The sequence below is a fragment of the Bidens hawaiensis genome, unplaced genomic scaffold (assembly GCF_021521415.1).
Source record: "Bidens hawaiensis isolate Kalapana, Puna unplaced genomic scaffold, B.hawaiensis_p1.1 tig00002735_1, whole genome shotgun sequence".
In the NCBI taxonomy this organism is placed as follows: domain Eukaryota; kingdom Viridiplantae; phylum Streptophyta; class Magnoliopsida; order Asterales; family Asteraceae; genus Bidens; species Bidens hawaiensis.
Window position 1 is genome coordinate 821721 of NW_027491147.1, and position 72089 is coordinate 893809.

General features: G+C 38.0%; 3 protein-coding genes across 3 annotated transcripts; 1 reads left to right on the top strand and 2 right to left on the bottom strand.

Moving 5' to 3' along the window:
- Nucleotides 1-15905: 15905 nt before the first annotated feature.
- Nucleotides 15906-19509, bottom strand: LOC143620941 (UBP1-associated protein 2C-like). Its single transcript, XM_077092506.1, has 3 exons — nt 18557-19509; nt 18035-18430; nt 15906-16769 (listed from the first exon to the last, which is right to left on the bottom strand). The coding sequence occupies exons 1-2, from the start codon at nt 19407-19409 to the stop codon at nt 18036-18038; spliced, it is 1248 nt and encodes a 415-aa protein (XP_076948621.1). The 5' UTR covers nt 19410-19509; the 3' UTR covers nt 15906-16769; nt 18035.
- A 1782-nt stretch (nt 19510-21291) lies between these two features.
- On the top strand, nt 21292-24066 carry LOC143620877 (F-box/FBD/LRR-repeat protein At5g44980-like). Its single transcript, XM_077092462.1, has 5 exons — nt 21292-21390; nt 21464-21511; nt 22320-23518; nt 23614-23820; nt 23938-24066. Exons 2-5 carry the CDS (start codon nt 21484-21486, stop codon nt 24064-24066), a joined length of 1563 nt encoding a protein of 520 aa, XP_076948577.1. The 5' UTR covers nt 21292-21390; nt 21464-21483.
- Nucleotides 24067-26242: 2176 nt separating this feature from the next.
- Nucleotides 26243-29377, bottom strand: LOC143620880 (U-box domain-containing protein 45-like). Its single transcript, XM_077092465.1, has 2 exons — nt 28861-29377; nt 26243-27178 (listed from the first exon to the last, which is right to left on the bottom strand). Exons 1-2 carry the CDS (start codon nt 29292-29294, stop codon nt 26332-26334), a joined length of 1281 nt encoding a protein of 426 aa, XP_076948580.1. The 5' UTR covers nt 29295-29377; the 3' UTR covers nt 26243-26331.
- Nucleotides 29378-72089: the final 42712 nt, after the last annotated feature.

The window sequence follows — 72089 nt, forward strand, 5'->3', positions numbered from 1 at the left end:
GTAATGATGTGACCATAATATGTTTAAATGCATGTAAGCAACTTTAGAAACCGTATAACCTGTTCAGTTGTTCTTATACAAATACCAAATAAAGATCTAACGTACGATATGATTTTATTGATAAAAATGTTCATAAAGACTTAGGTAGATCGAATAATAACTACCGGGTTTTTTTTCCTCTCTAACTAAAGGAATGATCTATAATTGAAACAGTATTGTTTCATGGTTTATTTTGGAAAAACTACGATCACCTAAAGTAACCTTAAGTAACGTAAGTTGTATTAAAAACATTCCATATAGTAATGACTATCAAATGTTAAACTTACATGATCTTTCCTTAAAATGACTAGAATGATTACGAAGGGAAAATCATTTGTACTAGTATACAAAGATTAAATTTTTACACATATTAATGAACACCTCTCAAATATAACAAAACATTAGTCACAACAACAATATTCCACGGGTTTGTCCGTACCAATTCCACGGACGAAAACTGCAAATCTCTCTATAAATAAAGCCAAAATAAATATAGCTCGGCCAGCTCTTAACTTAGCGCCACAACATCAGCCATCTCATTCAAGTGGTGTTAAACCGAAGATGATATTAGTAAGAAAGAACTATATATGCTAGCATATAAAGTATAAATCACACAGTTAGCAAGATTCAATATAATATATATATATATATATATATATATATAAATGAAATGGCACTAGAAACTTCTTTCTTTCTATAATTGTCACCGTTGACTACTAAACTTCCCCCTCCGCCATGCTTTGTTGACTTTTTTAGACCAATTAATTATGTGCATAAATTTCTTATGTATATTGGCACTTCCTTTACATCACTCACAGATCTGCATCATGTTACACAAAAAGTGGTATTACTTTGGTTAAATCAAAATAGAATGAATAATTATCCTTAAATCCATGCTATGATTACTACTTACAATATTATCCTCAAATCCAATGTTTTTTTCTTGTAGAGCTCAGCATCATTGCTGCTCCACTAAACAAAGCCATATTCCACACCATGAACTACAGTCAATCACAAGAAACAATCAGGAACAAAGAATAATCTTATTGTTTGTTAGCTCTACACTATTATACTAAACTGAACATTAGCCAAGACAAATCGCTCCTATACATAAACTAGAAACTATTTTGACTATAAGTCAACACTTTCAAACAGCTTTATTCTAACAGTACCACTTATTCCCAAAATATTGAATTATGACTTCAACATAGATACTATTTGTCTATTTCAATCTCACTTTTACCTTCTTATACGTGAAATAATTCGGTGAAAGAAATATTTATATAACTTAAGCAAATGCGTAGGGTTTTCCGTAATGTCTACAGTCTACGTTACCGACACTCGTGATATAATTACTATCTCTCTCTTGAACGAGTTCCACATAGCCAGCTATATCTACAAATGATTACGTTTCATTGGTCCCGGTAGTAATGATGTGATCATAAATTCATAATGTGTGTAATATAAGCAACTTTAGAAACCATATAACTTGTTCTTATATAAATCTGCCAAATATAGATCCTACACGATATGATTTTATTGATAAAAATGTTTATAAAGACGTAGGATATCCATGCCGAATTTATTATTCATTGACAAGGCATAAAATCAGATCAATAACTGCAGGCTTTTCTTTTGCTCTAACTAAAGGAATGACCTATAATTGGAATAATATTGTACGTTTCATGGTTTATTTGTGGAAATATACCATCACCTTAGGTAACCTATAAGTAACGTAAGTTATGTTAAAAACATTCCATACGATAATGACTATCAAATGTTAACAATGATTCCGAAAATATAAACGTACATGATCTTTCCTTAAAATAACTAGAATGATTACCAAGAAAAACTCATTTGTACTAGTATATAAAGAGTAGATTACAAAGATTAATGTACACCTCTCAATTATAACAAATAACAAAACATTAGTCACAACAACAGTAATCCATGGGTTTGTCCGTACCAATCCCTTATGTCCTTCTAATCGTTGGGTTGTTTGTGTGTCAAGTAACATCACGAACTCTAAACGATGCAGTCATATCAGAGAAGCATGATCTCTGGATGGCTGAACATGGTCGTGTATACGATACAAATGCAGAGAAGGAAATGCGCCTAGAAATATTCAGGAAAAATGTCGAATTCATAGAGTCATTCAACTCGATTGGAGATCGTTCATTCAAGCTGGCTATCAACCAATTTGCAGACCTGACGAAGGACGAAGTCAAGGCCTATCATGGGCACAAAGATCCCCATGATTTGAAGTTTCCTCTATCAACATCTTTTAAATATGAAAGTGTGAGTGAAGTGCCAGATAGTTTGGACTGGATGGAGAAAGGTGCGGTTACAGAAGCCAAGCAACAATTTGGATGTTGTAAGTCTGAGTCAACAACATAATTTTCACAAAACATTTAGAAAAAATCTTGTTTTTTATTTAATTCGTGTAATGTGTTTTAACAGGAAGTTGTTGGGCGTTTTCGACAATCTCTGCTGTCGAGGGAATTACTTACCTTACGACAGGCAAACTGTTGTCACTATCCGAGCAGCAGCTTGTGGATTGTAACCGGAATGGAAGTGGAGGATGTCTAGGAGGATTTAAGGAAAATGCCTTTGATTATATTGCTAAAACTGGGATAAATAGCGAATCTGGCTACCCCTACAATGCAACTAATGAATCGTGCAACACGGTTAACGAGGCAGTTCGGGCAGCCACCATCACTGGTTATGAAATGGTACCAACCAACAATGAAACAGCACTGCTGATGGCTGTCTCCAAACAACCGGTATCTGTATCAATAGATGCAGATTGTGAGGAATTCGGGTACTACTCAAGCGGTGTTTTAACAAAACATTGTGGAACAAATTTAACACATGATGTTACCATAATCGGGTATGGGACACATGAGGGCATAAAGTATTGGTTAGTGAAGAACTCATGGGGCCCTGGTTGGGGTCATTATGGATTTGGAATGATTCAGCGAGATGTGGATTTCCCGGAAGGAATGTGTGGAATTGCCATGCGAGCATCTTACCCGACAGCTTAATCGTCTACACTCAAGTGTCACCAACGGCCCTAACAACTTTGTAGTGAACTGATATGATCATTTGAGTTCCTAGTTAATTAGATCAAAATGGCAATGTAGTTTAGCAACTGATTATTCCAAGAAATCTTGAATTATATTAGTAGTTGTCTTATTATGTTTTGCTTTTGAGTATGTAATAAAAGTTACATTACTTGAAATCAGATCATTACTGGCTATTGTCTTGCAATACTATATGCAAATATATTCATTACGTACTAATTATCACAATGATGTTGAACCTATAATCTCATTGTCAATAAAACTAATACATTTCTATAACTTATTTGTTAGAATATATTTAAAACCGTCCAGATCTTTGTTCAAAAGACCAAATAACCAGACCTAGCAAGCTAGCTAATGTATTACAGTATTAAGGAAAAGACATAAATTATGGATTCTAGTCAAAACATTTTGATTTATTCTTTCCCTCCCAATCATAATTAAAGTAGATATTATGTATTTATTGTGATTAGTAATTTGTATCCTAGGGATGGCAATGAAACCCGAACCCGATGGGAAAACCCGAAACCCGACTTAAATGGAACGGGTAATACCCGAACCATTAGGGTTTGGGACGGGTTTGGGATTTCTAATATACCCGATTATCCGATAACATAAACCCATTTACCCGATTATATACCCGATATAGCTTATTATATTATATATATATACTATATTCCAAATATATTATTTGTTAAAATTTGTTTATGTCAATTATTTGTGACATTTTATCTTTATGGTAACCATATTTGTAATCGATTACTTATATTTTGTCAAAACCCGATACAATGTATCCCTTAGATTATTCCTCCTTTTTGTACTTATATGTGGTTTTGTTAACAGAAGAAATTGTCTTTCAAAGAATCAATTCTTCACATGGTATCTTGAGCCATCGTTCTTTCTATTTTAATTAAAAAACATATTATCACTTATATACCCGCAAAACACCCACTATTATAAGCACACAAAAATCTTTTATTACATGGGCCCATCGTACCCGCATGTGCCCTTACAGACGTGCCCAACACAAGACATTTGTGTTTTGTCTTACAAATGGGGCGTCACCTAGGAACTTGCAAGCCGTGTTGCAGGCGGTCTTAGGATCAGGGGTTGTTCAATTATTTTGGTAACCCAAAGTAGATACAGGCCCTATTACAAAAATCATTGTTATAAACACTCTTCCTTTACCTAAACTTGGATTGATGAACTAATTATAAGTCAAATCAACTAACGAACTAATAAGCTTCCAAAAAGAATAAGCAGTATTTAGCAATTTAGCATAACCTTTTAATAATTTAGTAGATATATTACTAATAAACACTCAATAAGTCGTCGGTGCTAAAATTAATGCAACATGATTTTAGTAACAAAAATCCTAAACGAAACATGCTTTTGGTACTAATGCAATAAATTGAAGCATCAAAATGTTTTGCCATTTCTACTTCCTTTTGGTGCAACGAATGATTTGTTTCTTCGAAAGTTTCAAAGGTTAATTGCCAACCCAAAAAATTGTTTATTGTTACCTTGATTTAGTATTAACCAGTTTAGTATAAATCAAGTTCTTATTTCCTTTTGACTTCTTTTAGTGCCTAATTTCTTCTTTCATGTTTCACAGTTTTGTTTTCAACCGTGTATGTTTATGAACAATGCATAGACTATATGATACTAAGAAAACAAAGTAAACTGCCAAAACTAGTTATATCGTCTTGTTTATTTTGTCTGTTCGTCACTTGACAATTTCATACTCGCCAATCACCATTGTAGTTCTCCCCTCTATTGTAGTTATCCTCCTGAAGGATATAAGTGTTTTAAGTTGCATGTCAAAGCATAATAATGAATACAAAACGTGTATTAAAATTATGATCATTTTGCAGTAGTTACATATATTCGAGGAGAAAGCAAACTTGATCGGTAAATAATAACTATTTAACAATAAATACGTATATTCATTTGTGTCCAAAACTAGAGAAAACCATATCTTAGAGTTATTCGCAACTCTCAAATTTCTCACTTTCACTATTTTTGGAAACTGCGAGGCTATCATGTTGGAAATCTTGTATAAAAGAATCCAAAAATAAGAAAAGAAATAATCAAGAAACGGTGAACCGGGCTTGTGTTTGACACAATTCCCTTAAACAGATTCGCGGTTTGCTCCCCGGGTACTCTGGTTCGAAGCAGAAGCGTAGTACTGCCGGACTTGATCACTTGCCCGAAACGAAAACCGTAACAATGTTGTTGTAACAAAGAGGAAGAAGAAGAAGTGTGTATGTTGGTGTGTATTCGGTTGTGTGTCAACTCAAGAGATGGTCCGTTTATATAACCATAGAATCATAATCAATCATGATAATGACCATTAAATCTCAAATAATGGCCATTAGTGCAATACAAAACCGAAATTAATAACCATTATCATAATGATTATTATTATAATAATGGTCATTAGTGTAGAGTTAAAACCGAAAATAATCATTATCATCATAATGATTATTAATAAAATTGACAACAATTTCAGTTTATGAAATGAATCTCAAACGAATTTGAATCTCAAACAAATTCAAAATTTTCCTCACGCGGGCCCGGGTTTTAATTGAGACTTCATTCACACACTTTACTTAAAACTTCCAACAATTCCTCACATGAATGGAGGTCGAAACAACATTATTTCGATTAGGTTTCAGCAGCTGAATCTTGCATACAATAGGTAGGTGTTATACTTTGAACCTTTGCTTATGAAGCATGCTTAGCCCACTGGCTCTGAGTAGACAGTGATGTCTTTGAACTCGTCTGCCGTTTGTGTAGACGACAAAACACTTCACACAAGACTCTCCCTGACAAAGTCAAGTCCTCGTAGTTATGTTCGTTATGGTTATAAACATGCGCCTGGTTCTGTAAGAGCTATTAAGTGTTGTGCCCAACAACACCCTTCGAAGCGACCCCACTTCTCTCTCACATAGGTGATTCACTATGTACGACTACCTTGGTCGAATCATTAAAAGCCATATGCTTAGCCTCACACTTGTCACTTTTCGGAATGGACTAGGAAGGTTACCTTGCTACGTGGTAAACTCCCTCTTAAAATTGTAGGGTTATCCCCCCCCCCCACAGTGACCACACTAATTCATACAATTAGGTTTTCCTATTGAACTCAACTCTTGGGATCTCCAGTCTGCTGAGTTAGGTTTCCTTCGCATGAACTTTAATTTTTCAAGGGCTTCAGTCTCACTCCCATGGACGACTTCTGAACTAACTCTCTACTTAGGCCTTTTGTTAGCGGATCCGCAATATTATCCTTTGACTTCACGTAGTCAACAGTGATAATTCCAGTAGATATTAGTTGTCGTACCGTATTATGTCTACGTCTAATATGTCTATTCTTACCATTATACATTGTGCTATGAGATCTGCCAATTGCCGATTGGCTATCACAATGTATACAGATGGCCGATGCCGGCTTAGGCCATCTTGGTATATCCTCAACAAATTGATGTAACCATTCTGCCTCTTCGCCCGCTTTATCTAGGGCGATGAATTCTGATTCCATCGTGGATCTAGCTATAACCGTTTGTTTAGACGATTTCCATGATATAGCAACACCTCCAAGTGTGAATACATACCCACTTGTTGCTCTGGAATCATTCGTGTCAGATATCCAATTTGCATCACAATGTCCTTCGACAACTGCAGGATATCTGTTATAATGTAACCCGAATTCTCTAGTGTATCTTAGGTACCGAAGCAACCGAATCACACATTTCCAATGACTTGAACTTGGGTTGCTTGTGTATCCACTTAGCTTGCTCACAGCATATGCTAAGTCGGGTCTAGTGCAACTCATAAGATACATCATGCTTCCAATAATTCTTGAGTATTCCAACTGGTTAACGGGTTCACCTCTATTCTTAGCTAGATGTTGACTCGTGTCAATGGGAGTTCTAGCTACATTAGAGTCATTCGCATTAAATTTCTCAAGAATTTTGCTCACGTACTGGGATTGACTTAAAACAAGTCAATTTTGGGTTCGTGTGATTTTGACTCCCAAAATCACATCCGCAGAACCCATGTCCTTCATGTCAAATCTTGCTGTTAACATGTTCTTAGTGGACGTTATGATTTTGTCATCACTTCCAGCAATGAGCATATCATCTACGTATATACACAAAATGACATATCCATCGGATGTGTCCTTCACGTATACACATTTTTCACATTCATTGATTTTGAACCCAGCGTCAAGCATGACATGATCAAACTTTTGGTGCCATTGTTTAGGAGCTTGTTTCAATCCATACAAGGATTTCACAAGTTTACATACTTTCTTTTCTTGCCCAACGGCTATGAAGCCTTCAGGTTGTTCCATGTAAATCTCTTCCTCTATATTTCCATTCAAGAAAGCCATTTTTACATCCATTTGGTGAACTTCCAAGTTTCTAATGGCGGCAATGGCAAGCACCAACCTTATAGATGTTAATCGCGGAACCGGCGAATACGTATCAAAGTAATCTAAACCTTCTCGTTGTTTATATCATTTGATCACCAACCTTGCTTTATACTTATCGATGGTGCCATCAGGTTTCATCTTCTTCTTGAAGATCCATCGATATCCTCGTGGTTTGCATCCTTGAGGAAGATCCACTAGTTCCCACGTATGATTTTTAAGATAGAATCTATCTCACATTTGATGGTAGAAACATCTATGTACCCATCACTATTGTAAGCATATTATGGTGAGTTTTCAATGATGAAAATCCAAGGATTAAATATCTCATTACCATATATTAATTCATTAATTCATATGTTACAATTCGTCATTAACATATAATAATTCATATGTTACAATTCACACTTAGTGAATTTCCAAGAAGTTAATACGTCATAAACATATATTAATTCATATGTTACAATTCACACTTAGTGAATTTCCATGGAGTTAATACGTAATTAACATATATTAATTCATATGTTACAATTCACACTTAGTGAATTTCCATGGAGTTAATACGTAATTAACATATATTATTCAAAACTCCATATGGATAATCATACGACATTTACACATCAAATCCATATGGATAATCATCTCAGTGATATCATTTTATATTATGTATACAAGTACTCCCTCAAATAGAAATCCATGCACACATATCCTCATATATTCGTTTCACTTTTGAAACCATACTCTTGAACAAATATGTTCAAATAACATCAACTTGTTACAATTACTACACTTAAGTAGCAAAGCTTGAATTTTCTAACACATCCATTAGAAAATTAACGTTTACACAAAACGTTATAAATAAATCGTATCTTACACGCATGTTAGATATTCAACGTTTACAAGAAACGAATGGTTTACTCAATACCATTTCTAACACAATTGTTAGACACAAACGATTGCAAAAATCGTTAACCAAAACTAATAAAATCCCAATGGTTTTCCAAGATCAGTTCTAACACTATAGTTAGAATACAAACGATTACACAAATCATTTTACCAACTATTGATCAAATTTTACATTTTGTAACACGGTATAGGATTTAAGATTGCATCATGATCTCTAAAATCCAAACACACCAAGTTGTACTACGCACATAATTTCCCAAAAGAAAATATTTATAAGATTATAATATCTAAATATTTTTATTTCAAAACATTTCGTGAAACCAAAATCCTTATAAATAAGGTTTTAAGATTGTAGCAACAATCTCATGGAATCTGTTTAAGTTTGTTGGAAATCTTATACAAAAGAATCCAAAAATAAGAAAAGAAATAATCAAGAACGGTGAACCGGGCTTGTGTTTGACACAATTCCCTTAAACAGATTCGCGGTCTGTTCCCCGGGTACTCCGGTTCGAAGCAGAAGCGTAGTACTGCCGGACTTGATCACTTGCCCGAAACGAAAACCGTAACAATGTTGTTGTAACAAAGAGGAAGAAGAAGAAGTGTGTATGTTGGTGTGTATTCGGTTGTGTGTCAACTCAAGAGATGGTCCGTTTATATAACCATAGAATCATAATCAATCATGATAATGACCATTAAATCTCAAATAATGGCCATTAGTGCATTACAAAACCGAAATTAATAACCATTATCATAATGATTATTATTATTATAATAATGGTCATTAGTGTAGAGTTAAAACCGAAAATAATCATTATCATCATAATGATTATTAATAAAATTGACCAACAATTTCAGTTTATGAAATGAATCTCAAACGAATTCAAAATTTTCCTCACGCGGGCTCGGGTTTTAATTGAGACTTCATTCACATACTTTACTTAAAACTTCCAACATATCATTAGTTTCATTTGCAAAACAATATAAAGAAACCGCTCGTCATGATACTAGCTCATCATTGTTAAAATCTGTCTTTGAACCCACTTGGATATTATTTGTAACAACATTGACGTCACCCTCGAGATCACCAGGTACTAGATCTTGCTTGTATACTTTCTCCTTGGTTAAATTTATGACAATAAATGAAAACAACAATCTAAAGTAATCCATGGAATTGTATCATAATATAAACCCATCCCTCTTACCAAGGTTTTCTAGGTAAAAACAACCACACTCGGAAGGAAAAGCATAGTTGGACCTCAACCCAGAATTCTAGAAGAACAAATAGAGGCTTAGAGCCCCAGATGGAACAGTGGCACGGTGAAGATCGAATGAAGCATATCCAAACTCGCATATCCCCCCCCCCCCAAATCTCCCATGACATGAGGTTGGATGTTATAGTTAAGACATTGCCCGACTATGAGAATCCCGGACGTGTTACGAGTTGAAGGGCTATAGTGGGAAGTCGTGGTCAAAAAAGACTATTTTTGTATGAACATGTGAATTTCTTGTACCCACTCTAAGATTTGCTTGGCAATCTTAAATTATAGGAATACCACTTTTTAGGACCCCGCACGTTTTGACGAGACCATTATACCAAAAGAAAAAATTACATGAAAAACGTTTAACCAGTGCACGCATTAAGGCATGTAACTTTCAAAATCTATGCCAAAGCATGAAATATTATGTTAGAAAAAATAACTAGGTCGAAACGGGAAAACAATAGAGAAGAAGAAAAACATTATTCAAGGGAAGTAACCTTAAGTACATAAGCCCACAATGAAGGCTTGAACATATGATTTAAATACTTGTACGTAGAGATTATAAATAAATAAATAATGTTATAACTTATAAAGTATAAGTTTATTAAAAAACCATAAGGTTTATTTTGTACATAGATTGAAAAAAAGAAAGTGGATGGCACATGTTATTGACTCATTTGATAATTTGGATGGAGTGGCCAATCAGGACAACTAAAATTGAACAGAGTGGATGTGTATGGTGACCCAAATCTTCTAATTAATATAGGGATAATTTACAACTAACGCCATGGGTGATGGGGGTTGAAGTTAGGGGCGCGGTTCAGGTGTTGGTTTAGGTGGCTCGCGAACACCACTACAACCATCAAGTGTTTATGGGCGCGGACGAGTCCCGTGGCCGGGACTGCGGGGCAATAACTAGTCGTTGGCTAGTTGGAGGTTAAAAAAATAGTTGTTGGCTATTTAAATGCTTTTTTTTAAACCCACTATAAATAACTACCCCATTTTATAACAATAACACATCATTCTCACTACATTTCTCTCTAGGTAGCTCAAATAAAAACCATGTCGGGGGGTTACAATATCAACATCAACGACATCCAATTTCCCGAGGGATTGAACTACATAGACGACGAATCGTTTCAAGCGTTCATGGATATATCACAATCCGATCTTTCGGTCCCGAAAACACAACTGAAGCCGGCACCGGAAAAGCCGGCAAAACGATCCCAAAAAAGAAGAGGGAAAAACCGGAGAGGCGGATGGTCCTTCGACACTGGAGAAGCGGAAGTCTACTCCGTGGTCTAAAGAAAAGTAACTTGCATTGGCGAAAGCTTTGATTGAAATATCCCAAGATCGTAACGCGGGTAAATTATTTCGTGGATTTTATTGTTTAATATATCTTTTAAGTTTTATGTGTACTTATTACATTTTTTGTTATTTATTTTGTAGCCGACTTTCAAAGAGCTTGAGTTTTTTGGCCTAAGGTTCGGGAATGTTTTTATGATCAAGTGGGGAGTAGGGCTCGTACCGATAATATGATATCGGGTCGGTGGACTGATACTCATAAATATGTAGGATTGTTTACCAACATATATAACCGCAATGCTAACCGAATGCGGCCGAGTGGGTCCGATGATCTGCGGTTTACCAATTCACTTGTGATGAATGGAAACAAGAGGTGTTGAGGAGGTATGGGGTGGTGAAGACGTTTGACGAGGGCTACTTGTGGGAGGTGTTAAGAAAGTGCTCGAAATGGATTGAACTATGTGCGGAGGACGTGGCTGATGGGGCAAAACGTACAAAAAATAGTGCGTCCGGCACATGCGTCTCTTCGAGCGGGTCGGAGAATCAAATTAACTTCGACCTAAACTTGTTCGAAGGTCATTTGAAAGACCAAGGTTGTAGCCGCCCTCCGGGTAGGGATCGTGGGAAAAAAACGGTTGTTAATGACGACTATAAAAAAGAAATTAAGGAATTGTCAAGTAGCCTCTTCTTGATTGGTGAAGCTCGACAGAAAAGAAACCCTTTCAAGGGTTCGGCTTTTCTAGCCAAAGACTTTAGCCACCTACCGCCATACGACCAAGCGCTAATGGAGGAAGAAAAAGATCATATTCGGAAGGAATTGGCGACATAAAAATAAAAACGCTATTTATATGTATTTTTTATTTTCCTTTTTATTTTTCGTTTTATTTTCCTTTTTATTTATGTTTTAATTTAGTATTTTAATTTATAATTGTGTGCATAACAAAAAATAAAAAACTGGATCAAGCTCCTGATCACCTGGACCACTACACCCTCTTAGGCTTGGTTGAGGGGCTTGATCCAGGGCCATGTCATCGCCTACGTGTCGGATTTTGATTGGATCACTTAGGGCTCAACCAAGCCCAATTACCCTTAGCCTAATCAACTACAACTTATTGTAAGGTCAAGATATTAAATGAACGCAATGTAAACTATAAATGACATAACTACTCTAATATGCTCTCCCAAACGAAACATTTACAGCAACATGAAAATTTATATGATGTACGAAAACGAATGGATTATAACCACTAGGTGAAATTGTCTTCGGTAGCCAAATAGCAAACTCTTGGGACCTTGTGCTAGCACCATATCTGATACGAAATTTGGGTTAGTGTCAGTATTCTGTGCGCTTATGAAACATGGGACAACTGTGATATTAGTGCTTATACGTCACATCATAGTCGGTGGACCAAGAGAAGACAATTGCGATGTTCTGAACCAAGAGAAGACAATTGTGATCAAACATCGTTGATAGAATCCAACAAGTCTTGGTAGCAATGCGAGCCGAAAAGTATGTTGCCTCTTGTAGCATTACCTAGAGATGTTCAACGAAACCGGTTCCTGGAACCGAACCGGTGGAACCGAACCGGTTCCTACCCGTTTTTTGTAGGAACCGGACCCTATCTGATTCAACCGGATGATCCGTGACCGGTTCTTGCATTTCTGAGTGGAGGCGGGTAGGAACCGGAACCGGTTCTGGAACCGAACCATCCGGAACCGGTTCCTAACCGGTTCTAGCCGTTGGATCGAATATAGCCGTTGGAAATCGTTTTTTTGGCCGTTTTTTGACCGTTGGGGTCAAAAAAAGCCGTTTTTTGGCTCCCCCCAAGCACCCCACTACTAGTATAAAAAGGTATTTGGTGTCATGGGTTCATCACAACACTCAAAACGCAAACCCGAACGCAAAAAAATACAAAAAAACGCTATTACAACGTTTTGAGTTCTCTAATCTCTTGTTTTCTCTTCTTCTATATTCATATTTGTTGTTATGGCTGCCTCACAATCATCGGTTGGTCAAGGTTCCAACGCCGAACCAAGTTTCGTTCGTATTGTACCTCATAATCGTAATCAAGAGATTTGGTGCAATTGGGATTTGGTTGAATTGAGTGACCATTCATTGAAGGCTCGGTGCAAGTTTTGTGGGATTTATTTAAACCCACTTTCGAATTCAAATTTGAAGAAACACATCGAAAAACCGTATTGCAAGGCGTTGAAAAAGAACGTCGATTCGCAACAAACGCAAATGGATAGTGAAGGCGGCATATTTACATACCAAATTGATCGAGTTCAAGATCGTATGGCGAAGTTTGTGATTCAAGAAGCTTTGCCGTTTAGCCACTTCGACAACCCTCGCTTAACCGCCATGATTCGAGATACGCTTCAACCACAATACACTCACGTAAGTCGTCATACTCTTAAACGTTATTGTTTAAAATTGTGGAAGAATGCCAAAGAGGTACTAATTGCATATTTTGAAAATATAAATACGGAAATAAACTTAACTAGTGATGTTTGGTCGGCTCCACATGGTCTACCCGAATCTTATCTTTGTGTCACCGCTCATTGGGTAGACCCGTCATCGTGGGAAATGATGAAACGCACCATTGCTTTCGAACTCTTTGAGTATCCACATACGGGAGATAATTTGTTTGAAATTTTAGATTATGTTATAAAAACTTATAAACTAGAAAATAAAGTATTTTCAATGGCATTTGATAACGCGTCGAATAATATATCGGCGGTTGATAAATTAAAATTAAAATATACGCCGATTTGCAATGGTGTATTTTTTCACTCAAGGTGTGTTGCACATATCATTAATTTAATCGTGCAAGACGAACTTGCTTCGGATGAGGTTACATCGGTTATAAACGATTTTAGACTAATGATACATGAAGTTTTTAAGAAAAGTAAAAAAAGACAAATGGAATATAAAAAATTTTGTAAAGATACGGGAAGAAAAGCTTTGGGAGCTAATTGGGATGTACCTCATCGATAGAATTCCACTTGCATAATGTTTCAAAGTGCTTTGAAACAAAGAGAAACTTTACAAATGTTTCATTCTAGTCTTGCCGAGAATGATTTGGCAATCCCCTTTTCAAATGAGAAATGGGAAATTATCAATGACTTATCGACTTTTCTTGAAGTTTTTAAAACATCAACTACGAAACTATCGGGAACGTATTATCCGACAAGTCCCTTGGTTCTTTCGGAGTTATTTTTAATCTTTAAAAATCTTAAAGAATTTGAAAATAAAAGTCCAATGTTTTCAAACATCATATTAACAATGAAGTTTAGATTAAAAAAATACTTTCCACCGGTTTTTACTTGCGCCGCCGCTTTAAACCCAATGTTAAATGTTACGGGGGTTGAATGTGTGATAGACGAAATTTTTTCAGCCTTAGATATGCATGAAGTTAACCCAAACTTTTCAACAGAGGCAAAAAATGATTTTAACTTGAATTTTAAATTTATGTATGACTTTTATTTAAATAAATATGGGTCAAACATACACATGCCTACGCCGGGGGGGGGGGGGGGTCTTCATCAAGTTCAAGTGCTACTAGAGTACGAGATCCCATGATTAGCCTTATGAACACCGTTCGCAACGTAACGGCTAAAAAACAAAGGAGTAACACCCCTTCAAGCGAACTAGGAAAGTATAGTGTAAATGATTACTCTACCGGTTTATCCGAAGAGGAATATGGCACTTTTGATGTTTAGGCTTGGTGGAAGGTAAAGGAAACCGAGTTTCCGATTCTTGCCACCATGGCCCGTGATTTACTAACCGTCCAAGCTTCTACGGTAGCTTCGGAATCCGCTTTTTCTCTTAGTGGCAGGGTAATATCGGTGAGAAGAACAACACTAAATTCGGAGTCGGTGGAGATGTGCATTTGCTTAAAGGATCACTTGGACTCAATCGATCGTATTCAACACGTAACCGCTCTCGAAGATGAAACACCACTTGATGTTCGAGTGCACGACGAACAAGAAGGCATTTCTACAAGTAATTCCGAGGAAGAAGTCGCAACTTTCAGTGGCAACCTTCAGTAGTTGTCTTTTCTTCATCAGTTAATTGTTTATTTTTATGTTAATTGTTTTTTTTTATTTTTCATGTTATACAAATACGAATCGTAGTTTAGAATCCAAATCGCAAACGAAAAACGAAAAAAAAAAAATTTACACTGTAACCGGTTGGAACCGGTTACGGTACAGGAACCGGGTTAGGAACCGGTAAGAACCGGTTAGATAGGTTAGGGGTCCGAGGGTGGGAGAACCGGTTTGGTTCCCTAACCGGTTCGAGCCTAGAACCGGTTTAAAAGGGGGTTTTGAATATAGGAACCGGTTAGGAACCGGTTCCGGTTCCTAGTCTCAAACCGTTTTGAACATGCCTAAAGGGACCACAGCCCCAAAAGGAAATAGTTCAGGGTTAAATGCATTAGGTACATTGTTTAGATGTAATCTTAAATAACTGGCAAAACAAACACACTCGGATTAAACGACTTTCCCATAATCATAACCAGATACATCAACTATGTTGACTAACTCTTCTTGCCTCAACATAATGCGTGATCCACCAACTTGTTCAACCAAAATAGTAGCAATCGCAATTAAAGATGGTGGGCGGGAAAAGGGGAAGGAGAGGGGGGAGGGGTACAAGAATGTTATTTAAGCCGCACGCAAACTCATTTACTCTATTGTTTTCATTGATGTTAAATCTCGTTTGAAGCTGACGAGTCAAGAGTGAAAATTCAACACTTGTTGAATCCATTCATTCCATTTATTGAAACAAACGTTAAAATTAACAAAATTCAATAGTTCCATTCATTCTATTCTCCAACAAAATCTGTTACACTGACCGATGCTCCAAAATAAATTTATCACCACTAGTAAACACTAAACACTAGTAAGGTATTCACGTTAGATAACAAGTGAAGGTTATCATAGAGCTACCAAAATGGTTGAAAACAAAATAGTCATTGTCAACAAATATCTGGTGAAATCATTACCTTCCAACTTTAATTTACAACAGAACCGCAATTAGCGCTTACTAATAATCTCACGTAACATGGCCAAGCAGATCTTGAACCGCATTTACAGATTCAAAAGAATATAAAACATACAACTAACCCAAGACTTTGAGCAACCAATCCTTGTCTTGAACCACATTTAGGATGCAAAAGACAGATTAATTTATAGAAACTCACAAATAACTCGAAAAAACAAACCAATCCTGGAACCCCTCAATTTGTATCATCATTACAAGTGGTTTTGCGTTACACCAAGTTCGCATTTGGCTTTTGATATATTATTTAACAAATATTTACAAATACAAGGACACATTTATACAAACAAGGTCATAACATAATTCAGATTTCATATCTTAATAAACAAACAGCACCTTATCCCAGATGAAAGAAAAATTACACAAGCAAAAATACACACTTATCAAGTTAACCACTTTATGAAAGCATATAAAAGCAGCAAATCTGAATATCAAAGGTTAACATCTGGTAAAAAAAATTCACATAATCTGCAGCAGCTAAAAAATAAGAAGCACATACTAACAAGTCTTATACACCTTTCATAGAGAAAAGGTATAATAACATCTAAAGCATAATACTAGCAAAAAGAAAGAAAAACAACTCAAGACAGATAGCAGCAACAGTCGAAATATCGACCAATCAGCAATCACCATAACCATTTAAACCACTCGAAGCAGTCCAACAAGATCTCATACACCTGGATACCACATTTAACTCAATCCATCATTCAACAATCTACCAACATAACAAACATTATCACCAATATATGCATCCAAACAAAGGAATGTGCAATTACTGACCAGTCCTTGCAGCTTTTAAAAAAAATTATGACCGATGAAAAGTGAAAACAGCTTTTAGATAAATTATAATATAGCTTACTCAAAAATACATTGAAATCAAACACACAAAAAAACAACTATAAAATCTCGAAATAAAAATTTGTATAATTTTGGTGTATTTGGTTGAGAATTTTTAGAACAAATAACTTTCATTTAAAAATTCAATAAATAAAAACAGATGCACAACACTGTGCGATCAGTTTTTGGGTATCATTCAAGTAAAAAGTGAATTGCCTAAAGTTCTGAAACAACCAAACATTATTCAGTTTCAAAAACACCATTCAGGTAAAATAAGCATGTTGACAAGCCTGAAAAAGAAAGCAAAAACAGTTTTTGTGTGATCACACACCAACTAAAATCACATAAAATAATAAGTATCCAAAAAAGCTCAGAAAGAAAAAAAAAACAGATGAGAAAAGCATTTAGCCCCTAATACAAAGGGGCAACAAATATCACATAAAACAATTACTGCTGCATTATTGCAAACAAATAGACTCAAAAAGGATACAAGCCAACTGCACTAGCAAAATCACAATGTATTAGCTCACCATACCAACCATGACACAAGCCTACCTTTCACGGGAACACAAAAATCATGAAAAAATACTAGCAAGAAAAGAACAAAGTGGTCATATTGATCCAGAATTAAAACTAGTTTCATTCTATATACCAGTAATGCAAATATGCAATAGTATACTGTATTAGCACATCCTCAGCCACGCTTAAGTTCTTACCCAAACAAGAAATTTAACAAAAGTGACTCGTTAACAATGTATGATCGTAGCATATAGCATACAATTTCCAAAAACAATATAGAGAACGACGTTCAACAAATTATTATTCTTTTACCAATAAAAAGAACAACTTTCCTAAAGAGATAAAGATGACGTTAGGTGACACCTATTACCATATTGAACATTGTAAAACTCAGCAATTTGTAAACTTGTCTTATGATAAAAAATACAGGTGTAATTGTTTAGAAACTAAGTAAGTTCACCTACTAAAAATTAGCATAGTATAAAGCATCAGCCAAGGATGACCACTAATGCAAGTAACAAGCAATTAATAGACTTACCTAAAATGTGCAAAAATAAAAAATAAATAATATTGATACTGAAATTACCTCAATAGTAAGGGGGTCCACCATGATACATCGGGCCGGGAGGACCTCTCGGTCCAGGTGGCGGCGGCTGGTGCATTTGTGTCGGATAAGCTGAAGACAAACCATAACCACCACCATCAGGGTACCCTCCACCTGAACTCGGTGGCATTCTATTCATAGAAGTCCCGTAACTGTTTACCCCAGGATAATCCCCACCTCCGTAGTGTGATCCACTGCCGTATCCGCCACTGTTATAACCGCCACTACCATAACCGCCGCCACTACCGACACCAAAAGAAGGTGGCCCTTGATTCCCATAGCCACCACCACCAACTGGAGGTACTGATGAATTCATTGGTGGATTCTGATGTGGCAGAGGCCGCCCGCTTGAATAACTGCCATACGTTGTTAAACTTCCTGTAATCCACCATTAGCATAAAACTATCACTTCAAAGTTATTTCAAATAACGAGTTACAAACTCAAACATTAAACGATATATCTAAGGGCTTAGACATTAAAACATAACAATTGAGCAATCATACCATAACCCGTATTCATAGACCCCGGCATCGGAGGCGGAGCACCATCACCATGTCCCGTCGGCACCTGCGCCCCAACCCCACCCGGTTTCCCCTTCTTCCCATCCGTCGCCATCTTACACATCACCTGACTCCCATCAATATTCTTAATCGGATCCACCAACGAGTTCCTCGCACCCTCCTCACTCTTATAAACAAAAAACGCAAACCCTTTCGTCTTCCCCGACTGCTTATCGAACCCCAACGGGCCTTCCTCAATCTCCCCGTAACTCGAAAAATGACTCAACAACCTCTCACTCGATATCTCAAACGGCACATTCCCCACGTAAATCTTCCGCATCGACACGTCAACGTTCCCCGACTCCCGGGCAGCGGCCAATTGCGCTACGGTAATCCTCCCGTCAATTTTCTTGCTGGGGTCTTTTAACGCGAGTATCGCACCGTCTATATGCTTAAAAGTAACAAACCCGTATCCTTTCGATTTACCCGAGTTCTTATCGGTGATCACAATCGCCTCATCGAGTTCTCCGTACACCGAAAAGACAGACCTTAGCTTCTCCGAGGTTGTCTCCCAGCCGATACCTCGTACGAAGAGTTTACGTTGTACTGGGTCGGAATCGGCGATTGAACGGACGGCGTCTAACACGGCCACGTCACGGACCATGAAGGTTTGAAGGACGTCTAGAAGCTGGTCTTTGGTGAAGGGTTCGAGGATTTTGCGGGCGTCTTGTGGGGTGAGAGTGGGTGACGGCTGTACGGCGGCGGCGGCGGCGGTGGTGGTGGTGGTGGTGGTGTCGGTGGTGGTGTATGGAACGATGCCGTTGTCTTCGGTTTTGCGTTTCTTTGAGAGTTCCATGGTTGGTGGTGTTTTGGGTGGAGAAGTGTAAACCCTAGAAACCCTAATGTGATAGGGGAAGATGGTATATGTTTGTTTTTGCTCTGGGTGAACGCTATATGTTGTTGTCTGTTTATCAAGGGGTAGTTAACATAAGTATTTTTGTTTATTTTTGTAAAATATTGTTATTGTATTTATCTTGAATTATTATATGTTATAAATGTTATCAATATTCCGGTGTATCTGGAAGGCTCGAAATAAAAAAAAAACGTTCAACGGATCCTCTATTGAACAATAAAAAAAAAACTTTCAACGGATCCTCTATTGAACAATTCAAAGTTGTTGCAGAGATAAAATGACCACCGATGAACTATAATTTTGTTTCAGTATGATCAATTTTATTATTCAAAATAGGGTGGTAATGCAGCTTGTTGTCCACTTGTTGTAATTTGATCATTTTGTTCAGTATTAAAAAGTTGCCTGCTTAACGTGAAGAAAAATGATTGCTTCTATAATGGTAGCTTTGGTGTAATGGCGTGTTCTACTTCCATAATGCCCAATTTGTGTTTCTCTGGTCTTTACTTATGACTTCGTCCTAAAATCTTGCTAGATTTTAAGCATAGTTTTGATCGTTGTACACAAAAATTGTAATAGGTGTAATCCAGGCTTAAGTTATTTGGATGGAAAAAAAATTTGAATCTGGCGGGTATACTCGAAAACATTTGAGACAAGTTTTCTGATATTTGATTGGCCATTTAATAATTTTACACTTTTATGGGTATGAGGCGAACATGATATTGAATGATACGTTCTCTGATTACCTGAAGCCTATACCCGTTTCCCAAACCATATACCACTAAGATTTTCACTTTTATTCTTGTGTTTTGTAATCGTTATTAGTAATGTTTTATTCCATTAGTTTTATTATATATGAAACACACCTTTTATATGGATATATATGTATTTGATCATATAATGTATATTTTATATTTGTATGCTATGAATATAATATTATTGTTTGGAATTAATTATCTTGAAATTTACATATTTTAACTCAAAAACATATTCACGAAGTTGCAATAAAAAAAATCATAATGGTTTAAATAAGTATTATTTTCAAAAAAAAATATTACGATGAATCGACTTGTTAGGGTTGTTCAAAAACTCGTGACTCGTAGCTCGTACGATAAAAAGCTCAAATAAATATAGGAAAAAACCTTGTTTTCAAACAACCTTAGTTGGCTGGTTTTTGTAACCAAGCCAAAGCTCGGCTCGGCTTGTTGACTTGATCTTATGCTTTTTTAACTCCAAGCTCAAACTCATGTCAGCTCGAATCTTTTACAATCAGTTTTACGACCTGTTACAAAATTTCGCTGCATGATAATTAGTTGGTCAACAATTAACAATTGTTATTTTTTGGGTTAAGAGAATTTGTTTATCCACTTTATAATAAAAATAATTAAAAATGCTTTAATATTAGTTGTTATTTTATTTATATACTTTTAATAAAAATTTTATGGCTTTAAATTTTATATTATTTATATAATAATATCCAGAAAAATAATTATATTTTTAGAATGTTTAACATTTTTAAAATATCAAACTGAGAAGCGGTCTAGCGGTACCGGATGACATTCTCTCACCAATTCATGTTTCGTTCGTGATAAAATATCGTGTGCGAGTCAAGGACTTTACATAACGAACCTTCGAACTGTGAGTTTCCTCTGTAGCTAATGACAGGCCAGGTCACCAGTTCTATCTATCTGTAATCGTGAACGTTTTATTTGTGTCTATGGTTGTACTTGTACCTGTGTGACTGACTGGGCTTTCTTAGATATTCCAAAAAAAAAAATATTATAAATAAATAAACTCTCGTTCATGTGTCCGAGGCCTTTGTCTGTTGTGTACTTGAGTTCGTTCATAGTCTGCAAACTGTAAAACATGAAGTGAAAGAGGGGTTTGGAATCTAGAGATATATTTCATCTCCTCGAAAGCGAAAAAGGTAAATTTGACATCAATACTGTTTCATGGTTTTCATATTTATTTCAATTTTAATTTCCATTTCCATTTTGTAGTTGGAAACCCTTGTGAAATTATGAGTCATCTTCTGCCAAGCGTAAATGGTGAGTACTATAATGAGTATAGGAGTGTGCACGGAACCGAAAAAACCAGCCCGGAACAGAAAAACTAAACCGAGTTAGAAGCCGACGGTTCGGTTTCGTGTTTTGTGAATAATCGAAAAAACAAACCTATTATTTTTAAGCACTTGTAATTTTATACTATGGCTTTAGTTGTTGTGCATGTAGAATTTAACAAACCACGTCTATTGGTAAATGTTTTGTTAACTTGGATATTGATTTTATTTTTAACGTTAATCGGTTATGTTTTGTTAATTTGGATGGGATTAAATGGTTTTAAATGTTTGTACTGATTTTATAACTTTTAATCTGTCATTTTGAATGTTGAGCACCTTTTGTTAGCCCTAAATATTTCATGGGTGTTTGGGATTGCTTATTTTAGCCTACTTATAACTTATTAGCTTATTGAAAACTAATAAGGTGGGTGTTTTGGTTTAATTTTGGTGTGAGAGTGATAAGTTAATAAGTTACACTTTTGTAACTTACTAACTTATTGAAAAGTTAATATTTGTTAAAAAGTATACGGCTCAGATTCAATATATTGAGTCTAGTATTTTGCCCTGTTTTTAGTCCGGTTAGCAAAACTGAAAAAACTTATTCAAAACCGAATCGAACCCGAAAACCGAAACCAAACAGTTTTGAAAAATAAAAAAACCGAATATTCGGCTTTTGGTTTGGTTTTCGATCAAAACACCGAAGCGAACTGCACACACCTGAATATAATCTCCACAAAATGTAAATATGATATTTGTTTTGGATGACATGAATCTTGATATTGATTTCCATTTTGTAGTTGGAAACCCTAGTGAAACTGGAGTGGTGGATCGCATTTCAGAGCTTCCTGAATCTATCATTCATCGCATACTCACTCATTGTAACACTTTTGATGGTCCTCGTGCACATATAGTTCGAATGAGTGTGTTATCTAAGAAGTTGTTTGATCTGACTGCTTCCTTCCCGGTTTTAGATTTCATTATGGTTAAATTTACCAACGTACATGTTTCTCGAGAAAGTTTTTTTAAGCATGTTGACTATACTGTGTCTAGATTTTGCCTTCAAAATGTCCCCGCATTTAGGCTCATTGTCACTACAAATATCCAGGAGCATGCAGAGTTAGATACTGTTAAAAGATGCGTTGAATTAGTTCTTGAGAAAGGCGTGAAGGACTTGGATATTGATATTACTAGCTTGGCAGATGTCCCAAAGTATCGTTTTCCTAACATACTCTTGTCCGTTTCTGTGTTAATGGAGTTGCGCATTCAAGGCTGTGAGTTGCCTTCTTCCTTGATGGTTGATGACATCAAGTTCAAGTCGTTGATTCATTTGACACTCACAAACGTCCGAATAGATGATGATGCGATCACGTATCTCATCGCCAGTTGCTCTCTCCTACAATTTTTCTATATTAGATGGTGTTATGGTTTTAAAAGACTTTGTGTCCAAAGGCATCAAAATTTTCGAGTGGTTTGGATACAATATAACACTCTAGTTGACAGAATAGATATTGAAGCTCCAAATTTATCTACTCTTACCATAGAAGGTAATTATGGAAGAGTGGTACCACAAATGAATCTGGCTGCATGCAAAAAGGTGACATCAATCTATTACTATAGTTGTCCCTCGAATGATCTTAGCGACTTCTTATCCAACTTCCCTATAATCGAAAATTTGTATTTGTGTGCTAATTATAAGTTCAAGAACCTCAAGTTGTCAAGCCCTTCCTTGAGGAAACTTATGTTATATTGTCTCTTTCATTTAATTGATTTCGAAGAAATTGAGTTGAGTACTCCCAATTTGGTTGTATTTCGTTACCCTTGTAGTCCTTCTTCAATCAACACTGTGCTAAGCAATTCAACCCAATTGAAAGCATGTATGCAGTGTTATTTCAACAATTTCATGGACGTTCGGTTGTTCCTGAATTTAAGGCAGTTTTTCCACAAGAAAAATGGATTTAAAGTTTTGAACTTGTGTATTTACATCAAATATAGCGAGGTTCGATTCTTTGATCAATAATTTATGAATTAATTTGCTGTGAACATTTATATAAAAGAATCTCAACACAAAGTTTATATTCATTCCATTTGCAGAAATACATACAGATATTGAAGCCAAAGGCATATGAATTGCCACCTTATGAACTCGAGCATGTTAAGATACAACTTTACGCTCACGAAGAATCACCAGCTCATGTCGCTTTTGTGGATGCTGTACTTTGGTGTTGTCGTCCGCGATCTCTAACTTTAGGAGCATCCTTTCCTTTAATTGATTTTGGAGAACAAACTGATGTTGTCAAGGTAATATTTGATGAAATCTTCATTATCCTTTTATTGGATCGGATTTATTCTAAAATAAATGCAATGCAATTAAGTAGAGATATTATCCTTCATCAATTTCTTCTTTTTTTCCTGCAGTTTACATACGAGAAGCTTCTTCAGCAAGAAGATCAAGCCCATACCAGTATTCAGATGGGATTACCTCATGAAGGAAAAGAAATTATGTTCAAAAAGAAACAAGGTACCCATATTTTATCAGCTAACTAGCCCTCCAAGAAGAAGTAGGATGATGGAACAATCAAAGGTATGGAGATTTTCTGATGCGTTGGATTTAGGATCATGACAGATTTTAGTAACTATTAGAGTTTAACAAACTGCAACATATATTCTGCTTTTTTATACCGACCTATGTAGGGATGGTTTTGAATCTTGGCAATGGCGTCTCGACTATATATATTTTTCGGTCTTATTTGAATCTTGTCAAAGGTAACCTTTGCTTTGGTACTCGTTTAAATTATACATTTTTGGGTCTTATTTGATGGTTTTTGCTAAGCCTAGCAAAAATGGGTGGGTCAGATCAGGTCATAACATGATTTTCTTTATTGTTAAATAGAGAGCGAAGTCTTAGCAGACCAACTTTAGTTTATTTATCCCGAACGAACCATCTTGCGACTCTAGTTTATATCATTTTCCTTTGTTTATATCCCTATATTTTGTGTGGTCTTGTGAGTCACTGTCACTATGCCTAGCAAAAGCAGGCGGTCCAAGTAATTTGTTAGCATGGGTTCGGGTCAAAGTTTTTACAAAAATCGGTTCGGGTTGAATTGAACGATTTTAAAGATTGGCAATTTCTGTTTCATCATTTCAAAAAGTTGCATAAACGCCTAAGTGGATTCCCACAGTTTATCCATCTTTGTTTGCATGATCTCTAGTAGGTCTTAAAAAAATAATATAAACAGTTTAATACATACATGTATGACTGTGGAGTCATTTGCTGCAAATTATGTTTTTGATGTTGGGATGAAAAACTTCTGTTTCTATCTTTCGCGGTTTAAATAAACAGCTTTACATGCATTTTCTATTCTAAACGTCCAATGGTGATTGCGAGCGTATTTTTTTACCTCGTTGCCAACCCGGCCAACTGACTCGAGAAGATGATGAATAGTATTTTAGCAATTGCCTTTGGTATCAAAATTGAAGATGAATATCTAATTTGATGTCTTTGGTCAATAAATTTTGCTCAACGCTTTCTTGTGATAACAATATTGAAATAGATTAAACCTTAGTTATGAGTTTAATTTTGTGAAGATGGATACAAGAATTTCTGATTTGTAAGAAGAACAAGAGAATCTGGGTGTTTTGTCATAGCCTAGAGGTAGGCGAACTGGGTGGTTGTTTCAGGAACTGGTTTCGGGTTTGGTTAACAAAGTCAAGAACCGGGTCAGATAAGAACCGGTTCCGGGTATGTTAGGTTTTTGACCGGTTTTGCCGGGTTTTTATCAGGTTTTGACTGGGTCGGATCCGGGAGAGTTGAACATCTTCCTGTGGGTTCGGTTATGGGTTTGGGTACAATTTCTCTAAGAAACTAAAACCTTGTTCATACCCACGGGTCAGGTATAGCGGGTTTGGTTTTGAATTATATACACCTGGGTTGGGTCAGGAAGCGGGTTTAATGCCCTCATCTATCACAACTTTTTCAATTTCAATAACAATTTAGGATCACATGGGCCGACCGGATCTTGTGGTGGGCCTAATAATAAGTTTGGTGGCATCTATCAATGCTATGATTTTGATTTAAAAAATTTGCGCAATGAACAAGATATCTTTCTTCTCAAGAGTCTTACGAAATAATTTACTTTCTATTGCAAAGCTTGGGTCTCAGTAATCGTGTTTCCTCTGTTTTAAAGCGTCATGCCTTGTGGTTCCCCAAATACAAGCGGTGAAATGACATCACGTCTATTACATGTTGCCTAAGTCATATGTTATAGTCGTTTCATTTCTTTGCGTTCTTCCAATTCTTCTTGACAAACTCTCCAGGCTATAGTTATCTTTATATCAATTGCTAGTTTGGTACACTTTAATCTAAACACGAGTTTAATTACCAAAGATTCAAACACTATATAATGAAATGTGAAGAATATATTAACTAACAATCACACAAACAAGATTAAAGTTTAACTCTCAAGTACTCTCTCTTGTCGTATTCGTGTTTGCACCCCCAAAAAACCCCTTAAAACCATAAGATTTGGGAATTAAGGCGAACAATCAGTGATCTATAGATGTGACATTAGTTACAAAATCAATAACTAAACCTAAAACTAACTACATATAAAAATGCCAATTTAGATATAGGACCAGGAAGGTAATCGAATGTAGTTAAAACAATGGCCAAAAAATATATTTTGATCATTAGTACGCCAAAGTAACATATATTTCTCCCTTAATGTACAAAGAAATTAGAAGATGCACAAATAGCGCACTCCTGTTGATGTAAAATCGTTTTTTTTTCCTTTTTTTTTTCTTTGTATGTAGTTAATATGGCAAACTCTTTGAACTTGAACTAATGACCAATAGTTTCAACTTAGAATTTAAATCCGAGTTGCCATTTGCATGACGCGTAATGTTTTCCATATTCTTGTATAAACTTTGACGGACCATATTTTTCATCAACTTTTTTCCTTCATCCGCATCGTCATGCTTTGCTGGTGAATTGAATGATAACCTTCTTGATTGTGGCCCCGAGTGAGGGCCCATCTTCATTTGTCTCTCGTCTTTGAACCATTGCAATAACTTTAAAGCTCTTTTCTGAGCTAATGGGCTCCCTAACAACGCAAGTTGAAGAAGAATGGGCACGATTCCTCCCTCTGCCATTTTTGTTCTTTGTAATGAACTTTGATGAGCTAAAATCATCAAAATATACGCGGACAACTCTTGGGATTTTGATTTATCGTCCCATGTCAAAATCTCTATCAAACATTCGGGCACCATAGGGCTACTCTCCAAGGCCTTTTTCCCCATTAAAGTTACCACAAGATTCCCTAATATCGCAAGGGCTTTCTCGGATGCTTCTTTCATGGATGACAACTTCAAAAGAGTGTGTACAACTTCATCCTTTGCTAGAGATCCAACATTTTCTATTACAGTCGATAAATTATACAATGTGCCCAAACATAACATTTGGGTGTCAACACTTGAATTTGACTCAAGCATATGCAACACTAGTGGAAGAATCTTTGATGAATCGATAGGGAATTGAGCGTTCACTAGGGATGATAATGACATGACGAGTTGTGCGAATTCATGTTTAGCTAACTCATCAACATTAATGTTTTTAGATAACTTCGATAAGATTCCTGCCTCCACCATGAGAGCCTTGTTCCTAGCAAATCAAACATAACAATAGAATATTAAGATTGTTTAAGCAAAGAATAGACTTTGTCACACCCTTTAATCTTTTATATTCAGAAATAAATATAAATAATATTGTGTATTTATGAATGTACGTATGATCATGGCCTATGAATTCCAACCCACAAGAAGTCAAGTAACATTATGACACCAATAAGTCAACAATTATATAAAACTATATAGGTTCGAGTGTTATAATGTCAACAAATGCAGTTTTCAGTACAGCTTTTTGTCTCATTTAAGAATCTTTAAAAAATATTTAGTATATCTCAATTATATAATTTTTATTTTGTTTATATGATTATGTTTTATGTATATATTATGTATTTATGTTATGTTTTTTATATGGTATTTTGTTTTCTAAACGATAAGAATTCATTACAGGTAAATATGAAATTCTGTTAATACACCGCTAACCAATGACATCGAATAAATAATCGTTTGGCAACGATTATTATCGAATAATTTAATATGCAAATTCTTGCTTAATAAATGATCGGGTTGAGAATTCAAACACTTAAAAACCATATATAATATTTTAAGACAACATGATCTCATAAATTATATTTATCAGAAATGGTCTGCCTAACAACTGCTATTATTCCACTTCCAACTCATTCCTACCATCGTGGATTATAGTGGAGAGTCAATGCAACTTGTGGACGCTAATTAAAAAACCAAACTAAATAATTATAAGGTTATAAATATAAGTTCTTTAACTATTAAGATTGTATTTCTATGTTTCTCTATAAAATCTTAAAAAGGGAAGATGTCCAAATCAAAATTTTAACAAAAAAATGGTTACTGTTTTATATTTTTATAAAATTTTCTTTTACATATGTTTGAATATTCGTATTAAAAGGTCAAATTAAGTTGGCCACTAGCTCCCATATGTGGAGTTGGTTCTAGTCCCATTAATGTAATACCACTTTTAGCCAAAACTCCACACAACACATGAACGATTGGACTTAATCTTCCATTCAACTGATTAATTATATATTAACAAATATATACACCTCCTATTTTTCAAATAAATAAATATTACTACAAATTAGTTGTATGAAATAATTAGCATATAATTTTCCAACACAATAATTTATCTAAAACTTAAATTAGTTTAGTTTTAAAATTTTTTATTGAGCAATACTATATGTTATATTTTATACAACCAATTAAGTGGCATTATGTGGAAATGAAGTAAAAAATTAGAAATGCCACTTACTTACTTTAGTTGTTCTATAAAATTAAATCATTTAAAATCGTTCCTTTAACTTTTCCTCGATTTATTTTACCTAAGTTAATCTAGATCATTAAAAAACTCTTTTAACAACCTTCACTTACTAATATTTTTAAGAAGTTAAATAAATAATAAAAAAAATTCCTTTTCAAACTTAAGACACAAAAAGACTTTTGATGCACCTAACTCGAATTAACTTAACCACTAAAGTAATTTAACCTCTTTAACCCTATTAGAATATTTATACTTCACTACAAATTCATATTATGTAATTATATTATACCTAACTAACTGTTCTTGTATAACTTAAAACTAACATGCATATAATAATCATAACAAATCAAAATTATAAAATACGTAAAAACGAAGTAAAGCTTTATGTATTTAACGTAAAATATAAAAATAATATAACTTACGTGCAAGTGCCATTAGCAAGTTCAACTAAAGCTTGCACAGCCACCCTCCTATGTGATATTGAGTATTCCAACCCAACCATGGCCACCAACGGTGGAATAACACCAAGCTCCGCCATCAACTTCCGGCGACTCAAGTCATCTCCAGCCAGCCTCTTAATCTCTCGGGCCGCAGCCGTCTTTTCTTCCTTGCTACCAAAATGAAGCCTCTTTACTGACCTTTGCAAGATCGAACTCTCATCATCATTAATAATACTGTTACTAATATTATTTATATTATCATCATGATCAACACTTTCTAAGTGATCCACTACCGGTGTATGTTCGTTGTCACGTCGCTTGCTACCGGAGGTTTTGTGGACGAACCGCTTGATTTTGGAAAAGAATTTGAGTTTCACAAGGACTTGAGACCAAGATGATGATGAAGACTCAACCATTTTGTGTTGGTTTCTTGTAAAGATTGCATACAAATTGAAATAGAGAGGTTTAATTTGATTTGAACTTTTAGTGGATTTCCTACAAGTTTATCTTTATATTTTAGATATAAAGATATGAATTTTTAGAGAGAGAGAGAGAGAGGTGTGTGGGAGAAAGGGGCACATGCAGAGGGTATTCTTTGTGTATAACATACTGTTAACATCCTTGTATATATATCTTATGATAATGCATGGTGATGCTCGATCCATGGAAAATGTTTATTACTAAAATGCCCTTGTGACAAGGGTTTTATTACCAAGATATATATATATAGACAGGACTTTTTAAGCATAGATATAAGTTTTAGACTTTTAGATGCATGGTAAGATTATGATTTTATTTGAAAATACAGTAGTTTAATTAGGACCGTTTTCAAGAATAATTAAAAACTAGTAAAAGATTAAAAAAAGAGCAAATTCTCAAAATAGCCCTTTTCAGGGGAGAGAAACACCAAAATAGCTCGTGAGATTTAGAATTTCCAAAATAGCCCATTAAATCTCACGTATACGTTAGTTTATGAGATTCCTAGTTAATTTTCGTGGTCAAATCAGATTCTGACAAGTGTCCACCCATCCCACCTACCACGATTTTTTTCAACCCGTATCTGTCGGAAACGTGTTATTTGAAATCAAATATAACCTGAAAAAAACCAACTGTGACGTGATGTTTCAAGCTGTTTTTATCGGCAACATGAGTTTTCAAATAAGATGGATTTAAAAGGTTTTTTGAAATTCATCTCCTTAGATGAATTTCAACCTCGAAGACGATTTTCAACTAAACTTCATTATCTTCTTCTATTGTAAACCTCTTTCAAATTTTTTGTATGTTTTTCGTCTCCTCACAACCTCATCCGTCCTAGTGACCTTCCTAAGCAATATCACAGACTGTTTTTGTTCGTACACATCAACGTGGGCACGCACCAGTTACGAATGGTGGTTTAGAGAGCTAAGTTAGGTATGATGGTTGAGAAATCCGGTTTGGATCCGTCGGGTAAAACCGGGATGAAATTGAGGTGTTGGCAGGCTTCTACGGATCTTCGTTCAAAGGTTTGACCGGAGGAAACGAAGACCGGGTCGAACATTAGTGAACCGGAAACCGGACAGATAAATTCGTTTAGTGGCTTTGGTTTCTCCGGTGCCAGTGAAGATGATGATGTTGAGGTTGAGGATGATGATTTGTGTAAGGAAAATTTCCACTTCTTTAGCTTACCATTACCCACCATATCTTCTGTGTGTTTACCAATTCAACAAGTACATGATAAATAATTGTGAGTAGTTGTTGAGTTTAGGGGTTTGAAGATTTGGGATTGATTGAAGAGGATCCAGATGATATCACAACCCCAGGGACAATTATTTTTCTTATTCACAGAGTTAGAAAATAATAATAATAATAATAATAATAATAATAATAATAATAATAATGAAAGACACAAACACATTGCACATCGTGCGTGCCTTCTCTTGATAATAATAGAGAAAATTCCCAAAGCTGTTGGGGAGTGGGAGAAGAACGTTCGGGAGTGGGAGAAGAACATGGTTGTGAGAATATGAAAAACATACAAAAGGTTTGAAAGAGGTTTACAATAGAAAAAGATAATGAAGTTTAGTTGAAAATCGTCTCCTAAGTTAAAATTCATTTGAAATTCTTCTAAGGAGATGAATTTCAAAATACCTTTAAAATCCATAAATTTGAAAACTCACGTTGCCGATAAAAACAGCTTGAAACCGTTACAGTTGGTTTTTTCAGGTTATATTTGATGTCAAAAGTTACGTTTCCGACATATTTGGGATGAAAAATAGCGTGGTAGGTGGGAATGGAAGACACTTGACAGAATTTGATTCGTCCACGAAAAATCACGGGGAATTTCACAAACTAACGTGGACGTGAGATTTGAAAGGCTATTTTGGGAATTTTAAATCTCACGGACTATTTTTAGTTTTCTTTCTCATTAAAATGGCTATTTGGGGAATTTTCTCTTAAAAAATTTGGCCTTTTAAGCAATTTAATTTTTGAATAGGCTTAATGAGTTATGGGTTAAGTTACGCAAAATTTTGATTATAAAAATAAGCTTAAATGAATTGTTTAATTGGATTTAAACATTAAAAATACATATTTAATAGAAAAAAGAATTCAGGTCTACCTAAATGATCGGGTCGGAGACCGTCGCCCTATGAAGAGGTAGGTCCCAGCAGAGCCCAGTTGGACCCGCAAGACTCACCTTGAAGAGGGACGTCTGCGAGAAGACCAACTGGTTCCGCAGGACCCACCAGGCTCAGAGAGATGAAGACCTTACGCGCAGTACGTCAGCTGTTCCCGCAGGAAAAGCCTCCCAATGGTGAAGTACCCCGCCTGTTCCCGCAGCTGCGGATACAAGCCATCAGGGAAGGCTACCCGCACTAATAGCAAGGCTACACGCACAAGACACTCAATAATTCAGCAGTCACCTGAAGAAGGAATGAGCAAGGCGGGAATACTCCCGCCCAAATGAGCCAGTCCGTACGCTTCTGGAAGATCTTTTGTACTATACCTGCCAAGGTATGGACAAAATAGACAAGATCTGACCAAAGCAGCCCATGAACCAATCACAGGGTGACAGCTCACCGACAACAGTACGAGGAGGAGCACGCTCTAGTACAAAATGTCACTATCAGCCGCTGCCTACTCACCAACCCTTGTTGTGGCACGTACATAGCCTGCAGTTGGTGGAAAAGGAATAGTACACTGCCGGCCATGTCACTATTAGCCGCTGCCTACCCACCAGCCAGCATGGCACGTACGTAGCCCATAGTTGGTGGAAAAGGAATATTATACAGCTGGCTGTACCTGCTTGGAAACCTACCTTCGGCTATAAATACTCCAACACCTTGGAACGGTATGGATATCACATCTTATCACATATCATCTGATACTCACATATATGCTCTAGCTATTTCTCTTAATATACACTTATATTCAGAGCAATCTAGTCTGATTCTCACGCCGGAGGGTGGTCACAAGGAGGAACCCCCCCCCCTTCTCAGTGACGAGCTCACGGTGTCTGTTTTGCAGGTCATCAGAAGAACAACCATCTTTGCCAGACCTAACCCTCGTGGGAAACATCTACTTAACCCCCAGATTATCCGTAATCTGCCTGGGTCACTTAGTGTTTCTTCATTAGCGCCATCCGTGCATAGAAGCTAGAACTAATTCTTCTTCACTTTTTTTTTTCAAAACCTCTGGAAAGATGGTTAAGGTTACTCCGGTGCCAAGGCCAACGAGAGACCAAGAAACTCCGGTAACCACAGCCCCAGCTACTGGGGGGAACACCGGCGAATACACAATTTTTACGAACACTACCCCGGTTACCCAAGCCGGGGCAAGTGCAGTAAACAATCCTTCACTGGGATTCACCGATACCCAGTTGGAGAGACAACAGACGAGGCTCCCCCGCCAAACACTTGATAAAGTTAAAGCGTGGGCGGAAGCACGTCAGAAGGAATTCCAAGCTGAGTTGGATGAATGCTTACGTTCACTCCAACAGGCTGACGAATTCGGAAGCACTCAACAACAGCTCAACATGAGCAATGAGTGCGAATACTTGGACGATGAGTGGGAGGAGTCCGACAGTGACGCAAACCCTCGTCATAGGGCGAAAGGGAAGCGTAAGAAAACGGACTTCCAACCAAGAAGGAATTTTGGAGAAACCTTCAAACCAAGGAACGCGGGGGGAAACCCACGTGACTTCTCCAAAACCTTTAGACCAACTGTTGCAAATGCGGGAACGCCCAAGTTTGCAAGGGACATTGCGGAAGCAATCGCCCCGAAGAGTGCCAAACAGATGTCCAACATCGGCACTTATGATGGTATATCCGACCCAGACGATCACTTGAACAGATTCATAGCGGGGGCAACCGTCAGCAACTGGACGGAACCCACGTGGTGTTATATGTTCCAGATGACGCTGGTTGGAGCGGCCAGGGCGTGGTTTGATCGTTTACCGGTCCACCACATCTATGATTGGGCGGATTTTCAACACAAGTTCAGCCAACACTTCAGTCAACAGAGGAAATATACTGAAGAGCAGTGGACGATCCTCAACTGCGTTAGAGAGGAGGATGAATCTTTACTAGACTTCATCGCTCGCTTCAACTCGAAGAAGCTGAGTCTGGGCACCATAAGCGAAGATCTCGTTCGCGCCGCTTTCATCCAGGGCACCGAATACCCAGAGCTTATCCGCACATTGACGGGTAAAGACGGCATGCCATCCACATGGGATGCCATCATGACAGCAGCTAAACGTTTCGCGGAAACGGAAAAGCAACTGGGTAGAGATCTTCCCCAGAGCACAAACCTCTACACGCAGAGGACTAGAGAAAACAATGTCCGGACCGCCCGGCACAACAAAAAGAGGAAGCTAGGTATTTGGCAGTCAAGGGTAAACTTTGACACCTCATCCAGCTCTCGCCCTCTAGTAGGCGGAAGGGATAACACGCACCCATCAAGCCGAAAACCCCGGTGGACGCCACTCACCAATAGCGTCACGGAGATATTTGCCACCGAAAAACTCCCATGGCCAAAAGCTTCAATGATCCGGCAGCGACATAACGCGGATCAGAGCAAATCCTGTGACTTCCACGGGACAAAGGGTCACACCACTGAGGAGTGTACATCCTTGAAGGATATTGTTGAAACATTCGTCAAGGATGGAAGACTTACACACCTTGTGGCATCAATCAAGAATGGAGGGAGGAATGATAACCGATACAAAGGCAACGGATGAAAGCCCGTTGACATCAGCATCCACATGGTTCATAGTAACGTCCGAGGAAGAAAAAGACGAACGACAGAACCATGCGCGTGGAAGGAAGCTGAGGTGCGCTTCCCGCGAGTGCCAGGAGGACCCAGCAAAGAAGGCCCTATCGTCATCAAAAGCCAGCTGGGGCACTACATCACTTCCCGCACTCTTGCTGACAACGGCGCCTCGTCAACGGTTATGTACAGGCAGTTCTTCGACAAGCTAGACGACGAAGACAAGGAACACCTGGAAACGGTCTACGCCTCGATGGAAGGGTTCGACGGTAGCACAAACACCCCCTGGGTATCCTATCTTTTCCCGTCATTCTCACAGACGGGAAACACTCCCGCACAGAAGACGTGGACTTTGTCGTAATGAGGAAGCCACACCACACGTACGACATTCTCTTCGGGAGAGACAGGATGGCAAGATTCAATGCCGTGGTATCTTCAGTCCATGGCATGATGGGATGGCCAACAGCTGAGGGTGTAGCGATGATCACCGGTATTCCCCAGGTATGCATCGCATCTGTCTCATCTGAACCCAAACCAAGCTAAACCAACCATCACCGAACCAGAAGAATGGGCCTTCAATGGCAAATACCTGACCAGGCTGTTACCATTGTCCCAACAATCACTGATCCTACGCGCACCTTACTCAAACGCTTACTACAGAAAAACGCTGACATCTTCGCGTGGACACCAGCTGACATGACTGGTGTACCTCGAAGTAAGGCAGAGCATAAGCTCAAGTGTGACCCGGCTTTTACGCCAGTCGTACAAAAGCGCAGAGTAATGGGGGCGGAACAAGCTAACGCGTGTAGAACCCAAGTCAAGGAACTCCTTGACGCGGGCATCGTACGCGTTAGCAGATATCAAACATGGGTTGCAAATCCCGTCATGGTACCGAAATCTAACAAACAATGGCGCATGTGCATAGATTTCAAAGACTTAAACAAAGCATGCCCCAAAGATTGTTATCCGTTACCCGAAATTGACCTTAAGGTAGATTCGTTAGCACCGTTTCACCTTAAATGCTTCCTTGATGCATATAAGGGGTACAATCAAATCCACATGGCCGTTGACGATCAGGACAAAACCGCATTTCGGACGCCCGATGGCATATTTTGTTATCAAATGATGCCATTCGGACTTAAGAATGCCGGGTCCACATACCAACGCCTGATGGACAAAGAGTTTCATGCCCAAATTGGGAGGAACTTGGAAGTCTACATGGATGACTTGGTCATCAAAAGCCCTGAGCCAGAAGCGATGTTGAAAGACATCGAAGAAACTTTCAACACGCTCAGAAAGATAAACATGAAGCTAAATCCGAGCAAGTGTTCCTTTGGGATGGAAGAAGGGAAGTTCTTAGGAGTCATTGTTACTAAAGATGGCTTCAGAGCGAACCCTGAAAAGGTCGAAGCCATTATCAAAATGAAATCACCTACTACCATCAAGCAAGCTCAGACACTGAATAGACGACTAGTCGCACTTAACCGCTTTTTGGCAAACCATGCGGATAGGTCGTTCCCATTCGTGTCAACATTGAGAAACTGTTTAAAGAAAACGCACTTCCGCTGGACACCAGAAGCGGAAGCAGCTTTTCAGGAAATTCGGTCACGCTTGATCGAACTCCCAACGCTCACAGCACCAGAAGCGGGGGAGGAATTAATCCTATACCTTTCCGCCACAGATAGAGCAACCGGGGCAGTCCTGCTAGTAGAGCGGAAAGACATCCAGATGCCAATCTACTATGTTAGCCGTGTCCTAACAGACGTGGAAACCCGGTACTCTACCTTGGAAAAATTAGTCTTAGCACTTGTACAGGCTTCACGCAGGCTAAGACGATATTTCCAAGGTCACCCAATCACCATTCTCACCAACTTCAAACTTGCAAACGTTCTAGGCAAACCCGAGTTGTCGGGACGCCTAGACAAATGGGCAATTGAGTTGGGGGAATACGCGATAAAATACAAGCCAAGACCAGCCATAAAAGGCCAGGTCTTGGCCAACTTTATTGCAGAAGTCCCCGCTTCGCGGGAGAAAGAGTGCCAGGAGGAGGCTCAACCCTCTCCAGCACAAGACATCGATGATGTCTGGCGACTCTACACTGATGGAGCAACCAACAACGAGGGTTCAGGCGCAGGGTTGAAACTAACCAACCCAGCAGGCCAAGAATACACTTACGCTATTCGACTGGATTTTCCAAGTACGAATAACGAAGCGGAGTACGAAGCATTCTCGGCCGGGCTGAGAATTGCGCGTTAGATGGGAGTGAAAAACTTGGAAGCCCACGTAGATTCCATGTTAATAGCCAACCAAATAAACGGGACGTACACGGCCGTGAACGACACAATGGCCTTATACCTCGCACAAGCAAAAACCCTTATGCGTGATTTTAACGATTGTAAAGTCATACACGTCAAGCGTAGCGAAAACAAATCTACGGATGCGTTAAGCAAGCTTGCATCATTAGCCTTCACCCACTTGGGAAAGGACATCCGCATTGAACTCCTTGGAGCACCATCAGTCCCGTACAAGGAAATCTGTGTCATCCAAACCGGCACAGAAACGTGGATGACACCAATAATAAATTACCATGCGGCGGGTATACTGCCAGAGTCAAAAACACAGGCAAGAAAAATACGCTGTAAAGCACTGAACTATCAACTCATCGATGACATCCTTTACAGACGTAACTTTCTTGGCCCACTCCTAAGATGCGTGGACAACCAAGATGCCGGCTACCTCCTAAGGGAAGTGCACGAGGGCATCTGTGGAGTACACGCAGGTCCACGCGCTGTTGTAGCTAAGCTAAACAACGCGGGATACTTTTGGCCGGGGATGCATCAGGATGCGCTGGCATACATCAGAAAGTGTAGGTCTTGCCAACTCTACGCACCCAACACGCATCGCCCGAAGAATGAACTTGATCCAGTCACCTCTTCATAGCCATTTCAGAAGTGGGCCATCGATGTGACAGGTCCATTTCCCACAGCAGCAGGGAACGTCCAGTTTCTAGTGGTAGCCATCGACTACTTCACCAAGTGGATAGAAGCAAAACCCTTAGCCCAAACAACCGCAAAACATATCAAAAAATTTATTTGGGAATTTATTATTTGTCGTTTTGGACTTCCACAGAATTTGGTGAGCGATAACGGCACCAACTTTGCTGACAAGAAGCTACAAAAGTGGCTGGAAGAACTTCAAATCACCCACACCTTTACCTCAGTGGCGCACCCGCAGGGTAATGGTGAGGTGGAAAGAGCAAATAAGAGCATCATCGACGGCATAAAGAAAAGACTCTTGGAACACAGATCCGGCTGGGTTGACGAAGTTCCACACGTCCTTTGGGCAAACAAAACGCTGAAAAAGGCCAGTACGGGAGAAACCCCGTTCAGCCTCACTTATGGCACTGAAGCCATGGTCCCGGTCGAAATTGGTTTACCCTCACCAAGGGTCTTGATTCAGCCAGAAGACAATGATGCGGAAAGACGGTTAGACCTTATGCTAACCGAAGAACGCAGAGACTTAGCCGCAGCGCGTGAAGAGAACTACAAGCGACAAATGCAAAAGTACTACAACACGCGGGTAAAACTCTGCAACTTCAATGTCGGAGACTACATACTGCGTAACAACGAGGCTTCGAACCAAGAACGCCCAGGAAAGCTCGCCCCGGTCTGGGAAGGGCCATACATTATCAAAGAAGTTTTGGGAAAGGGCGCATACCGGCTCGAAAGGCTCGATGGCACGCCCATCCCAAGAACATGGAATGGAGCTCAATTACGCAAATGTTACATGTAGATCAATTCCAAACTTGTAAAGAAAAGGCCTAGAGCCACTTCTAATGGAAATGATTCTCCTTTCGCATTGTGTTGATAGCCTTACCTTTATACTTATGAACTTTCCACACTGATATGCCGGTATTCACCGCATAAATAAGTGTGAAAAGAAGTAAGTCGTTGCATGTGGAAGGCGGCAAAACCCGCATAAACACAAAAAACGGCAAAAATTTCTGAGAAAAAGATGAGGAAAACCTTCATGCAGGTCAGATATAGGTAAAATTTAGCCACCCTACTAAGTGAAAGTGACGGTCTTACCCGCACAATCACGAAAGAGGAAGCAAAACTTTAACCTATTATCTGCCACGTTGAGAAGTTAACTTATCCAAAGTAATCAAGAAATTGCTAAGTTAAACCAAAATATGCGTGAAACAAAACATATAAGGTTTACAAGGCAAGGCATTAACAAATAATATATATTCCATCAAAATTCAAATATTACAAGAATTGCTGGGCACATACCCGCATGCTAAAATATAAATCTATTCTAACAGTGGGAAGGGATCTAAAGGTTCAAACTTCAGGACCACTCCCTCCAAACCCACTTGAACACGCACCATCAGTTGGCTTTGGCGGTTCAAGGAAAGTCTTGAGAATAGTTAGCCCATCATCAGCAGCAGCAATTTCGTTCACCTTCTCCATCACCGGATGCGGGAAGGCAGCATACTGGTTCACTGCTTGGTCGTAAGCAGCTTCAGTGTCCACGTCATAAAGAGGGAAGTTGGAAGGCGGGATGCCCTTCTCAACAAACCCCAGACCAAGCAGGAAATGTCACACCCTCAAAATCCACTAACGGAGTTTTACCGTCAGAGGGTGTGAACTGGCAGGATCGGAATCATCAGTTATAATCAAACCATAAAATAAAGTTTCAAAACCATGAAAACGTTTACGAGTAATTAAAATGCGGAAGCGTAAAAACCTTTAATCAAAAGTTGCGTCACGCAGGACGACTTAAAACCAAAGATAATCGTTAAAAATAAGTTTGCAGGACAAAAGCGTTTTCAATCAATGCATGTTCCTAAACCGCGCGCCCGCCTCGGCTACCTGAGAATAACATACTAAAAATGTCAACACAAGGTTGGTGAGTTCACAAGTTATATAAAATAAATCGTTTAGCGTTTGCGTTCAGCGTTTTACGTTAAGCGTTTTTTGTAACCACGTTACGGCGTTTTGCGTTAAGCGTTTTGCGTAACCACGTTACGGCGTTTTGCGTTAAGCGTTTTGCGTTACCAGATAGTGTTATGTCAAATTATATATCGATAGGTAGCTAGTCTATACAACAAGTATTACTAAGTGTTCGACACCGAAGCTGACTCGTTAAATAAGTGCCTTGTCACCAGGTCCTCCAGACCATGGTACGTGTTAGCCAAAATTACACCCGCTCGACCTCCAGTCGAGTTTTGCGTTGGGTGGGGTTTGTCAAACCCAGTAGTACTACTCAACAGTGACTCGCTATTCTAAATATTAACCGGTTCGATGTGTAGGACTTCAAATATTTCGTTTGCCACTTAGCCTTTACAAGTGATATATAATTTACTAACAAAATCTTAAATGCGTTTATCGGAGTATGTTATCTCCCCCAAGTGAAAAGCGTTTAAAACAGTTTAAAGGGGTAAGTGAAACTCACTGTTTGCGAAGAATTTCCCAAAATAAATCACCAAGATGCGCGTCACCGAAAAACTCTCTCTAACGTTCTAAAACAACAAAGAGATTTTTCTAAGTGTCGGAATATTATCGAGTCTCTAGACCCGGCACATAATACCTATGCACATAACATGTTTCGTGTTTCGTTTGTGAATCGTGTGTGACTTTAACAAGTGTTTTTGTGACACATCACATGTGTAAGCAATCATATACGTGTCATGTATTCATAACGTACATTACTAGCAATTTTTCCCCGTAAGGGCATTTTGGTCAACAAATAACAATTAACTAGCCATTATTCCCCATAAGGGCATTTTGGTCAAATTATGACAATCAATTAGCAGTTATTCCCCGCAAGGGCATTTTAGTCAAAACACGACAATTATCTTGCAATCATTCCCCTCAAGGGCAATTTGGTCATAACACGATAATAAATTAGCAAGTATCATATTTCATGCATTTTCACAAAACTCAGCAACTAGTTTCACCGAGACAGAAATCCTACTAGAAAGATTGTACTATTTCACCGATCATAGCATCTCAATTAATTTACCAAAAATCATCACAGAAGCACATATGTCTTAGGTTTCCAGAACATATTTTATTACATTTTTATTCCTCATAGTTTTCTCACAATCATCAAATCATTACAGCAAACTCATAACAGTCAGATTCATGCACAACAGAATGTTATTTGCAATTCCCGTTAAACGAAAAATCCAATAAATGCAAGACCACTTGGGTTAGGTTCCTAACTCAATGAGTCAACTTCCAGAAGTGGAACCAACCCAATTGGTCTCGTAGTTCATGAGATATAACATTTACAACATAACCTAACAGCAGGTCTAACAGCTCAGCTTTGCACAACGTTTTTGTAAAATCATAAAAGTTAACTTCTACTTGTCCAAAAATTACAAATTTATACTTTATGGAAACTAGACTCAACCTAGTTTACTGCAGTACCAATAATCTCAACCAATCTTCGCGTTTACACTTCGTTAAAGTCACTTAAACATCATATACACATTCTGTCCAGAAACTGTTTGCATCCAAACTCAATATATTAACAACCTATGAACTATCATGCATTCATATGACCCTCTAGACTCCATAAACACCATCCATGCACATCAATTACATATTACATACTTGATTAGGGTTTGTGTTTGAACTCAAATCAAAGACACAACAATTTACATGCAACAAGATTCAATCTAGTTATCAAATCATCATCAATCAACAACAATCATGTTAACTTCATACATACATGAAATCGGCTCATCTAGGGTTTTCAATTAACCCATTAAACATCAAAATCAAGCAACAAGAATGTAAAGGATGATCAATTATACCTTCCTAGCACCTAGTTCTTCAATCAAACACTTGATTTGATGTTGTATGTGTATGTAGAGTGGACGGCAGCCAAGGAGAGGGGTAGGGAGGGTTTGCGATTGGAACTTTGTGGGAAAGAAGAATAATAGTTAGGGTTAAGGTTAAGGATCTATTTATAAACACACAAGTTACACTCAAGTCCCTCCACTTCTAAGTATTACTTTTCTAGCCTAACTAACTTGTTTTCATCTTGAGTTAACGTTTATAACCATGTTATCACATAACACATAAGTCTAACACATAATTATCACATAATTACTGTTTTGATGTTTTTCGTTTATTTATCAATCGTTTGCGTCAACTCGTTTGCGTTTCGGTGCAAATCCCGAAAGACTACACATGTAGTAAGTGTTAAGCGTCATTTAAACCCTAGTTTAAATGTAATGAAGTGTGCGTTATAGATTTAGTGATCTTAAGTTTGAATTGACGGAGTTGAGTTAACGGAGTTAACCTGAAATTGACGATTGTCACAGGAAACCAGCCTTTTCCCCATCATCATGGGAAGCGTTGAGAGCTGCGCTCATGGCATCGTCATAGGATGTGTTTGTGAAGACCCGATGCACAACCTACAAAAAATATGTATGTATCAAAAACTTTTCTTCTAAGTATAAAGAAAAGCGTAAAGATATTATGAAGCTGCGCATACCTGCGACAACGCTTCTCGTAGAAGCCATTCCTTGGTGATCAGAGCTTCCTGGAGGGCAGCTTGAGCTTGGTCACGGGCGCGTTCGGCTTCATTTTGGTTAAGGTTGGCAAGCAACACTTCTTTAGCTACAGCCTCTTCAACGCCCTTCAGCTTACGCTCAGTGTGGTCAAGCATACCCCTCTGGTCCAAGATCTCTTGGAGCTTCTTGGCGTCTTCCATGGCCAAGGCATCATGAGCCTGCTGGAGCCTCTCTAGTTTGGCTTTAAGCTCCTCATTCTCGGCGCGCAGAGGCTCAGCAATGGCTTCAGCTTTGGTGGCCCTCTCGGTCGCGTTCCGCGCAGTTTCCTTAGCCAACCTAAGCTGTTCATTAACAGCTTGGGTAGCCTTGGAACGGGCCTCGAGCCGAGCCTGAACTTCAACCTCGAGGGCCTTGAAGGCCTTTTCCTTATCCGCAGCAATGGCGGCAAGTCTCCTGTTCTCCTCCCGGATAGCCCGCGCCTGAGCCACTTCCTGGCTACGCGCCGTCTTTAACTTGTCGTTTTCACGACAAAGCAACTCGACGCGCGGCTGCATCCGGGCAAGGAGAATCCGAAGCTCGTTCGTCAGCCTACCCTCCTGGTAGCTAGACATAGCTTCCCCCAACGCACCACTTGGGGCTGCGTGACGCGCCCACTCGACGCAGTCCACAGCCGTCCGAAGGGTTGTTCCCCGGCGAATGTTCCACCGCGGAACATACACCTCATTGGAATCCGAAACTGCAAAAACAAAAAGCAGTTAGGAAAAGATGATAAAAAAAAAATAATAATAAAAAGGCCAAAATAACCCTACGCACCTGTAGGGTCGACAACAGGCCGATAGCCGCCAAACCCATCACCCGAACCTAAGGGATATCCATCCAAGAGGTCAGGCAGATGGGAAGGAGGCAGAGATTGGCTAGAAGACCCAACCCTGAACGCACCTGAGGGACCGGCCGTGGTCGCCGGCGCTGGAGGAGGCATTGTAGAGGCCCCTGCGGTAGAAACCAACGGAGGTGAACTCACAACCGTGGCCGTAGCTGCGGAAGAACCCGCAGGAAAAACCACCGCCGGCTCAGTGAAGGATTCCGTGAAGATGGCACTGACAGCCGGCGGGGATGATGTTACAGTTGGAACAGTTGCCTCAATGGGATGAGCAACTGAATCAATGCTGCAAACAGGCGCAGCCGCCGGGTCATCGCCTCGGGTAGGTTGACCAAACCTACCGTCATGGGTCCAGAGACGCTCCTTCCCGCTCCACTCGGGAATGCGGTTGTATCCACGCCTGCACGAAGACGATATATAAGTATGATGGCGGAAAGAAATGTAGTTAAGCTGAATATAATTTATACTTACGAGTTTTCTTGAGCTTGAAGGTTCTGACAGGCGGGGACGAACCCGATGGAGCCGGCCTCTTCATGCCGGTCATCGTCGTCGTACTGGGCTGCTCGGAGGTGACAGCTGTCTCAACCCCCGGAACAGTGGTCTCACCACCCCCAGGGTTCCCCACCGCCTCCTCGCTTTCAGTCTCTGAGTCAGACTGATTTCCTAGGTCGACGGCGGAGGTAACCTTCGCCTTGCCCTTCGCGCCAGTAGCCTTCTTCTTCCTCACGAAGAAAGGACCATCTGCGGATTCCTCATCAGAAGATGACAAAATTAGAGGAATTCTAGCAGAGGTTTGAGCATTGAGAGGGCGAGGGTTAAAGAGTCCCTTACCTGGCCGCGTAGCGCTCAGAATCTCGTGGCCCGGCGGGTAGACCTCCACAAACCGATCCGCCGTTTACTCCAGGATGGGCAACTCGTTCTCGTCAAGATCACGAGTACCCAACCGAGCGGGACCACCGCTCCCCCGCGGCTGCAGAAGAGACTGCAAGTTGTTTCCCTCTAAAAATAAAAAGAAAGAAATGGTTAGAACAAAAACCCTAAATTAGCAAATAATATGAAGCATACCGTAAGGGATAGAGTTCAAACCGTATTCGAGGACGATGGGAATCTGTGGCGCCTCTGCCCCAGCATCTTTCCACACCCGGCTCATACCGAGCATCACCATCCCAGACTCCGCAAAGCGGTAAACCGGAGTCTGGATCTGGGAGATCTTGGTGAACCATTCCGCCTCTTGGTAATTGGAGGCGTGAAGGCTAGGGAGCGCCCTCCCGTTCTTGAACGTCATCGCAATGGGGACGACGCGAGCGGAGATGTAGAAAAATTCCCGCTTCCAAGACCGAAGACTGTGCTCGGTAGCGCAGATCTTCAAACCCTTGATCCGAGTGACCAAGGTATACCAGCCCTGGATGCACCTCCAGGAGTAGAAGGTCATCAGGCGGTCGACGCGGGGCTCAACGCCCAGAATATGGCACACCCATTCAAAGTGGCGAACCTTAGCGACGCCATCGGGTGCACCTCCGTCAAATGTACACCGTGTCTCTCCAGAACACGGTATACGAACTTCGTTAATGGGAATCTGAGATTCCCATATATGAAGAATGAGGCATAAACCCCTATCTTGCCCTTGGGGGCATCGTACATCGTCTGGTGAGGCTCAGGAAACTCAGGCTCGAAAGGCTCGAGCATGAACTTCTTGATGATGTACTAGTACAGGTCGACGGTAAGAGAACACTGGCACTCGCCAGCAGTACTCTTATCGTCCTTATCAGACGCGGACATTGGGTTCTCGGTGTACACCTCAGACTCCTCGGCAGTAGCCTCAGGATCATGAATGGAAAACATGTTTTGGATGTAAAGAAGAACGATTTCAGGAGAATGCTCGACGGAAAAGTTAGAGTATTCGCCGGAAATCGTTTAGAAGAAAAAGAGTGAAGTGAAGGTGTGGATTAAGATGCACCCTCTCCCCCTTTATATACTCATCGCAATGAATGCGATGAATTTAATGCGGAGGAGAGAGAAAGCGCAGGTGCAATGAAACTATGACACGTGGAAAGAGCAAGCTGGCAACAGCTGTTGAAAGGACGCGTGCCGTAAAATTCGCGCCCACGCGCCCGAAAACTCGCGCCCACGCGCCTGAAAAAGCGTCTGGAATGACCATATACCGTCACGTCACCATAACTTCCTGCACGTCCTGAAACTGTCAGAAGAAACCGTCGGACGACGCTAACGTCCCTTCAACAGTTTGGACTGTTCTTATCCTTTCACCAACTCTTCGAATTTCAAAAAGATTCAAAAAGATTCAAAGATTCAAAAATAAGAGGGAATATACCCCCTTACCTTGGTAACCAAGAAACCGTAAGACAAGTGCGGGTACAGTGTCAAGGCGAAACCCTTCACATACTTAGCACCTGCAGGGAATTGAAGCCAAGAATACCTTGGTAACCAAGAAACCGTAAGACAAGTGCGGGTACAGTGTCAAGGCAAAACCCTTCACATACTTAGCACCTGCAGGGAATTGAAGCCAAGAATACCTTGGGAGTCAAGTAACTATAAGACGAGTGCGGGTACAGTGTCAAGGCGAAACCCTTCACATACTTAGCACTCGCAGGGAATTAAAACCAAGAAGGATCTTCTGGGCCATGCTTGTGGAAAGGGAAATAACATCCCCGCATAGCGGGAACGTTGAGAACTAGATTGTTTGAAAGCTCCAAGATGGAATTGGTTGTTTAACATAATTGATCACTATGTCTAAAACTACCAAAACCTCGTGGAGAATCTACACAAGTGAAACTCAACGCTCCTGACTTGCGAGGAGGTTACACACCTACCCGCATCATACCCAAAGATCAAGCAGGAAAGTCGGGAATTTCTGCACGTGACATTAGGGAAACCGCGGGAAGAATCCCCACGGGCAACCTTAAAACTAAAAACCCTTTTCAAAACCTCCTGCTTAAGTCCAAAAGTTCACCTCACTTATTAACAATTCATGAGAAGAACATTGGACTGGGGGGACTTGAAGAGGTAGGTCCCAGCAGAGCCCAGTTGGACCCGCAAGACTCACCTTGAAGAGGGACGTCTGCGCGAAGACCAACTGGTTCCGCAGGATCCACCAGGCTCAGAGAGATGAAGACCTTATGCGCAGTACGCCAGCTGTTCCCGCAGGAAAAGCCTCCCAATGGTGAAGTACCCCGCCTGTTCCCGCAGCTGCGGATACAAGCCATCAGGGAAGGCTACCCGCACTAATAGCAAGGCTACACGCACAAGGCACTCAATAATTCAGCAGTCACCTGAAGAAGGAATGAGCAAGGCGGGAATACTCCCGCCCAAATGAGCCAGTCCGTACGCTTCTGGAAGATCTTTTGTACTATACCTGCCAAGGTATGGACAAAATAGACAAGATCTGACCAAAGCAGCCCATGAACCAATCACAGGGTGACAGCTCACCGACAACAGTACGAGGAGGAGCACGCTCTAGTACAAAATGTCACTATCAGCCGCTGCCTACTCACCAACCCTTGTTGTGGCACGTACATAGCCTGCAGTTGGTGGAAAAGGAATAGTACACAGCAGGCCATGTCACTATCAGCCGCTGCCTACCCACCAGCCAGCATGGCACGTACGAAGCCCACAGTTGGTGGAAAAGGAATATTATACAGCTGGCTGTACCTGCTTGGAAACCTACCTTCGGCTATAAATACTCCAACACCTTGGAACGGTATGGATATCACATCTTATCACATATCATCTGATACTCACATATCTGCTCTAGCTATTTCTCTTAATATACACTTATATTCAGAGCAATCTAGTCTGATTCTCACGCCGGAGGGTGGTCACAAGGAGGAACCCCCCCTTCTCAGTGACGAGCTCACGGTGTCTGTTTTGCAGGTCATCAGAAGAACAACCATCTTTGCCAGACCTAACCCTCGTGGGAAACATCTACTTAACCCCCAGATTATCCGTAATCTGCCGGGGTCACTTAGTGTTTCTTCACCCTACTTAACCCCTTCAAAAACACCCCTAAGTTAGTAACAGGCTTAAACCTTTAAAAATAAAATTAGGTAAGTACTATATATATTATGATAATCACTTATTAATATATGTTAAATTTTATCCCGTAACACATTATACATACTACAATTAGCAACGTCGACACATCCTTTATGACATAGGTTGCCCTCCACTTTATGTTTAGTTGCATAACTTAAATGGTTAGGCGCTTCCCCATGTGTTCCCAGTTAACATAAGAAAAAGTTGGTTGTGTTTTTAAGTTTTTTTATTTTTAAATAAACAGAAGAAAAGAAAAAAAATAGTTGTGTTTTCAAGTTTAATTGAGGAAGGAAATTAAGAAGAGAAAGGAAAGGAAAACAAGAGGAAATGAAAGATAAACGCACGTCATTCTTCCAAATTGAAAAGATAGGAAAGAAAAGAAAGAGAAGTAAAGAGAATAGAGGAGAAAGGAAATGGTTTCTTTTCTTTTATTTCGATCCTTAAGTTAACTCGGAAACACATGTGTCATGTGGTGGGAGTGGTCGTCCCACTTCAATCTATACATTTCACCTCTTTTATGTGGGAGTGGTCATCTCACCCCATTCTATCTTTCACACATTATCTCACACATATCAGCGTGACGTTAGATTTTCACATTATCATCACAATCCATCTTTCTAGCGCGGAAATTGTCATCTTTCATCCCAATCCATGTTTAACGCATTATATATATATATATATATATATATTACTAAATTGTTTTTAAACTGAAATAATATAATATAAAATCAAAATAACATTCTACTTATTTTGAAAAAAATATATGCAATACCTGAAAAAACACAGAGATAAAATTAAAAAGAAAAACAGAGATAAAAATCATAAAAATACTCCAGCCCATAACGTGTATCGGTTTCTTGTTTTTGAGTTGAAACTGTTTTTAAAGAGTGCCTAGGTTAAGAACTTAAGCCATCATGCAATTAACAAATGAAATCTGAATCCGATTTCCTTTGTTGGGCTAATAATACATATATCTTGGTTCGTTTAGACGATTAGGCTACCATAAAGTCGGCTCTCTTTTCCTGAACGAGACTGCACTTCATATGGGTCCTAACAAGTAACAATCAAAAAGTGACGTTGTGAGGTATTTCACGCCTTGACCACTTTGTCGACTCGCAAACCTTTTGTTAAAGATACCATTGCATTTGCTTACATTTTGTCGTAAATCTTTCCATTTTGGTACAATTTGATGGTCGATGCATTCGGTTGAACCATGTTAAGCGGCGAAGTGGTCAAGGATTGCTTTCCAAAACCAATCATATTTTTCTTTGATTTCCATCATCCGAGTCCTTTGATATCGCGACCCAAGCCTTAGCTAATACAACTTCTTCAAAATCGGTCCTTGGTTTCTGATGGCCAACTATAAATCATCTATCTATTTGTATTATTTAATTAGTTTTTAGTGTGAACTATGATACTTTATACATGCTTATGTGTTTTGGTTATTGATCGTTAAATATGCTAATTTGGGACTTTGTACGGGCATGGAATAACACGAAAAGATGCTAAGGTGCGATTTGGAGTTGAAATACAAAAATGAAATAAATTGATGAACATATCGTTTGCTCACGACACGCAAGCCAGGTGGAAGACTTCCCTCGCGACACACAAGGGATCCAGAAACGATGTCAGACTCTTTTGTCCTTCACGACACACAAAGGATTTGGAAGAAGTCTCTTGCGACACGCATGGAACATGTTTTACGAAAACAATTAAGTTTCACCTATATGTTCTATTTTTTAACCCAAATCAACTATCAAGACTTCCAACTTTGGGAGACCATATGCGATTTCCATAGCTTCCAACCATATAAGGATCATCCGTCATGGCTTTCTACTAAGCAATTTAACATTTCACGGAGACAATGAGCGGCTAATCTCCTTCGAGTCATTCTCGGGTGTAGAGTATTATATGATTTCAGTTTCTTTCATGTTATGTACTAATTTTGATTGATTGCTAATTAATAGTATATGCTTCTTGATGTTTAGTATTTTTGAATAAACACTCGTTTAGTTTGACAACTGCAGTAATACTTATTTGCATAGGGTTTTCTTGATTGTTCTTAGTTTAATGAAGCATACAATTGTTCTTAATATAGTCATGCTGTGAAGGAACCTTTGGTTACCAATTAAGTATATGTTATGATTGTTGATGCCTATGACTAGGAAATCATATAAACTATATTTTTTAATTGATTATTTAACTACATGAAAAAGCTTAATGATTGCATGCCTAAACCCTAGGTATGACTTACCTTTATAAATTAATCAACTTCATAATTGTTAAAATTGGTTACACGAGACACTAACCACTGAATCTTCGTGGTTCGACACTGTATTTGCCATAACTAGTTTTAGGTGATTAGTAACAAAATTTTAATAATATTTTTGATTGACCCTTCGACGCCGATCAGTTTCGCCTTCTTTTTTCATTTAGTTTTTTTCTACTTTCGTGAGTGTGGATCCGGTGATTCGTCGGATACTTCGATTACTATATTATCCGTCTCTTCGTTGTTGTCGCATTTATTCGACTCTTGGGGTTGCCAGTAGTTAAGAGTAGTTTTTGGTGTTGGTATTGTTTCGGGTGTTGGTATAGTGCCTGGTATTTGTTGCGGGCGAGTGGTTTTATGGGTAAAACATTGAGCTCGACAAATCTTGGAGATTAGTTCGAGATTAGCGAAGGTAGAGATGTTATTGGTTGCGTGAAGTTTTGGTATTGTGACTATATTTATTGTGCATATGACCAAAACCTAAATAGGGATGGCATTTGAGATGGCACTTGTTGATTTGATTTAGGTTTATGAGAACTACCGCTCTCTGTTTCCTCGCATCTCTAACCTTTTGAGAATCATCCATGTTTTTATATGGGGAAAGTGAATACGGTGTTGTTAGCCGTATAATCTTACGTGAAACTTATCAAAACTACGTAGTTTTGATTAAAAACCTAATTTTGTTCCTTTATAAAATAAAAAAAAAATCAGCTGCAAAATATATGTTTGATAATTATAAATAAATGGGAAAAGGAGATCCACACAGGTAATCACTTAAATCGAATTGGAGAAAAGATACGGAGTCATGACTCCTGATTGCGACTAGGGAGGGTTGTGGCAGAACATAAAGAAATATAGTATATATGTGAGGGTAGATACAATGAAAAATGGAACTGATTCACCTTATCAACATTGTGAGGAGGAAGAAGGTATTGCACAGGGGATGAACGAACAAACTTCGAGCAGGGAAGTGGTCTTTTTAATTTTCAGTTTTGATTTCTAAACAAAAATAAACTGATGTGTTTACTTGTTTTTAATCAAACTACGTAGTTTTGAATAGTTTCACGTGTAAGAGAAATTACTATTATGTGAAATCAATGTTAATTGTTGATTAGTATGAAAGATGACTTTTACATACTATTGAATGTATAGTAAGTATAAATAGTAAAAATAATGATTTATAGATTGAATTTTAAATAATTTTTTAAAAAGAACATTTCACCGTCCATGTGTAAATATGCACAATACATAATACTATAGCATTCATCATTTTTTCCTCATTGTTTTTAATATTGCGCTATAAACTTTTTTAGTTTATAATATACAAGTTTGTCGTTGTATGGCACTATGAAAGTATTTTAGTTTTTTTATGCGTCTTTTTACTTTTATATAAATAAATGATCGAACTCAAATCTCTAGTCAGGTATGAGTTTGGAAATCTAACCTACATATGCAACTACATGTTAATTTATCTTACCGACTGTCGTGTCTTTAGTCGAGTGGTCACGTGCGTTGGCTTTTGGTGAGAGTTTTTCGATATGATGAATCTAGCCAGTAGTCTATTTTAAATGATTCGTTTGCCGACAAAAAGAAATCCAATAACTTTTGTATTCCAAAGAGGTCACAGAGACTTAAGTTTCCAATCATACTAGTCAACTAGTAATTTACCCGCACATTGCGCGGCTTCTAGGCGTTGAGGCGGTAACTCAACAACACGACGGGAATTCAGTCAGTTTCATTACATTACCAATATAGAAGTAAAAAATATATAAAAATTGAGGTGAACCAATGGGATGATGTCAGTCGGTATAACTCGAGCTTTGGTAAACCTATACTTTGTCGGTCCCGTGCGTTGAGGAGACGAGTCAATGTAAATTTTGACGGTTTCCGTCATGTTCATTACGCTTTTGGTTACACTCGTTACGGTGTCGGAACAAAAGCAAACACAAAAACACCAACAATATAAATATTGGGGCGGGCCAATAAGGCGGTGTCAGTCGGTATCGGGTGTCCCGAGCAACATCGGTCCCGGGCGTTGAGGCGAGTGAGTCAACGTGAGTTTGGTCAATTTCCATGATGTTCGTTACGGTAACAGAACTAAAAGAAAGAAATTTGTTCGCTTACGGTCGTCACAGTATAAAAAATAAAACACAAAAAATAAAACATATGTAAGTTGAGGTAAATCAATGGGGTGGCGTCGGTCGGTAAAACCCAAACGTTTGTCAAACTTGAGCCTTAAAGCGGTGAGTCTACGCAAATTCGGTCGGTTTCGTCATATTAGTTACGATACCGAAACTAAAACAAAATAATAAAATTGTCGTTCGGTTGGTCGGAAACATGTTTTAAAATTGCTTGATACTTATACAAACTAAAAAAAAACCATGTTTTAAAAATGTTTGATAATGACACAAAGAAAACTGACAAAAGTTAAAAAAAGAAAAAAACTAAAAAAAAACAATTTGCCTGCTTTTGAAGAGATTCTAACCTGAGTCAAAGAAAAGGAACAACAATTTACAAAAGTAACCAAAGCCAACGGACCATAACTGCTTATTGAATGATTTCATAAAACTCTAATATATATACATAACTTCTAGAAACCATCTAAAAACAATAAAAAACCTAGTCTTGTTGTGGCGCCGACGTTGTGTTTTACTTCTATTAGATAATTGTCCCTTTCCGTGTAGCATCACAATAAACGACTCGGTCAAACAAAGGTCAATCAATAGTAAGTTTGTTGTTAAAGAAAAAAAAACAAGAAAAGAAAAAGAAAAGGATAAAAAAGTTTAATTTTACGTTGAGAACAAATCATGTTACTATTATAAGACTTATGCTAACATAAGTCACCACAAATTAAGTGACTAGTCAAAAACAAAAACTATTATTAACGTCTTGTTCTTGAGTTTTTTAATCAAGGAAACAAAAGGAAATGAGAGGGAAGGATAAGAAAGGAAAGGGAATGGAATTTTTTTTAATTAGGTGTGTTATTGAGTTGGAAGGAAATTAGAGGAAAAGAAAGGTAACTATGTTATCCTTAGTAATCATCCCATTTTTGGTAGGATAATTTATTGGGAAAAAACATAAATTTAATCCCTCCTAACTCCTCTACTCCTTTTCTTTCCATCCTAAAAAAGAACACCTATTTTTTTAACTATTCTTAGTTTTCCTTTCCTTTCTCTCCTTAAAAAAAACTCAAGAACATGACGTAAATGGGTTAGCACCATTCATTTTGTTTTGGCTATGATGTATGCTCCATCATCAAATTGTATTGACTAATTGTGATACAAAGAACACTTTGTTTGAAGCTGATCATGTTACAGATGGACATTATTTGACTCGATACCATGCTTGTTGTCCCAGACACCAACACCGTCAACATCATTCTAGTTGATGTCGTCACCGTCATCGTTAACTCTGCCGTCATTGCTGTACCTCCACCACCAGGTCCACCACCAAAGCCACTGTGCTGACCATTACCACCGTCTCCAACACCACCTCTGAAACCTGTTGTCGCCACTGCCATTGTTATTTTCGTCTATGCCAACATGGTTGCTACTTCCACAACTGCCTTGACGGCTGTCGTCGCTGCTTCCTACACCGTCGTTACTAGCCACTATAAAATACACGGGGTGAATATGTTTTGTTACGTTTATATAAAACAGTGCATTTTAACTTGATTCCGTTTTGACCCGAACCAAATGGATTGTTTTTTTTAAAACGATTTGTTTTAACCTAAAACCATTTTGCTCTTAACCCGAATCTATACGATTTGTTTTAACCTAAAACCATTTTGCTCTTAACCCGAATCGTTTTTTTTTAAAACGATTTGTTTTAACTTGATTCCGCCTTGACCCGAATCTATACGACCCACCCAGTTTACAATATCATTTATCAATAATTGGATATTATAAGATAGTTATCAAAAGTGGCAGGCCCAAAACCTTTTTCTACCGGGTCAGATTTTTTAATGCTCGTGTGTTTCTTGACTAGACGTCCTAATATTCGATTTGAGTCGGCTCAGGTCATATAAATACTGATAACTTTTTATTGTAACCGATAAAACTAAAAGCGGCAATTAGATTTTGAGGTAATTAATCATAACCAAGAAAAAATAACACATCATTTGTTTATCATTTAGATAATATAAATTGTAGAATAATTGAGTTCAAACCTAGCTCTCTTTCTTTTCTTTCACTTTATTTCTTAAATACATTTATTAATTGATTTTTTTTCTAAGCAAGTTTAAAAGACTCGCATCCGCGTTAAAAATATTCTAGAACTGATCAAAAAGTTGTAATATACGTTTTAGAAAAAAAATACGAGGTTGGTTAAGCCCAGACTCTATAAAACCGAGACCCTATATTACGGATCCATCATAATTATGACTGATAATAAAACTTGTCTTTGAGTTAGACTCTAGAATGAATTCCATGTTAGTTAAAGAGGAGAAAGTACAATTATGCAATTATATCATTATGATGTTTGCCTTTCCCATCTCATTAGGAGACGCTAATGCACTTTCTATCAACACGCTCTCGTGGGACTCAGAAAACCGATATTACACAAATCTATATTATACACAATTCATTAATTATTTTAACCAATTACTTATAGCAAAATCATGGATCCCGTACTATAAATCCCTTATTTTATTAATCAAACCTCTATTGCCACCACCTTGTTACTTCGGATGTGCCTAACTTTATGGGCTTCCCACAAATACCAATATAAAAATAAAATAATTAATTAGTGTGGCTCTATTGGTTATTGAAACCACATTTATGGTAAGGTTGGATTTGTGATGTCACATAGTAAAAGTATAATATATTTTTGATCTTACACGTGCTACGCGTACAGAAAACACTTGCTATTTCATCTTACACCTGCAACATTATTGCAACACTTCATCAGTTTACCGTTATGTCCGGTTAGGCTATGCGTAGTGGAGGGGTTACAAATTGGAGCGTTTTGCGCCGTGTGACGCCCAGTCAGTAAGGGGTGAGAATTTGTTTTTGGGGTGTAATGATGTAGGGGCTACAATAGTAATATAATAATAATAATATATATGTATATGTATATATAACACACACATACTAATATAATAATAATATAATCAAAGTTAAGCAAGGCGACATGCAAAACTCGCCCAACCCAAAAATCGCCCACGGGGGCGGTGTTCGCGCCCCAATTCGCCCATTCCTTTCGCCCACTACAGATGGCCTAAAGATCATTGTTGCATGCTTGGATTACAGCACTTCACGAGTGTTGCCAGGTCATTCGAATCGGTATGTTAATTACTTCAATTTAAAGTTAGAGTTCAAAGATACTAGTATCAAACTTTAAAGTTTTAAAGTGTGGTGAAACATAGATCTATCAAAAAAATTAGATGGATTTAAAGCATCAATATTGGAACTAACTAAGATGTAAATGCGTTCAATATATAATATAACAATAAATAATATATTCATATTTCAATGAGGCTAAAACAGTTGATGTTTAAGATATAGGATTAGGTTCATTTCACTTCAATATATACTAGATCGGTGCCCGCGTGATGCGTCAAGAAACAAAAATCATAGTAATCATGTACCAATAGTGGATGTTCAAGGTCCGTTTGAAACATTGAAAACATTTGAACCAATCATCACTTTTGGTCAGCCATAGGAAACGGTTTTGGTTTGTATAGAAAATTGACCATATCAAACCAGACCGGAAGGTAAACTTATTATTGAAGCTAAATGAGTGAAACCAAACCATTAATAACGTTTCAATTTAAAGTTTCAACGGTTAGCTTTCGGTTCTCAATTAGAAAAAATCGAACCAACGATTTGGCTCACGGTATAACATAGAAACCGTTAAAACCGAATTCTGAACACCCATACGTAATATGTTAATTTTTTTTATTTGAAAATTATATCAATACCATACCCAAATTAAAGACAATAAAATGCTCATTTTTATGATGCAATTTTTTATAAAAATATTAACATGTGAAAAATTTATGGACTTTAAAAAATCGTTGGTGAGAAGTTATTTACAATTAAAATTAAAAGAAATATATTGATAAAGATAAATGTCCAAATTAGTAACTATTTCTTAAATTTACAAAAGTTGAGTAAAGTTAAGGGATACAATGTTGTAATTATTTTAAGACATAATTTTTAATGGACAAGTTTGTCCCTATATTACATGGTACCTTAGGCATTAAAAGTTGTAATTACTTAAAAATGAGATATCTTAATTTGCCCATATCTTATGTATTATATATAGTATAGATATAGATACAGATATAAATGAAAGATCAAACAAGTTTAGTAGAGAGGGTTTAGTTAACCAAAAGAACCGTCATGTTACCGCCTCATAGAGATTGAGTGTTATTCACTAACTTTTCACTCAAAAACACATAGTGGTTTAACCGAAAAACTTTTATAATTAATTATTTTTAATAAAAGGGTAAGTGGATAGTTTGATTGATTGGAGAAAAGTTTGGCCGCTCCAGACACTACTGGGTTGACACTTGACACTCTAGAGGGCAGCACCCTTCATTATCCTTTGTGTAATGGCAATAGGTGTTAAAGTCGATGAGGTGAAGGGGGGGGGGTACCATTTCATGCTAAAATCGATATGCGAGGATTCAATTGAAAAAATAAGCCTTATATATATTGATGAATCAGGTAGTTTTATTTGATGCTTCTTCTATAGCGGCATGATTATTTAGTTACATCATGATCGATTTACGCATATTTAACTTTAGTCGCTAACTTGAAAGGAAATGCACTGATAATGATAATTCTATTGATCGTTAAAATAGAAAGACTTACTAATTGGCAAGATCTTTAACTTCATGATTCTTTCCCACTCACAGGCCCTCTTTTACTTCTTCGATGTTTGCAATCGAACATTATGCTCTGACTAAACACTAACTTTAGTAACCTAATTACTTTGATTCATGGATTTCTTTTCCACTCAATGTCTTAGTCACAACATTTGTTTTACCTAAAAGATTTCACAATCATAGTCTTTAATAAACTTTACCAAACACCTTGCTACATATTCAAATATATTTCTTTTTCTTCTTTTTTTATCAAGGAGGCAATTCAAACTCTTATGATAAAAATAATGGTGCACTTTACTCCAAAATTTTAAGGCGAAGATCATAAATGCTAATTCAAGGTCGTGAGTCGGGTAACATATAAAATACTACTCCCAAATTGTGGGTAGACGTAGAATGTGTATCGACAAAAATATATTTGATTTTGAGATTAGCAATTCCAACAAAAGCCCTAACAATCTGCCAACTCTTGTCACAAACCAAATCCAAATAATGATTTGCGAATTTTGATATAGCGGGAGGTTTCTATTGGTAGGCTTGAATTTTAGTAACACTTTCCACCAAGGTATAGGGATGGCAAAAAAACCCAAACCCGATGGGGAAAACCGAAACCCGCCCCGAACGGGGCGGGTTCGGGGACACTTAATCGGGGACGGGTCCGGGTTCGGGTTTTCCCCGTTTAAGTTAATCGGGTTCGGGGCGGGTATGGTATAGCCTGTACCCGCCCCGTATACCCGCCCCGTATACCCGTTTAAAACCCGTTTAATTAAATATAATTTTTATATTTATATATAATATATTATTTATTATTTATTTTCCCAATAAGGCTGCCTAACCCATTTTCCCGTATACCCGTTTAAAACCAGTTTCCTACTTTCCCATTTGGCCATTTACCCTAACCCTAGAACAACCTCCGAGGCATATTGCCAAACTATTGAATATGATTGTGACGATGGTATTGAGGTAATACATATATATATGGTTTATCGTTTACATTTTAATATGGTTTAACATTGATTCTTATATAGTTTCCAATTAATATGTTAATGTTTGATTATCATAGCAATCCGGCGTGACAAGTGTTTGAATGGTTGAATGGGTGCGGTATGGACGTGTAAGAAGGATCAATCATGAAGTTAATTTCCGTTGTGATGGGAGAAATAAACATTTTTATGTATTAATAATGTCTTTTGTATGTGTAATGTGTTTGGATATTGAACTTTTTGTGTATTAATATTGTATTGTAATTTTGTATCATTTTCTTACAATCGGGTTTTAAACGGTGAACCCGACGGTTAAATGGGGATCCCCACGGGGAATTTAGCCCGTTTAAAAACCATTTATGCTAGACGGGTTCCCCGAATACCCGCGGTTTTCCCCGAATCCCCGATGGGGATTCCCCGTTTAGTCCCCGCGGGTTTTTAGACGGTTTTGGTAATGGGTTTTGTAAACCGGGGCGGGTATGGGATTGGCATTCCCCGCCCCGAAACCGCCCCGTTGCCATCCCTACCAAGGTAGTGAATTTATATATAAAAACTTGTAGTGACAACATTATTAAAAATTGTCAAATTTAACCTTTATTTTTCAAAACTCATACGAAGTTGCATTAGATCTAATGCAATCTTTTTGTTACATAATGTAACTCATGTTTCTTTCAAATGCAGCTCATAATGTAACTCATGTTTCTTTCAAATGCAGCTGCATTTGAAAGAAACATGAGTTACATTATGTAACAAAAAGATTGCATTAAGTCTAATGCAATTTCGTCTGATTTAATTGTTTTTGTGAAATAAATGTTGGTTAGGCCAATGTTTTAGTAGCGAAATTACTGACAGATCATTCATTGGTTATGGACCCCACACTAATAAATAACGAATAGCCTTACTAAAATTTCAATTTAAAATCTTATCTTAAGCGGCAACTGAATTACTAATAGATCTTCCATCGGCAATGGACCGGCACCAGCAAATATTAGAAAAGTCTGAGCGGGAAACCAACCCAAAATCTTACTCTTAACTTGTGATAGGTCATCGAAGAAAAAACAGTCAATGAATTGTTCCATTCAAAGATGACAGAAACCAAAGGTTTCTCTCGAATTTTCATCGGTGATCTGTCGATAATTTTCTGTCATATTCCTTTTTTTTTTTTGATATTGTGTGTCTTAAATGAATATGAAGTGTAGGCTTTTTATGAAAATTTCAAACTTTAACATGTAATCATGCAGGATTTTGAGGAGATTTAAAAAACAAATTTATACTTTTCTATGACGTCAAAAATTGTTTATATTGTTTACAACTTTATTTACTTTATCAATAAATATTTTCTCATCCGAAAACCTCGGTCAAGTTCAATGACCCTATGTACTCCATGATGATGACCTTGGAAAAAAAAACGTTCTTTCATCCACCCTTTTTGCCTTCATTACTTGACATCCATATGAAAGTAACAATAGGGAATTTTAGAACATTGAAGGTGGAAAAAAAATATTATCCATACTTAATAAAAACTTAGAAGAAGTCTTCTTAAAATTTGTTTTAAATAAAACATATATAGATATTTTTCTGTAACTAATATTATGAGTATTAAATATAAGCCGATCATACGTGTCGCGATGTGGTTGCTCCCCCCTTTTTTGAGTCGTCAGATTTGTTTGATTTTTAAATTGAGGCTTCTCATGCATTTGACCCGAATTCATGTGTATGGGTCTTACCAAACCCAGATATTCCTTAAACGGGTTATAACATCTCATTAGATTAAAAATTATTCTCACCAAATTATTGATGTGAAAATCCAATAAAATATGATATACTAAAAATTATTATATGATTTTTTTTTAAAAATAATATATTATTTATAATTAAGAAACAGTTTTATACTAAAAAAAATAAGTGGGTCTTGGGTCTTACCAAACCCAAATAACTTTTAAACTGGGTTATAACATCTTAGTTATTCGTGATACCTTTTTATCATCAAACTCTAAGTATATTATAAATTTCATTACAATAAATAAAATTAAACACAAAAAAGTATATAAATATTAAAACCCGTAATACGGGGGATAAAAACTAGTATATGTATATATGTATATATATATATATATATATATAGGGGAGGGTTAACGTACAATAATAGGTTATCGTACATTAGGTACGCGAGACCCAGCACCACCCGATCATAATTGCAATTAAAACTACGCGGTGGCATAATTGTGATTAAATCAAAAATACTTCTCGCACAACAGATCGTCATTTGCTGCAAGCTTTCAACCATAATCAAATCATCCACAAAACTAAAGCATAATCAAAATCTATAAACCCATTATCGCTATAGTTTAATAATCCTCAAATTGATCATAAATTGTTGATTTAATCAATTGAAATGATGTGTAAGAGGCTTTAGAATCATCAATCGATTATGAATTGCAAAATAATACAATTAATTGAGCTATAATTAGGGTTCATGTTTAAACGTTCTGCACAAAACTTTAAACGTTCTGGACTTTTTATACAAAACTTCTAACTTTTTGTACAGAACTTCTAAATTTTTGTCTAGAACTTCTAAAGTAAAATGTTTAGACTAATATGAACACCAAAATGAACAAAAAGTTTAAACGTTCCGACCAAAATGAACACTAAAAATGACAAAAAATTTTAAAGGTTCAACTAATACGTTTTGACCAAATCTACAAATTTAAAAGTTCTGACCAAAATGAACAAAAAGTTTAAACGTTCAACTAATATAATCTGTCCAAAACCACAAGTTTAAACGTTCTGACAAAAAACGAACACCTTTAAATGTTTAAGTTTAGAACTTCTGTACCAAAACTTTAGAAGTTCTAACAAAAAAGTTTAGAAGTTCTAACAAAAATATCAATCGATTATGGAATTGCAGAAATAACGCACTCAAACGAGCTCTGATTAGGGTTCAAAATATTATGTTTAAACGTTCTGAAACAAAACTGAAGACCTATAAACGTTCTGACCAAAAAAGAGCATCTTTAAACATTCTAATACATTCAAAGAAGTTCTGGGTGTTAAAAAAAACGAACATCTTTAAACGTTCTAATACGTTCTTAGAAGTTCAGGGTGTTTAAAAAAGTTTTGAAGTTCTGATAAAGTATAGAAGTTCTAAGAAGTTCTGGGTATTCAAAAAAGTTTAGAAGTTCTAAGAAGTTCTGGGTGTTCAAAAGAGTAAAAGTTCTGATAAAGTTTAGAAGTTCTAAGTTCTGGTTCTTCAGAACTTTTAAAACTAACAAAAAAAAATTAAACACCTGTAAACATGAAATTGAACACTGAAATCACTTCATATAATCTCATAATCATCAAACAATCGTCAATCGACCGTTAATTTGATCATTGATTAGATCATATGAACAAAATATGGAACGTCTGCAACTGGGTTTCTGCAAAACTCAAAATTGATTAATTGAAACTTCAAATTGATGATTAATTGGACCAATTTCAAAGTTTAATTGATCAATTAGTTCAACAATTTCAATTTCAATTGCTCAATTTGACAACTGACCTGTGTGAAACCCCGTGAAACAGTAGACGATAGGTGTGAATGAAATTTGATTATGTTTTTGATCTTGGTATGCAATTTAGGAGTCGATGTATGATCGTGGTTGATGAGCGAATGACTTAATTTGGAACGGAATATGATTTGAATAAAATTACAATCTTGCCACCGTGTGTTTTTATAAGTCGACGTTCCAGACACTCGCGTACCTATTGTACGATAAGAGATTTTTGTATTGGATCCTTTATCTATATATTTATATATATATATGGGTAAGATTTAGAGAGAACTACTTTTAAAAAGAGAAGTAATTTTAAAAAGAGAACTACTTTTAAAGAGAGAACTACTAAACAATTATTTTGAACTTTTTTTAAAAGTAATATTTTACGATTTTTTCTTTCCTTCTTCTAATAAGATGATATTGCTCCTAAAAAAATTAAAAAAATAAAACTGTCGATGTAACGCATATGTGCATTAATTCGTATTGCATATATAAAATAGTGTTTTATTGCATATAATACAACACAAATGTACAATATATATTACACACTATTGAATATATGCAAATACAACACTAATAATTGTATGCAAAACACACTATCGCATATATCTAATACTGTTGGGCCTAGTTTTGTGGTTTGAGCTTGATTTGTACTTAGTTCTACTCGTTTGGGCTTGGCTTTTGGGTGTGTATGTAAACCGAGAATACTTATGTGTTCTTGGTGTGCTTTTGGTGTTTGGGCCGGCCTTATTGGTGTTATGCCTACATATAGTCTTGTTTTGTATAGGATAAAGGGTTGTTCATTCTTAGTATTTGTGATCTATCATTGTAAGTGCTTAAGCACCCGACGTATTCAATAATATACGTGTGTTTTGAAGCAATTCCGTGTTACTTTTACTATTCTTACTCGTGTTCTTGAATCACCGAGTGTTGGTATTCCGCACCAATACTCGTTTAATTGATATCATATTGTAGTGATCCAGATACGGGACTTACAATTGGTATCAGAGCCTTGGACGAATTCAGGCTCGTTATTGTGATATCAACAGATTCAAGATCTTAATTTTGGCTGGCTGTGTTCGTTATTCCGGCGAGAGTGTAATCGGAGAAGAGGAATTCTTATTTTGGCTCTGGATTGGATTTAATTTGGAAACAAATTAAATTCCTTAGTTCTTGGAAGTTTGTTACAGCAAAATCTGGAAGGTTTAGGGATTTCGGCCAAGATCAGCTCCTGGCTAAGTGTAGTTGTCGGCTAAGTTTGGTTTTCGGCTGCTCTTAGTTCTCGGCTTCACTCTGTTCTCGGCTAGCACAGTGTTCGGTCAAGATCAGTTTTCGGCTAGCACAATTTTCAGTCAAAACTCTAGTTCTCGGTCAATCTTGAGTTTTCGGTCAAAGAATCGGTCAAAACTCTAGTTCTCGGTCAAAGAATTGGTCAACAACTCTAGTTCCCGGTCAACCTTGGTTTTCGGTTGTTCTCGGTCACCAGTGTTCTCGGTCAATTCAAATTCAAAATTATACTCAGCCCAGTCTGTTGGGTTGGGCTTGTTCTCTTTGGACTTAATCTTAATTGGACCTAAAAACAATCAGTAATAAATTTGAAATGGCACAATTAACTAATGGCAGCAACTCAACCAACTCGTCACTTCACCAAGAACTTGACTCCATCATGGGCACTGCTACTCGCATACCCCGTCTGTTATCCCACGAGGGGTTCAGTGAGTGGAAATTCCGTTTCGAACATTATGCCAAAATGAAAGATTCAAAAGTTTGGAAAAGTATTGTAAGGGGACCTCAAAGGATCACCTATCAAAAGGATGGTTCTAATGAGGTTCTTGTGAAACCAGTTGTTCAATATGATGATGATGATTTTGCTAAAGTTGAAGAAGATGAGAGAGCTCTCTCCACTCTAACCATGGAACTCTCACCTGAGATTGCCCTTCAGTTTAGAGAACTTCAGTCTGCTAAAGAGTTGTGGGCTGCACTAATAGAGGTTTATGAGGGAAATGAAGACATGAAGAGAAGCCGTCAAGATCTGCTAAGACAAAAGTTTAACATGTTTAATCATGTTTTGGGAGAGACATTGGAATCTCAACTTCAAAGATTCATATCTCTTGTGACTGAAATGAGAACTGCAGGAATTTATCTGCAAACCTCGGAAATAAACAATAAGTTGGTCAATTCTCGATCGAAAAGTTGGGACATGCACGTTGCGGTTATCAAAAAGACAAAGGATCTCAACAGAATGGGCATGACTGAAATGATAGCCACTATTAAAGCCTGTGATATGGATGATAAACAACGGGCAATAAATCATGCTAGCTCTTACAGTGCTGCTGGATACAACATTGCCTCCAACAGTGCTCTTATGTCTCAAGATAGCTTCTCATTATTCAAGTCTACTCAAAAACCACCTCAAGGAAACTTTCAAATGTTCTCGTCCACCCTAGGTCAATCATCATCTTCAAATTCGCCTAAACCAGCCCCAGTTTTTTTCACCAAGTCTGGCCAGTCCTCAACTGACTCTGGTAAAAATATTCCTAGTCAGAATTTCAGCCAGATTCCCACCATACCCAAAGAAACTCAAGAGAATATTGCTTTAATGGCGGGATTTATGAATTGTTATCATGCTTTTTGGGCCGGAGACTTGGTTCAACCGGTGGTTACTGCTGAACTAGATAAAATTCATCCCGATGATGTTGAAGAAATGGACATCTTGTGACAAATTGCCATGGCAGTTTTCCGTGCAAAGAAGTTTACCAAGAGGACGGGTTGAAATAACTGGAACATGCCAAATAATCAAAAAGTGGGCTTCAACAAAGAGACTCTCAGGTGCTATAACTGTCACGAGCCGGGTCATTTTGCTCGTGAATGCACTAATCCAGCTAAGGATGGGAATACGGAAAGGGCTTTGGTTCCAGTTGGGAATGCTCGGGGTGAAGCTGGAGGTAGTTCTGGTAATGGTGAAAGAGGTATGGTTGCTCGAACGCTCTCGTGGGAAGGTCAGATGGATGCGCTTAACATTGGAAATCAAACTGCAAATTTCGCAACAGTTGAAGACTCTGAAGAGGAAAACACTGCTGAGGAGAAGGTCAAAGAGCTCCAGTTTGCATACATGGCGTTCACTTCTCCGGATTCATCTGAGGTACGCTTTCAACCATGTTCTTAAAATTGTGGTGAGAAAATAGAAATGTATAAGATTCATAATGATAGTCTAAGTAGAGATATGGAAAGAATAAAATCAGAAAGTTTTAGACTTAAAAAGAATGAAAAGAGTTTTCTAGACAAAATAGAAGCTCAGAACAAGGATATTAAAAAACTTAAATCTGATCTTAGTATAAAAGGCTGTCATTATCTAGATGCCAAACAAGAAATTGCTGAGTTGTCTGCTCAACTGGAAGCTTCCAAGTTAGAAATATTAAATCTAACTAATAAGTTTGAAAGGGTTGAACTAGATTTTAGAAAATTCGATGTTTCCAGTAATGTAGTTAACTCAATGATTGAGAATCAACTGTGGTGGAAAGAGAATGAAGGTGAGGGAATAGGATACAGTCAAGTTCCCCCACCTTATAATAATAATTATGTTCCTAATCCTGTCACCAAGGAACAGGAGGAAAAGATAAAAGATATGAAGTATGGTAAACAAGACAAATGTAGTGAGACCAGCCCTGTGAGTGCTGGTCCGTTCACCTCAAATATGAACGATTCTAATGTATCTACTTCATGTGCAGAAAAAGTAATTGTGAAGGAGTGGACTGATGAGGATGACGACCCTAGCTTTGATTTTGATAATAATTTTGTTTCTAATGTTTCTTTAGAACTTTCTGTTTTGAATTCTGTTATTCCGACTGTTTATGTGGGCTCTGTTTTAAAGAGCAAGGATACTTGTGTGGTTGATTCGGTTGAAACTTTAAACTTTAATAATGTGGTTTCTAATAAAAATAAAATTTCAAAAAATTCGAAAACGTCAGAAAAATATGTTGCACCTAAGTTTGTTAAGGAGGGATGCTCCAATGAAAAACAAGGTGATAAGTTTAAAAATGGGAATATGAATTCTCGCAAATCTAAGCAGACTGGTCCACACAACCAGTCCAGACAAGGATTGCCCAGAATGAATTTTTCATAAAACGTCAGACATGTTTTAACTGTGGCACTCCTGGTCATATTGCCAGAAATTGTCCACATCGTCCGTAGATTCCTTACTACGTATTTTATCAAAGGAATATGCCATATCTGCCTCATAACGCTTACAGACAAGAATTCAGGCATTGTCAAGCTAGTTCCTTTGACGATGATTGGAATCGAAATAAGTCTGGCAGGTTTAGTCCTTATCAAACCAAACCGAACAGATACAAAAGAATGGTCAGAAAGGATGTTTCTAAGCCAAATTTAAACATAAAAATTAAGACTAAGTTCAAACAAGAGAAACGGGCAGATTCGTCTCCTCCCATGTCCAAATCACCGGAGGTTACGACAACCATTCGTACATATAACTCCAAGTCTCACAGACATAGATGGTTGCCTAAATCTCCGGCAAAAAAGTCAACGAAATCCATTTTTGATGATCAAAAGGATATGTCATGGCAATCCGTGACAACTGTAGACGAATCAGGGTCACCCAGTGTACGTATGGACTGGGTACCAAAAACTAACTAATCCCGCGTTTCTTGCAGGGACAACTATGGAGGAATATCATCAGACCTTGGTACGTTGATAGTGGCTGTTCCAGGCACATGACAGAAGACATCACCCAACTACACGACATTCAAACATTTAATGGTGGGTATGTGTCCTTTGCGGGAGGACAAAAAGGAAAGATCACTCAAAAGGGTACTGTAAGTAACGGTGTGTTGAAGTTTGAAAATGTTAATTTTGTTCCAGAATTGAAGCACAGTCTTTTAAGCGTGTCGCAAATTTGTGACAAAGATTTTTCAACTCATTTTACTAAAAAGGAGTGTTTAATTCTGAAACCTGGTATAATCATACCAGAAGAATGGATTCTTGTTTGATCACAAGGAAAAGATAATGCTTATGTGATCGACATGAACAAAAATGTTCCTGACGAAATAACCTGCTTGTTTTCAAAAGTGTCAGAACATAATGCGATGCTTTGGCATCGTCGGCTTGGTCATGCTAATACAAAAAATCTAAATCGTTTTGCTAAAAACAACTTAGTGCGTGGCTTACCAATCAAGGATTTTGTGACTGTTGAAAAATGTGTTGCTTGTGTTTTGGGTAAACATCATTGAAAATCTCACAAGCCTAAGTTAATTAATACCATCTCATCAGTTTTTCAGTTACTTCATATGGACCTCTTTGGGCCAGTCCATGTCCTAAGTTTGACTCGTAGCTCTTACTGTCTTGTTATTACTGATGAATACTCACGTTTTACCTGGGTGTTTTTCTTATAAAATAAGAGTGAAACTGCAGATCTGATCAAGAAGTTTGTGGTGTTGATGGAGAATCAACTGAACTTAAAGCTGAAAGGAATCCGGTGTGATAATGGAACGGAATTCAAAAATGCAGTTCTGAATCATTTTTGCTCAGAAAAGGGGGTACTTCGTCAGTACAGCGCTCCAAGGACACCGCAACAAAATGGTGTCGCTGAAAGAAGAAACAGAACTCTAATCGAGGCAGCAAGAACGATGCTTTGTGACTCCAAATTGCCACTGTTTTTCTAGGCAGAAGCCATCAATATGGCCTGTTATGTTCAGAACCGGGTGATAATCAATAAGTCCAAGATGAAGACTCCGTATGAGATCGTTTATGGCCATCAACCCACTGTCGCACATTTCAGAGCTTTCGGGTGTCCGTGCACATTACTAAATCTAGAAACCACTCCTAAATTTGGGGCCGCAGCGGATTGGTGTTACTTCGTTGGATATGCGGGAAATACAGCATACAGGGTCTACAACAAGTCAACTAAGCAGATTCTAGAGTCTTATGAAGTTCATTGGTTAGAAGAAAATGAGACTGACGCCCGTGTTGGTCCCGATTGGTTATTCGATTACAATGAATTCTTCAAGCCCTTCAATGTATTTCTAGTCATCAACACAGACTCAAGGTGGTTCCACAGGGGAAGTTACACAAGACAACTCTCAATCACTGTCTCATATCTCTCAATTACTGGATGATGAGGTTATTGAGCTGACTAGTGCTTCGACCACTTCAGATAATCAACCTATACAAACTTCAGAGACCGATTGTTCACCAATCTCGTCTGAGAATACTGTAAATGTTGAGGGGGAGAGTTCCGTTCATTAGATATTCGGGAGCGCTCTGTTTCCCGACGCCATTCCAGTTGAATACGTTGCCGGCACCTCGTACTCTCACGTACAACAACGTCTGGATGGAAAAACCCCCTCACTGACTCTGGGGAGAATGTAACAAATCTTCAACCTAATAAGGATGTTTCTGATCAGCTAATTCCATCAAGAATCCAAAAGAATCATCTGATTGAAAACATCATAGGTCCCATTGAAGCAGGTGTATCCACCAGAAGTCAGATCAGAAACATAAACAGTTGTATGTTTTCCTGTTTCATATCCCAAATCGAGCCAAAGAATGTTGAAATGGCACTTCAAGAACCTAGTTGGGTTGACACCATGCATGAAGAACTGAATCAGTTTGATAAGTTGAAGGTATGGAGATTGGTTAAACTGCCGGAAGGAAAGAAAGCTCTTGATACAAGATGTTAGAAACAAGCAAGATGACACCGATGTTATTGTCCGTAATTAGGCACGACTGGTAGTTCGCGGGTTTCGCCAGGTAGATAGGTTAGATTACACAGAAGTCTATGCCCAGTTGCTAGACTTGAGGCAATTAGAATTTTTCTGGCATATGCGTCGTATATGGGTTTCACAGTATACCAGATGGATGTTAAAACAACGTTTTTGTATGGTGAGGTCAAAGAAGAAATCTATGTTGATCAGCCACCGGGTTTCGTTGACTCTAAGAAACCAAATCATGTTTACAAGTTAGACAAGGCTCTGTATGGGTTACATCAGGCTCCACGGGCGTGGTATGCTACACTCACCGCGCACCTTCTTGACCACGGCTACAAGCGTGGAATGATTGATCAAACTTTGTTCCAGAAAACGGTTGGAAAGGATTTAATTCTGGTCCAGATATATGTTGATGACATCATCTTCGGTTCCACCAGTGCTGATTTGTGCAAAGAATTTGAGGGTGTTATGAAGAAAAGATTTGAGATGAGCTCGTTGGGTGAAATGACAACATTTCTGGGTTTATAGGTTCGCCAAGGCCCGACGGGAATTCTGTTGCATCAAGGAAAGTATGTTGAAGATATGCTGGCTAAGTTTGAGCTTCAAGATTCCAAGAGTGCTAGTACCAATGGCAGAAAGACCGCTATTATCATCTGATCCTGAAGGGAGTCCCGTAGATCAAACATACTATCGATCGATGATCGGGTCTCTGATGTATCTCACAGCTAGCCGTCCCGACATAATGTTCGCAGTCTGCCAATGTGCTCGCTTCCAAGCTAATCCTAAACTCTCTCATTTAATTGCTGTTAAACGTATTTTAAGATATCTGAAGGGACAACCGAAGTTAGGTCTTTGGTATCCCAAATAATCAGAATTTGATCTTTATGCTTTTGCTGATAGCAATTATGGTGGAGATGACATTGTCAGGAAATCCACGTCAGCTGGTTGCCAGTTTCTCAGAGATCGGCTCATCTCATGGTAGTGTAAGAAACAACAAACAGTGTCCACCTCGACAGCTGAAGCAGAGTATGTTGCTGCATCCGCTTGCTGCTCTCAGGTTATCTGGATGTAAAACCAGTTGCCGGATTACGGTTTGGAATTTCTTGACACTCCTATTTTCTGTGATAATGATGCGGCCATTGCTATTGTGAAAAACCCAGTCCAACATTCTAAAACCAAGCACATCGATATTAAAATTCAATTTATTCGTGACTGTTTCGATCGGCAATTGATTCATCTTGAACAAGTCCACACCGATAACAACATGGCAGACTTATTTACAAAACCGGTCGGAACAACAAAATTAATGTGCTTGTGAATTTTCTTAAAATGCTTCGTTTCGAGGATTAAGTCTTTTTGGGGATAAATTTGTACAATTTTGTTTATCTTTTGCACAAATTTAGGGGGAGATAAAATCAAAAAGACAAAAATAATGTGTGCGCGTTGTTTTCATTATTTATTAAAAAAAATTAAATTTTGAAGTTTTTCAAAGATTCATTTTCACTTAAAATTATGTCGGTTGCTCAAGTTCGAAGGACATATACATGTATATGTTTGGTCTGGTGTTCTACTTGTAGTTTCACAGGATAGCCATTTACCTAACGACTGAAAGCGACCAGGGCGATTATGATGAGTTTTTTTGTGTTCTATATTCTTTCACTTAAAATTATGTCGGTAACTCTGAGCTGGAAGGACATGTGTTTTCATGCATGTTTGGTCCGGTTAACCACTTGTGGTTACAATGGATAGCCATTTACCTGAAAGCTTAAAGTGACTGGGGTGTCTGAATCCTTAACACATGTGTTTTTCTTAACTCCTTGGGAAGTGATATTAATATTCAGTTAACGGCTTCTCTGAAGCGTTAAAATATTTTCAAATGAAAATTGATCCAACTTTTGGAAAATGATAGATAAATTGTTTCTGTGTGCTTAACGGGTGAAGTTATTAATCTTAAAAGGCCCTATAACAGTCATTGATGTGTATGGTACTTTCCACGACGTGTAAAAGTTAAAGTGATATAAACTAAATTTGCTAAACTTAATGTGGAGAGTCATTTTGAAGATAGGTGCATGTCCCCAGAGTCCAGATACATCTCTCCAAATGATAGGCAGAAAAGCATTTACCCAGTCATACACGAGCCCGTTAGTGTCTTGATCACCAAAAATATTGTACTATTAAGCTGTTATTATTATTATCAATGTTAAAAAAAATTGATTGCAGTAACTTATTTCTATTTAAGTTATTTTTTTTAAGGCTAAAAGGGTCAAACTAGAACTACAGAGATGGGGGCACACAAGTAAGTCCTGTCATGTCTCGAATGAAAGGCATGTCAGTTTACTGGCACTAAGTCCAACGTTCAACCTTAAAACTAAGTCTGCTTTGTATAAAATCTTTTGATCAAGCACTAGGGGGTTGGAGTCAAATTGGGGTGATATGGGAAAATCCAAATACGCTTTGAAAAGATATAGAAGGCATCACAGGTCCATGAGTGATGTCCATCTAAGCTTTATGCCTCTGAACCTTAATCATATCACTGATGCGATGAAAAATCATGCTAAGTATGGGATACACGCTATCAATCTGTCTCTTATTGTCATAATAATCCTGAACATGAATCCTTGTAACAGCCTCTTAAACGATATGATTCCATGTTCGGATCTTTTCATAAAATGGGCGGCAGTTTTACGAAGAACTGAATTTTGATCCCGACATCATATTTAAAGGGAGTTGGTTTTTGTGTGGATAAATAATTATTTTTATTTTATTTTGATCTTATTTTATTTTATTTTGTCTTGTCTAATATTCATTTCTTCAAAATTACTCTCCTCGAAACGTTTGTGCAAATTATGTTTTTTTGTTCTTAAACTTGGGCTTTGAAAGATTTGGATCTTTTCTAATGGGTCATTAACTTGGTTGGGCTGGTTTTAGTTTTCGGATTACTCTAAGCCCATTAAAGGGTTTTCGGCCCACCTGAACTTGGTATAAGTACTAATTCAAGTTTTGGTATCATTTAATATTCTTCAAAACCCCAAACCCTCTTATCATCTCAGCCGAAATCACCTCAGTTAATCATCTTTTCCGAAATCAAAATCTTCTACACTAATCACATTTTTCAAGTATTCGTTGTTGACTAGCAGGTACTGGACATGATAAAAAGGAGTCTTGTATGCTTCTAACGACTATATTTGTGTTCCCATGAACTGATTTCATGGGTGACCTTAATTCGAAACTGGATTTAGATGGGGATGTTGATTTTGATTTTTGGTTTTCGACTAATGTTTTAAACTAGATGTTGCAGGTTTAATGGCTTCTTAGGGATCTCGGTGGGTTAAAGGAGGGTACACGAATTCCAAGGTGGAATTCAAAAGGGTTTTCTGTCACCAGCTGGCAAGGGGTTTTCGGTCTGACTTTCATTGACCGAGAACTCCCTATCTTGGCAGATAACTTCGTTTTCGGTCAAATCTTGACCGAGAACTCCTGTTCTGTAACATCCTACTTTTGATCATATTAATAAAGTAAAGTTCGTCTATTTTATTGTGGGTCGTTATCGGTTTAGACAAATAGTATATGAGTTGGGCTAGTGTTGAGTTAAATAGATATGGGTTATGGACTTGGGTTATAAAAGAAAGAAGGAAAGACCATGGGCTTAAGCCCATGATCCATAATTATATAACCTTAAATCATCCATTTAATTCATTTCACACACATTCCATACACCATCCAAAACACACACTTAAGCTTTCTCTCTAGTTCTTTCTTTCTCTAAACCAAAACCAAGAAGGAAACCGAGCACCGACCCGAGGTAATGATAGTATGATATTGTATGAGCTTAAACCCGTTAGATATAGTCACGAAACGACGAGCCGACACCGTTAAATCGTTTAAGTCATGAAATCCGAGTGGAATCGGGTATTAACCGAACCTAAGATGAGCTTAGGGGTCACCCTAGCTCAGATCTGGATCGAACGGGACGAAAAACGGTGAAAAAAGAGTTAAAACTCGTTTTTCCGGCGAATCCGCGGTTTTCCGGCGGCGGCGCCGGAAATGTGTACGAGGAAAAGGAATGACAGGGAATGTTCCTGACATTCTTTGACCTAACCCTAGTTCGCTAACAGGAAGTTAACGAACTAGAGGTGATTCGCTAAGCATGAGATAACGAACTAGCTTCTGATTCGTGATAGTCAGTTCGCTAAAGGAGATAACGAATTAGATGGACCGATTTGTTACCTGAACTGGTTCGCTATGGACTGGTTCGTTAAGAGTCCAGTTTGTTAGAGGGTTCAATTCGTTACAAGAACCAGTTCGTATAACAACCCGATTCGTTAAGAATAATATAACGAATTAGAAGTTTAACATAATGACAAGAACAGTCCCTGGACTTAGAAAAAGATTGATCTAATTACAAAGAAGCCCTTGGACTTTCAAGTTAGCCAATTAAATAATAGTTTAAAATCCTAATGAAAAATGTGTTACGACAGATCGACCCCAGCCAGGGGCTCTGCCCCTTGGACCCTGCTAGGGGCTGCCTCCCCTAGAACCCCGCTGCCAGGGGCGCTGCCCCCGGACCCCCGTTCGTTGTGGGCTATATAAATATAGAAATACGATATGAGTAGCGATAGTTAATTAATACATGTAATCGTTATACAGTTAGCCGCACACAACTCAAGAAAGGAATAACTATTAACAGTGAACGTAACAGCATTCAGGTGAGTTCTAGCCCCATTCCTTGTTATGTTTTCGGGGCTGTGTGCATACTTGATGTGATTAGTTAATACCCTTATCCTAAGAGATAAGTGTATGCCATATATGTATCATGTGAAAGATGTGAATGATTGCTTGTCGGTGCGTGAACGATCTTCGGATATTGTACGGGTTGGCAAGTTATGATTATGGATATAATGTTGTGTATAATGTATGAATGATATGTACGTATGTTAGGAATGAATGTAAGAGATAGCCAGGTATAGAAGAAAGGGACTGAGCCCTAATAATACTCAAGGCAGAAAGGCACTGAGCCCAAATAATACTCAAGGCAGAAAGGGACTGAGCCCTAATAATACTCAAGGCAGAAAGGGACTGAGCCCTAATAATACTCAAGGCAGCAAAAGGGACCGAACCCTAATAATACTCGAGGCAGTAGGGCGTCACGCTCTTTAAAACGTATAAG

What these genes read in the sequence shown, in the direction of transcription:
- LOC143620877 (XM_077092462.1), top strand. Translation starts at nt 21,484, where the DNA reads ATGAGTCATCTTCTGCCAAGCGTAAATG. An exon ending in TTTACATCAAATATAGCGAG is followed by an intron (nt 23,519 to 23,613) that starts GTTCGATTCTTT and finishes TTCCATTTGCAG; the next exon opens with AAATACATACAGATATTGAA. An exon ending in AACAAACTGATGTTGTCAAG is followed by an intron (nt 23,821 to 23,937) that starts GTAATATTTGAT and finishes TTTTTCCTGCAG; the next exon opens with TTTACATACGAGAAGCTTCT.
- LOC143620880 (XM_077092465.1), bottom strand. Translation starts at nt 29,294, where the DNA reads ATGGTTGAGTCTTCATCATCATCTTGGTCTCAAGTCCTTGTGAAACTC. An exon ending in CTTGCTAATGGCACTTGCAC is followed by an intron (nt 27,179 to 28,860) that starts GTAAGTTATATT and finishes TTGATTTGCTAG; the next exon opens with GAACAAGGCTCTCATGGTGG.
- LOC143620941 (XM_077092506.1), bottom strand. Translation starts at nt 19,409, where the DNA reads ATGGAACTCTCAAAGAAACGCAAAACCGAAGACAACGGCATCGTTCCA. An exon ending in GTCTATGAATACGGGTTATG is followed by an intron (nt 18,431 to 18,556) that starts GTATGATTGCTC and finishes GGTGGATTACAG; the next exon opens with GAAGTTTAACAACGTATGGC.